Here is a 72,089-nt window from a genome sequence, read left to right as displayed (position 1 = left end):
TTCATTTGAGCTCCCGGTTGAGCTGCAATATTTTTATCATATTTTAAATTTTTAGCGTCAATATTGACTTTTAATCGACGGCATATCGTCTTTTAACCTTATGAGTTTCTTCTGAATTAAAATTTTGGTGTTTTTGGTATTTGTGAATGGTGAACTTTGTGAACTTTGTGCAATAACTCATCTCATCATACGGGAGTGTACTGGGACATCGGCCATTTTACACAGTGCAATACATCGTCAGGGGTGCGGAATTCTTCGACTTTGGCGGGAATATCGGCCATCTTTGTCAGTGTAAATTACAACTTGCCTGTTGAAATACTACCAAACCATGTATCAACGGAAAAAATCTTTTCTTGATACCTTCCATCGTACGCTACTGGTGCTTGCTACCTACCACCTTGCAAGAAGGGTTTTGTATTTTCCATCTACTACTCGTTTTTCATACGATTTCCAGAACCAATCATCATGGCTTCCGGTAAGGTTTTTAGGTTTTGAAACCATTTTGGCAGTGAGCGTTGACGAACTTTTCCAAGTTGATGAAGGAATTTATTCAGTTTCATGTAAACTCCAACCCCACATTCATCAAGATAAACAAGACTTTAGCTCATTTGGGGTGAATTATTTGAAGTGTCCTGTTTGGAAATCTAGATTTTTGGACTTGAAAAACTTTGCTTTAGATAAAATTGGATCTAACTCAGGTGTAATCCCGAGGAAGTACATCACTAAACCAATTGTGTTCAACTTAATCATCCTAAGCGGGGATGTGGAAATAAATCCTGGGCCTGTCAACAACAGCGTGGTTGATTCTTGTACGGATTGTGGCAGGTTATTTCGTGTTAATGCCAGGAAACTACTTTGTTCGGATTGTGGGGCGTGGCTACATTTCAAGTGTGCAGGGGTCACAGAAAGTGCTTTTAGGAAACTGAAAAAGGATGGTGGTGACTATTACTGTACAAATTGTAGTGCTCCTTGTGCAGATTGTATGGAACCAGTATTAAACGTGCATAGCGGCATCCAGTGCGATGGCTGCGATTTCTGGTTTCATGCACAGTGTGTCGATGTGGGGGAAGACAGCTATACTAGTCTTACGTCATCCAATCATCAGTGGCATTGTCCACAATGTCAAGATAAGGACGACGGTGATACTACATCATCTGAGACTCCAGAATCTGATGATGAGGGGGAGACCAACCCAGAGGTAACATTACCGACTCAAGATAACAAGACTAAGGACAAACCTAAGTTAAGCGCGGGCCAGAAAAACAAACTCAGAATTCTGCTTGTTAACTTCCAGAGTGTGAAGCAGAAAGCAGCCGACGTGGCTGCATTGATTGAAGACTACCAACCGGATTTAATTTGTGGGACAGAAACATGGCTTAATGAAGAGATCAGCAGTAGTGAGATATTTCCTGATTCGTACGTGATATTCAGAAATGATCGCACAGAGAAAGGCGGCGGCGGTGTTCTGCATGCTATCAAAAAGAACTTAGTTTCCAGTCAAATTCAAGACTCAGCTGACTGTGAACTGGTGTGGTCAGAAATACAGGTTAAAGGAAGGAAACCGCTTATTGTTGGTACTTTTTACCGTACGCAAGACGACGACAAGGGTCATCATGTCGATGAACTTTCTTCTGCGATTAATAGACTGGGTGACAAGATAAATACTCATCACATCATGGTGAATGGGGATTTCAATCTTCCAAACATAAAATGGGCTAACAACTCCACATTTTGTAAAAGTGGCTACAGCAAAATTGCTGCAGATAAATTGGTCATGTTTTCGGAGGACCATGGCTTCGCTCAACTGGTTACTGAACCAAATCGCATCAAGGGGGAAGCGAAAAACATTTTGGACTTAGTTTTTACAAATAACGCCCCATCAGTGTATAAAACAATAGTGGTCGATGGTGTGGCTGATCATTTCAACGTACTGGTAGAAGTGAATGTAACTCCAACTAGAAAAAGGAAAGTGAAAAGGAAAGTTCTTCTGCGAGACAAGGCGAACGTCGATGGTATCACAAAAAGTCTCCGAGACTTCCTTCCACACTTCAGTTTAGAAACAGCTGGACAGGATGTTGAATGTAAATGGAATAAATTTCACCAGAAAGTTCACCAGATCATTGATGAATTTGTACCACACAAGATAACATCTTCGCGTTATAATCTACCGTGGTTTGGGAGACCACTTAGGCGCCTCTGTCGTAAAAAGCAGAGACTGTACAACATTGCCAAGGCTTCCCAAAGGAAAGGAGATTGGGACCATTACAACAAGTTTAGGAAACATGTGCAGCGTAAACTCCGTTCTGCAAGAACTCGCTACATCAGTGATACCTTAGGAGAAGCATTCAAGGATAACCCCAAAGTCTTCTGGAGTTATATCAAAAATCTTAGAAAAGAAGACAACGGAGTTGCAGACCTGCTCCATGAAGATGAGCTGATTGGTGACAGCGGTGCTAAAGCTGAGATCCTGAATCAACAGTTTGCAAGTGTTTTCACAGTAGAGGATGCTGGTGATTTACCTGACCTCGGAGTGAGTAAGTCTCGGAAGATCTCACCACTTGTTATTTCAAACGCTGGTGTTCTGAAACAACTTAAGGACTTAAATGCTTCGAAGGCGCAAGGACCGGATGAGATACCGCCATGGTTTCTTAAGCTGGTGCCAGAAGACATCTCCCCATATCTCACAGACATATTCCAAACTTCGATTGACACAGGCAAAGTACCAACCATGTGGAAGGAGGCAAACATTACACCAGTCTTCAAAAAAGGCAGTAGAACTGAAGCTTCTAACTATAGGCCAGTTTCCTTAACTGTAGTCATCTGCAAGATCCTGGAACATATCGTCTCAAGTCACATCATGCGGCATGCTGAAGCCAACGGCATCTTGAATGACAACCAACATGGTTTCAGACCACGTAGATCTACTGAGACACAACTTATCCTGACTGTTGATGAAATTGCCAAAGAACTTGAAAAAGGCAAGCTGGTTGACATGGCCATATTAGATTTCCAGATGGCCTTTGACAAAGTCCCACACAAACGTCGTATCCACAAACTGTGTCACTACGGGATGTCAGGTCAGATCGCTAATTGGATCCAGGACTTTCTCACCGGCAGATCCCAGAGGGTGATGGTTGATGGAAAATTCTCCAAAAAGGCCCCGGTGTTGTCTGGTGTTCCACAAGGTACAGTGTTCGGACCTATTGGCTTCCTTTTCTACATCAACGACTTGGCAGAAAATATTACATCAAGTGTAAGACTTTTTGCAGATGACTGTCTTGTGTACACAACAGCAATCCAGGATAGCATCTCCGCAACACTGCAGAAAGACCTAGTTAATCTGGAGAAGTGGCAAGATGATTGGTTAATGTCCTTCAATCCCAGTAAATGTGTCACCATGACAATAGGAGTGAGAAATCCACCGAAACATGTCTACAGTTTCTGCGGCCAACAGTTGGAGACAGTTGAATCTCATCCGTACCTGGGAGTGTGCTTCAACAACACATTGACATGGAGTGACCATATTACAAAAGTTTGCAAAAAGGCTCAACGAGTTCTCGGTTTATTGCGTCGAAACCTATGGGGCTGTGAGGAGAAAATTAAATCAGCTGCATATACAACCCTCGTTAGACCTTTGTTAGAGTATGCCGCCACAGCATGGGATTCGTCACACCAGACAAACAACAGCAGGCTAGAGAGAGTCCAGAGGCAAGCTGCAAGATTTTGTAAAAGAGAGTACGGCAGAGAAAAAGGCACCGTCACCAGGATATTGAAAGAATTGGGATGGGAGACACTAGAAGCCAGGAGAAAAACAAAGAAAGTCATCATGATGTACAAGATTGAAAATGGGTTGGTGGAAATATCACCGGAGAATCACCTGGTGCACCAGTCTGATAAAGGAACCAGAGGCCACAAACAGAAGTTCATCCAGATCAGCTATAACAAAGATAGATATGGGGACACATTTTTTCTCTCCACCATTCCGTTGTGGAATAATCTTCCACGATCAACTGTTGAGGCCGCCACCGTAGAAGGCTTCAATGCAGCAAGGGGACTAAATTAATGAAATGAATTAGTAATGCAGCGCGTCCACCCAAGCACGCTTATCATGTATCAAAGTTGGTGATGTTACTTCTGATGAAGATTCCTACCGACAAGGATAGACGTAAGACGTAAGACGTAAGACGTAAGACAAAGTTCCTTATGCTCGGGCCCTCGGGCATAAGGAGAACGACAGATTGGTATCCCGTGATTGGTTGAAATGAAATTGTATGTTTAGCTACTACACTAAAACAAAAACGGCATTTGTATTAACAGATCTCTGAGTGTCCCTTTAATGTTACTTACTGAATTCTGTCGCTAGGTATCGGAAAATGGCACCACTCTCGGGGTACAGCTTGCCATCAATCTCAAGTACAGGAACTCTCCCAGTTGGCATGTCTACAGATTAGGATTAAAGACAATAATGAATATGTAAGACAGGGCCAGGGCAGCCAGAATGTAGACTTATTACTCCGTACGTCAATTTTCAAGATGCCGTCAGACGGCCATTTTGGATACTTGACCTTTAGCACCTGACCTTGACCTTGAATTGAAACAAAGTAACATCGGAAATGGATATACACACCCACAAACCCTTCAAAAGTGGTATTTGGCCTATAGGCCTACATAATTTTAGGGCAAGTGGTTCAAAAGATCAATTTTCAACATGGCGGCCATTTTGGATATATGCAAATTACTAGAATTGCCCAAACTTGCAATTTTGGCAAACACGCTAATATTCTTCTATGAACAGATGGGATTACAATTCAACAAAACAAAATGTCATAGGAAAGACAACTTGGACTTTGGTTCTGCAAATCAGCTGCCCGGCTACAATGATGATACTTACTCGGTTTGATTTTCTCCAAAAATTCCTCCCGATTTGCAAATCGGAAATCTTCATATTCGACATCGGCGTAGGCAAAGAGCAGTCTTGGCAGCTCAGCACGGCCCTTGGAGTTGAAGTAAATAAGCTTATATTGCGGCATTTTTATAAAGAATTGAGTATTAAAAGAAATGACAGCTAAAAAACAGTGACTTGCATATGCACGGAGATTAAAGGTGGAAAAGGTAGACTGCTGATCAAACTAAATATGCTGATGCATGCCACGTTTGTGACGCCACTAAACTGTAACCGACCACTAAACTGTAACTTATACACTTTATGCACAATCTACACAGTGCGGTTTTGGTGCGATCGACTGCATGCGGAAAGCTCCAGAGAGTACTGCAAGGAAAAATGCACTGTGTAAATAGGTCCATCGCATCATGCCGCATGGGTCATCAAAGTCAAAAATATGCCGCAGCAAAATAGGACTTGTTCTATTTTTCGTGCAGTATTCCAATTCCCCAAATGGGACAGAATCAATTGTGGCCGAAAAAACACCTGGAAAAGGAGTCACAGTACTACAGTTAAGGGATCATCAACTCATTCATAATTTGGATTTTCCATTCTCTAAATTTGTTCACTTGATTTGTTGCAAATAACCTTCTTGGATATTCAAAATCTGTGTTATTTTGAATTTTATGACGAGGAGGAAAGAGAGCAAACTATTGAAGATGTCGGAAGAAAAATTAGCACAGCCTCGCTAATGCTGTTTTACTACAGATAAATGAAAATATAGGCCTATGATAATATAGAAAAGTATTTAAAAGTGTCCCAGTTTTACATGAACAGCATTCCATGGGTCTCAGGTAATATGATAGTTATGAAATAGATGTGAGAACAGAACCAATTTAAATGAATTTAGTCAGATTTTTGTCTCTATAGCCTACTTACCCCAGACCTCAGTGATGATTTTCAAAAAGGTCAAGGCTTATATAACAGCCTGTCTATGGCAAATGTACAATTTCTGGTAGTTTGGAACAATAATTGACCAAACTCAGACTATCCCTTACCTATGTGGAAAAAGTGGGGACACTGAACTTTTGAAAGTTTGCATCGCACCAAAATGATTGCACTGTGTATATTGAACGCCCGCACCAGTCATCAATCAAAGAAAACCAGATGTTAAAATTCGCATGCGGCAGAATCGCACTGTGTAGATTGACCTTTAGTGTTAGTTTTATCAATACCGCCACACACCACCACTTATTGTGTATTATATTGTACCACATAGGGTCTTGGAAATTTATTCCACACAACTATATTCAATGGTGTAATCCAGCTATGCACAATAACAAATCTACATGCAGTACTCAGTTGTCGTGCATGTGTTCGTTAACTTCGTCCATGCGTAACAAACTACCAGCAGGGTGACGACCAGTTCAAGGGCGCATGGCATGACTTTACATTTTTCTCTGATTATTTTGAAGATAGGCCTAGTGAGCGATTTCAAAATTGAACAAAATCGCGGCGAACGGCCCTACAATAATAATAATAATAATAATAATAATAATAATAATAATAACAATAACAATAATAATAATAATAATAATAATAATAATAATAACCTATTATAATAATTAGGCCTATAATAATAAAAATAATAATAATAATAATTATTGTAATAATAATAAAATAATAATAATAATAATAATAATAATAATAATAATAATAATAATAATTTATTAATTATAATAATAACTTTTTTGACCCCCATCCAGAGAACCTGAAACTTTTGACCCCCCTTTTAAACATACAAAACTTTTTGTCCCCCTTCCAAGAGGTTAAAAAACAACTGCCTCCATCTGTGCAGTAGTAAACTCAATAAGGCCTATACATGTTAGTTAGTTAGTTAGTTAGTTAGTTAGTTAGTTAGTTAGTTAGTTAGTTAGTTAGTTAGTTAGTTAGTTAGTTAGTTAGTTAGTTAGTTAGTTAGTTAGTTAGTTAGTTAGTTAGTTAGTTAGTTATTGATTGATTGATTGATTGATTGATTGATTGATTGATTGATTGATTGATTGATTGATTGATTGATTGGATTGTCCAAAAGGCAGATTTGTAATTTACATTCTAGCTATACTGACAGTTTCAAGCCAGCAGTTTGCTGGCAATTCATCAGACTGGTGTAAAAAAGTCCACACATAATAACAAGAGAGCAAATTAATATTGATTACATATATTGATTACAAACAATAAAACTACTTGAAGAAAAGTTACACCACATTTCGCCATAATATATTCTAGAAACGCTTGCTGTTAGAATAAGATAAATTTTAATTGTAATTATTGCACAGGTCACGGCGACCCTGTGACCTTTCCGGAAAAAGCCGAGTGGCAGGTTTTTCAAATAAATATTTTCTGTGTAAAAACTGTACCATCAGATAGGTAATGGAATATATGAATATTAACTGTACATCTATCACAACAATTTTTGATAACAACTTGCGTCACAATTGATCTAGTATAGAAGGTAGATAATTTATTTCAATCTTATATACGCCATTTTTTTTGTTGGAATTAAGTGAAAATTAATTCTGTAAAAACTGTATTTTTTAATGTAATTTTCACATTAGATCCGACAAAAGATTAACGTTTTGTTGTTATGATAATCTAATCGTTTGATTTTGTAAATAAAATTAGGGGTCTAATGTGGATTTAGGATGCAAACTGGAACAATCCAATGCCTTGTCAAAATCATTTGCTTCAAAATGGAGTTCGGATGCACTTCGTAATACAACTTCCGCCACTGCGGGAAACCACATGCACAGCAGAGCACATGGCCGATATCAAAATCGATTTTATGTATTGTGTATGTAGGCCTATTCATAGGACCCTCGTATTAATTGTCTCTATGCGCTTGAGAATTCAACAATATAAATAATGGTAGCTTTATTATAATACACATTAATGTTTTAAGCAGATAAAATTCCAAAATATGATGCAGTAATGAAGTTGCGATGACACTATCAAGTTCTTCGTGGTCGAGCGGTCTAAGGCGCTGGACGTATGGTATACGTGATACTAGCCAAAGCGGTGAGCCGTGAGTTCGAACCCCGCCTCTGCCGAACTTTAAAAGAATTAAAATTAAAAATTTCATATTGGGGAAATGTGACTGGGAGAATTTATGTATGGCGTGGAGTGGTGTGAAGAAAAGTTGCATCAGTTCTTGGGTTGCCATCTGAAAGTTACTCAGGTGATGCTAAAGTGGGTGAGTTTATATTTGTTTCTGTGCCTACAGTTTGCGATGAGTTCAGAGCGTTTATTCAGAGATGAGTTATTTTGAGAAATCATGATGAAGTATTTTTCGGTTAGGCATAAATTGCACCATTTTGTTGCTGGATTATAAGGCGCTGCCTGCTGAATTATGGACCATTTTATGTTAAAGTCTGTGATGCCTTTATCTTTGAGATGCCAAATATGCTTAGATAGTTCGGTCGAATATTAGATTTCATTTTGAAGGAGTGGGTGTGGTTTCCTAGTCTTTCTTTGAATGTAGTGGAGGTGAGGCCGATGTACTGTTTGGTAGGCTCGTTTCAGCGCTTACAGTTGCCTTGTAGATGATGTTTCTGGTAAGGCATTGGCCTTCAAGCGGGCAGTTCGGCTTTGCTTTCTTGGGACAGTTGCACAAATGTTCTATTTCAGTGCCTTTGTTTGGGGCATCAAGGATTTTTTTGTTGTGGGAGTTGATTATGCTAGAGATGATTTCGGTACACGAGTAGCTCAGTTTGACTGTGTTTCTGTTAGGCTAAAGATTTTACTCAGTGTGGAATCCGCAGGAGTGTCTAAAAGTTTGAAAAATTCTTTGCCTACATCCGTGGTAACATTTTTTGAGTAGGGTGGGTTGAACCATAGAATTTTCCGTTTACGTTGGTTTCTTCTAGGCTGGTGGTTTTGGGGTTTCTCTTGGAAGGTGCATTTGTGTGAAAAGCCAGATTCCTTCAGTGCGTTTTGGTAGGATGGGATGGCATTATTAAAAGACTCCTCGGAGTCAGAGAGGGAGGAAATCCGTTTAGATATGGATTTGGGGACTTCCTTCAGTATGGTTGGGGGCCCGGTTCGATTGGATGTTTATGTACACGGGAGTGTCTCCGGGTTTCCTGTATGGTTGGAATGTGTTTTGTTGTAAGTCTAAAGTTACATCCAGAAAGTTCACAACATGTTGGTTTGCTTCCGCCGTGATTTTTAAGCCGAATTCCTTGGTAAAGGTTGAGCACTGGCGTTTTTTAATTTTTTCAATTTCTGATGGAGATTTGCCATGTATTGTCGCAAGTCCGTCATCCCTGTAAAGCCCTATGTTTCCTATCTCGAGCACATTTGATATTGTATTAAGGATATAGGGTAGCTGCAGGTAATATGGGACAGCAGGTAATATGGGACACCTGTTTTCATTTTAACAAAAAGTAGCTTAGAGAAGGTACACACTTTAAGTTGATTTGTTAAGTGTTTAGAGACATCAATTGTGCTTCTAGAAATGCAGTTTTGGAGTCTGTGTATCAAACTCTTGGAAATCAATGCCAAAAGAGTGAAATTGCCCAAAAATTTACGTCGTTTTTTGGCCTGATATAAAATCAATGACGCCACATTTTATGATTGTGTATCCAAATACTCTGGTACTGAGGGTGCATTTGTCACTTTTATGATCTTTAGGTGATGGGTTAAGCTTATCAGCAGGTAAAATTCCACTGAAAAGTGGCACTTTCCTTTTATAAATGATTATTTTCTCTGATTTTCAACTGAATGGGTGCAGGTAATATGGGACACATAGGAAATTATGTGCATTGTCAATGCGAAAAGCAAAACTATTTAGAAAATTGAATTTTCTTGTTGAAATTTGCATTTAACATTCAAAATCATGTAACAAAAATGTTTTTAGAACAAAAGAGTGATTTTCTGAACATTTTGATTTTCACCATAGAGATAACACAGTGTTATATATATACATATTACCTGCATGTGCAGGTAATATGGGACACTTGACGATGACGTCATTTTGACGTCATAGCGTCCAAACAAACAAACATAAAAACAAGATAACATTGCCTGTTTTATTAATCTTAAAGGACAGGTTGTTCATCATAACAATCTCTTTTGGGCATATCTTCTATAGTTTTTATGCACATAAGCTAAACGTCCTTAAGGGGGTACTACACCCATTGGATTTTTTTGCGGGTTTTCTGCATTTTGTGGAGAAATGAGAAAAAAATTGAATTGGTCAAAGTGGTATGCAAAATGAAGGGGCAACTCTTCTCGTTCTATTGGTGGCATCGGTATCAATGTAGCTTATATGCTTTTAAAGGTAGAAGCTCGGAAGAGGTACATAGACCTCGATTCCCAAAATCGAGTTTCTTTAGAATTTCAGAATTGATACCGTTAATCCAATCACACACACTTGTTAAGCATTTGTGACAGACGTTAAAAGTACCAAAATTATTTTTTGGGGGAAATTAATTAATTATGCACAGCTTTGAAAACATCAATATGCATCAATTTCATGTTATCAATGAAATTAAACTTATTTCCCCCCTTCTAGTGGACAATGATATGCAAAATTTGTGTTCGCAAGGCAGCATATTTGTTTCAGGTTTGATAAGGTTGAAATTAAAGAACAGTCAATGCCTTGGTTTTCAGTATTAGGTGAATTTTTGCTCAGTTTTCTGAGGAAATACGGGAAGCTTACAAAACATGATTTATAATGCATTTGTAATGTGAATCGGTATGTTCACAATGATAACAGCTAAATGGGACACCCTACTAGTTCACGTGTATTAACAGTTTCGTCACTTACCTGTACCGCATGCTGAAATCATTCCACTTTAAGAAAATCCAGTATAAATCCAGTATAAATCCATGAAACTCACTGTCTTCGCTTGCCGAAAGACTTCCGCATACATTTTTGTACAGACGCCATGATTTGGTTTTTCTAGCGGTGGGCGATTCGATACCATTTTGGTATCGGTCATTTTTTACTTTTATTTTTATGGAACGTAGGCCTATTGAAAACAAAAATAATTATTCGAAAATTGAAAACAAATATTAAAAAAAAATTCTTTCATTCTCTATTAGCGACTTCAGGTAGCGAATAAATTGTGTGTGGTAGGCCTATAGGGACCGTCGACCGTTCACAAACACTTGCTGGGGGGGCTGAAACAAAAAAAATCATCACGAACATTTTTCGGGGCCCCCTTTTAATAGCCTACAGACCTCCTATCATTCACATTTAAAAGTGTATAGAAACTAGTTTACGCTAGGAATCCTCATTTCATACAATTTTTAACAATGTTTCACACACCCAAAGTTTTCGTGTTCTTGAGCATTGTAAAGTTGCAATGTTCGAATCCAATCAAAGTAGGCCTAGGGCCTAATTGCAAATCTTTTACAAAATATTTTACAAACACCACGGTTATATGTTATGAAAGATTTGAAACTATAGCCAATGTATTGGTTTTGTTTAATGTTTACAATTAATTTCAAAACAAAAATTGTGTTAATAATGTTTTAAACTTAAATTGTCAACAGAAAGAGTCAGCTGATCATCAGGTTTTATGTCTTCTTTTAAGAGTGGAAACAAAGGAACCCGAAGAATGTGCAAAGTTATTGACTTCGGCTAGCATCTTAAATTTAAACTCTGAGTCAAAAATAAGCTTTGTTTCATTAATTAAAAAGAAAGTTGTAAAGTTGTTGTATCTTGTTGGTAAAGTGAAGTTTGCTACTGGTTTTATTATTACCTGTGTTGCGATTCGAAAGTAAGTTCGTTATTAAATGTGGTAGGCCTCAGTATCCCCCTCCAATCCCCAACATAGGCCTACACATTGACTCAATTAAGGCGCGGATTCAGGTGGCTGACGCCCCCCCCCCAAAAAAAAAAAATAAAGAGAAGAGAAGGGGAAGAAAGGAGAAAAAGAGAAGAGAAAATGGAGGAAAGGAGGAGAGAAACTAAATTGCACGTAATTGAGTAGGCCCATGTGTAAATAACCGCACAGTCGGGACGATTGGAAGTAGGTCCTATATAGGCCTGCGATTATTTTAGGCATTGCTTGAAGGCGGGTCCTCGTCCTAAAAGCATGTGAAAATTACTGCGGGTCCGCCGATATGCAGGGCCCTCACATTTTGCCACCAAAGTCAGTATTAAGACGGACTCCATACCGACTTCATCGATTTATGCATGCTTTAGTAATTGCCAATCTCAAGATTTGCAATTTGAGTTCGGGCCCTTTTTTTCTGTTTAAAGCAATTGAATTCAAATAGTAGTGTAAAAACAATGCACCGAATGGCTTCAATTCGACCTTCATTTTGCAAATTTTTCAAACTTCTCAGGGGGGAACATCCCCCTCAGACCCCCCTTGCGTAGTGGATAAACATATGATCATTAACGCTCTTCTTCCAACATTTGCAAATTTAAGCCCAATTTGCGGTATAGGCTTACAGGGAAAACTTGTCCAAGGAAGGTTTCATGGACCATCATTTGCGGCTTTTTCAAACTAAAATTTTACACACTAGTTCCAAAATGGTCCACCAAAACACTTCCATTTTCTTCATTTTCGATATACAAGTGGCCATTTTCGCTTCTTCTTTCGCCGATTTATGTTTAAAACAATTTATAGGCCTATGACAATAGGGAAACTTGTCCAAGAAAGGCTTTCACAAATTTTCGGCCGCCAAACTAAAATTTTACACTAGTAGGCCTAGGCATAATAGTGCTTAATTGTCCACCAAATCGCTTCAATTAGATCTTCATTTTGCACACGTTTTTTTTTTATTTCTGAGGGGGGAACATCCTCCCTCAGACAACCCCCTGCGTCGCGCAAGCGCGCTCCGCGGCCATTTTTTTTTCATTTTATTTTATTTTTTCTACAAATTCGACCCACACCCCCTGACTGCTCTAGATCGACAACCGGTACCAAAAGCTGGTATCGCCCATCCCTATGGAGATTGACTACGTACTCTCGCTAAATAAAAAATCCCTTAAAAAGGGATGAATAAGCGTCCTTATCAACCAATCAACTTTAAGACAAATAGGTGAAAAAGGACACTTTCAAGAGTTTTTTTCATAATTTTTTTTTATTTCACATGATCCGTGCATATATCGCCTAGCTATAAATGAAAAAATATTTTTTTAGACCAATCAAATCAATATATGGGTGTAGTACGCCCTTAATGGTCCCATATTACCTGCAGGTACCCTATAACCCGACGATTTCGCAGACCTCCGCCCCATCATAGCTTCCCATTGGGACGTCAAAGGGATTAGCGGCAGTGGTTCTTCTCAAAAAATGTTACCACGGATGTAGGCAAAGAATTTTTCAAACTTTTCATGATTTCTCAAAATAACTCAGGCTCATCTCTGAATAAACGCTCTGAACTCATCGCAAACTGTAGGCACAGAAACAAATATAAACTCACCAACTTTAGCATCACCTGAGTAACTTTCAGATGGCAACCCAAGAACTGATGCAACTTTTCTTCAAGTAGTTTTATTGTTTGTAATCAATATTTGTAATCAATATTTGCTCTCTTGTTATTATGTGTGGACTTTTTTACACCAGTCTGATGATTGCCAGCAAACTGCTGGCATGAAACTGTCAGTAGCAAGAATGTAAATTACAAATCTGCCTTTTGGACAATAGGCCTACTATATTTCGCTCTTCAAATGAATTGAGCACTTTTCCACCGGGCAGTTTGATACTTCTTGCATATTTATTTATTTATTTATTTATTTATTTATTTATTTATTTATTTCGACCTACAGGGTGTCCCAAAAAAAAGAGGCCCCACATTGCGCCCTCTTTTTCTCCTATTTTAGAAAAGTTGATCAAGTGTTTGGTATGTAAAGAAGCCTTTACCCGTTAGCTATAATAAACCGAAACAATTATTTCAATCGGCTCATAACTTTTGAAGATATGCCCTTTTAAAGAAATGTATCCGTTTTTCACTCTGTCCACGGAGGAGGTTTGGCTTCCTCGATGATACCTTTATAAAATAACAACTTTATTTTAGGGAATGGGCTTTACCGGTGGGCTTATGGATTTTGTTAAGTGTCATTAATTTGGGCGAAATTGATGTGGGATGGGACTTCTTTTGCTATACTTGCAATTACTTATGTTTTTTCGGTTATTTTATGCCTTTTTGTTTTATTATGTTTCTTACTTTATTGTTTCTTGCTTTCTTTTTATTGACAACATAAGCCATTTCTCTGTTTGGAATAAAAGGTAGCCCTGAAAAGGGCTGTTTAGTTTGTCTTTGGTTCTTTTGAAGTGAGTTTATTGTGCTGCTCTGGCCTCTACCTGGTTGCCTCCTTGACGAATGCAGGTTTCATCCCTAGTCCTCATTGCATCAATTACGTTGCGTACCATCCTTGTGCGCCGGATACTTGCGAATGCAGCAGTATTAAATACGGGGTTTAGAACATGTTTGAAGCTATCTGGTGATCCTCGCTTATAGTGAATGCTTTCCCAAGCCTAATGCTATTATCTATCCATGTCATTAACCATGTGTTTCGTTTAAATCTTTGATGTAGCCAAACCTCATCCGTGGACAGAGTGAAAAACACCTTGGAAATGTGAAAAATCTCATTATTTCTGGAGGAGAACACAAATACCACCTACATTTGTGAATAACAAGGGGGGTCATTGGGTATAGCAGGAAATAGAAAAAGGGGGTCATTGAGTAGGCCTACATGAATTTTTTAAAGAGGGTCATTGGGTAATAGGTAGCACCATAACACAAAAATGGGGGTCATTGGGTACAAGTCGGTTTGAAAAAGGGGGTCTATCCCGAGGCACATGATGCATAGGGGCCTATCTGTCATGGAAGTGCCCCCCGGAGCCTGCACATCTACGGAATTCCGGAAGTACCGTAAATAGCATTCATCCACCACTGAGATAATAATTAGGCCTATAAAAAATTATTCAATATATTTGCTGTTGTATTAACCATGTTAATGTATATTGTTATTATTTATTATTAGCTATTATTATCATCATCATTATAATATTATCGTCGTCGTCGTCATCATGATCATCATCAACCAGTCACCGCACCATGATCTCACCATCTTCATTAGTTTCTTCTCGTCCGGAGGATTTTCATCATTTTTTTCTTCTTATATTTTGTTCTCGTCCGTCCTGGGGATTGTCATAAATTGATGGGGAAGGTTTTTCCTTCAAGTAAAATTAGCACTAGCTGCGTAGTAGTTTTTTTGAAGAAAAAATCTAACTACGCCTATATGGAGACCTTTATATAAAACATGATAAAACTCACACGTTATCGCACCCCCCCCACACACACACACAGAGGTTAAATTTTGGTGCACTTAAAATTATTACACAACGCTTTGGTTTGAATGACATTACTTCATTACCTAGAATCGAGTCGTGTTGTTCTTCCGCTGGCAACATAGACTCATCTATCAGGGCACAGTTCTTGAACCCCAATATATTTGTATATTCATTGAATAACCTAGTGACAATTTGGGTACAAAAAACTCATACTCTGTAACTGGAGGTCACAAAGTTAAATATATGGTATTCCCTGTTCTCAGTTCTGCCTATGGAATATCACATTTGAGTTGCTTAAAGGGGCCAATTGGTCATGCAGGCTATACAAGGAATATTATAAAATTATATCGTCTAGAGACCCCAAACAAAATTTTGTGTACACATTGACTTGCTAGGTAAAATTTCTATTGAGGGTTAAAGTATGAAACCCAAGTTGATGTCATGGAAAATTGTTTTGCCTTCGTTTACTAGAGGCTGTTCCTCTGTGGTAATAGTGTGTGTTAGAACCTGTGCAGTCAGCCACCTGGACAACCGATTCTTTAGAAATGCTTAGTCGCGCTAAAAGTCGATCGATACATGTTAAAATCAGCACAATTCAGAGATACACCTTTTTGCTATGAAATTAATTTTCTCGATCAAATATAAAGCAATAATTTTTTTTCCTTCAGTAATGTCAGTTAAAAACTTGGTGCTTGGATATACATTTGTTTTTAAAATCCTGGTGTTAAAATTAAGCATCAAATTTTGTCTTTAAGTGTGATATTTTTGATTTTTATAGGCCTTGAATTCGCCCGCGAGCTTTTTACGGAATTCATGTTTTAGCGTCTCAAACTAATATAGTTTGCTAAAGAAAGATATTTCCCACCCCTGTAAGGCACATCGTGTGGGTCTATATGTTATAGTTTTGTCAGAATTTCCGTTTTGTTTTACCCTTTTTCCCTTCATGCTCCGAAAATGTCAAAGTCATTACTTTTATCTCGAGAGCAACCAGCAGAAATAGTCGATATTTTCTTTGTTGTTTATCCAGGTCAATTTTCCATTGAAAGCAAATTGCCCGACCAGCGATTTGGTAGCCCAAATCCCCAATTGAGTGTTCTGGTTAAACATGATCAGTAGGAGCGCTATAGGCCTGGGAATTTCTTTGCTAGTGAAGTTCTAGCAACACTGTAGCCATGCCGGTATTCCTATTAAACCCAGGGATATCGATCCACAATGCTAGTATTAGCCTTAGATTTCACGCGTTGATTTTGAAAAATGGTCAGCCGGCAGTAAAATGGTGAAATGAAAACGCAAATTCTGACAAAACTATGATATATCGCTCACGGTGATGTGCGTTAGAAAGTTGGGAAAAATCCTTCATTAGCGAACTATCTTACTTTGAAAAGCTAAAAGGTTGATCCAAAAAAGGCTCGTGGGCAGAGTTTAAGCCTATCAAAATCGAAAATCTTACACTAAATGACTAAATTTCACGCCTAAGTTTAACACTAGAAAAAAAAAAAAATACAGTATCAAGCACTACAATTTTTCCTGACATTTACTGAAAAAATGAAAATGATTGCTTTTCATTTGGCCGAGAAAATTAATTTTACATCGAAAAGGTGTAACTAAAAATTTAGCTCATTTCAACACCAAATTCGATCGTTTGTATTGCCTCATTAAGGTGGTATTGGATGCATTTTCTAGAAATTAGAAAATGCTTTGAGCTTGTTTTAAACAGATTAATTGAGTAGGGTAAAGTACACTGATCAATATGCTTTTTGTTTGGAGTAAATCGGACATACGGTTTCCAAAATACATCAATTTATATTTTCTTTGTATCCTATTGTTTTTGTCAATAATCAATATAGTTCATGAGCTAAAAGGACTGGAAAGGCTCATTAATATGTAATTTTGCCAATATTTTGCTAAAAATCAATGCATAAATGTTCAGGTACTTTTATTTTGCATACTTTTGCCCTGAAACTTGGTCAAAGTGTTTCTAATATGTTCTAATGTATTATATAGTGAAGCCGCCCTCTAATTTGCATATTTGCATAATTAATGAGCTAATTTGCATAAATGCTAATTAATTATGCAAATATGCAAATTAGGGGGCGGCTTCACTATATAATACATTAGAACATATTAGAAACACTTTGACCAAGTTTCAGGGCAAAATTATGCAAAATAAAAGTTATGCAAAATAAAAGTACCCTGAACATTTATGCATGGATTTTTAGCAAAATATTGGCAAAAATTATATGTAAATGAGCTTCTCCAGTCAATTTAGCTCATTAACTTGATTGATTATTGATAAAAACAATAAGATACAAAGAAAATATAAATTGATATATTTTGAAAACCGTATGTCCGATTGACTCCAAACAAAAGGTATATTGATCAGTGTACTTCGCTCTACTCAATTAATCTGTTTAAAACATGTTTAGAGCACTTTTATAATGCCTCCATAACCACCTTAAATGACTGAGTGAGCCTTGCATAACAAAAGAATCGGTTGTCCAGGATGCTAACTGTGTGAGGGTTAATATTGTGGGCAGTCTCGGTGGGACTTGCGAAGAAAGTTTAGTAAAACCATAAATAACTGATGGCACCTCTGGGATAGCTGCTATGAGGAAAGTGGAATTTGTTTCTGTAATTCTTTAACATGTCTAACATCTGATGTTTGTTTGCAGCAGCTATTATCATGATGATGCTCAAATTGTTGAGCCGATTCAAGTGATTTAATGCTTGTGGGTGACAGTTTGGAATATGTGCTGTGGTCCAGCTCTCTGAAAATAAGGAAAAAATAACTTGTTGCAAGTATTTGTTCTTTGCTGTAGCTACTTCAATAGCTTTTCAGTCAGTGCCCCAAGCATTTGTAGATTGGTTTTTGATTTGGTTTCTAAAATTTAATGATGTCTTTTCCAAAATTGCACATATTTGCTAACAAATCGCGGCTTTGCAGCAATTGCAGGCATACTTGTAGTATGTCTTTTTGAATTTGTACTCATTTTGTGGCACAGGGACAAATAGCATAATTTTGAGGTTTACTAAATATGCTAGCCCAGCCAGAGTACAATGACATGAACGATCTAGACCCAGGGTCTTTGGTGTGAAAATAATGGCATATCCAGTGGAGTAGTTTTCACTTGGAAAATGTTTTTATACCCTCTATATCACTGAATCATTAAAAAAAAATAATACAAATTCATGTAGGCCTACAAAATTTCCCAGTTGAAAAATCTTGTACAGATAGGCCTAATACTGATATCAGAGACATGGCACACTAATATTATATATTGTTGAGCAGGCGAATCTTCTGCTTCTGCCATTTCTTTCGTCAAGCCCTAGTGTCAGGCACTTGCGCCGATCTCGACCAAGCTTGAAACCAACTTTGTGTAAACATGGGACCCCCCCATCAGAATAAATGATAGCATGATGAGGGCAGTCATTATTATTTTTTGTTATTTTTGTGGTCATCTTGTGACTCCCTACATTTTGGTCATCAAAAATTTTATCCCCCACCCCCGTATTTTTCTTTCCAAAAATGTATGACCCCCCTTCCGAAGAAAATGATTGCCCCCTAAGGGGTATATGGGGCTCAATCTCAGTGACAACAAACCTCACAACCAGGGGAACATTTTGCAAGGGTCAGGTCAAAGATCATGCAGAGGTCAAATCTTAGAAATGCTGCATTTTCTGGCCATATGTAAGGGGTACGGGACTCAAACTCAGTGACAATAAACTTGATGACAAGAGTAACATTTTGCAGGGGTCAGGTCAAAGGTCAGTTGGAGTCAAATCTTCGAATTTCAATATCTGGACATCAGGGGTACGGGGCTCAATCTCGGTGACAACCTCATGACCAGGGGAACATGTTGGAACATTTTGCACGGGTCAGGTCAAAGGACACCATTCTGGGGCCAAATCTTAGAATTGCGTTATTTGGACATCTGTAAGAGGTACAAGGCTCAAACTCGGTGACAACCTCATGACTTGGGAGGGGGGGATTATGGAACATCTTGCAGGGGCCAGGTCAAAGGTCATCTGGGGTCAAATCTAATTGCATTTTCTGGACATCTGTAAGGAGTACAGGACTCAAGTCAAAACTCGGTGACAACAAACCTCATGACTAGGGGAACATTTTTGGAACATTTTGCAGGGGGTCGGATACCTCCACAACACCAACATGCCCCAGCTAGGTTTGTGGTCTATGACCACCATTTGCCACTAGTTAATATTAACAATTTGCTCTGTCAGTGGCGGTGTAACAATAAATAGTCAACTAGCGCTAGCCTAGAGGTGCACAACAGTGACGTAGTTTGGAATAAGTGATGTTCCGCATAGATGCTTTAGTCAGTTACGGTATAGTGTTAGGTTACAGTTTTAAGAAAATTGGAATGTCCAAAGGTCTATATACCTGATTATATACCCACAGTTCATTTTGGAAGGGACACACCATTAGTGCTCTGCCGTTTAAAAAAAGGGGGGAGGGTCGTACGGTCACCACCACCAGCAAGAAGAATTGACTCACCTTACACCATGAAAAAAATAATGATGAATGTCACGGTTAAGGTTATACACAATTTTGCCATTTTCAGAAGCAAAATGGGATGCACGTAGCCCCCTTTAAACTTATCTATTTCTGGAAATAAATATCGGAGAGAGAAAACACAAACTACGTCTAAAAGCTGAAAGTGTAAGGGTCATTATTATGCTTGAATTTTCCACTTGGCTCAAAATGAAATGTACTTTTCAAACATTTCAAATTTTTTTCAATATCCGGAGCATCAAGATTTTTGGGAACACGGCCATAATTTGTCATTGGAAGTGGCGATTTTGTTGGGAACTTCGACGCACATTACAAACAAGTCAATAAAAGAATGTGCATATTCATTCTTGATATTGGTTGTCTCGATTTTTTATGTAAGCTTAAAATGTTGGCCGAATTTGAAGTAAAATGGCCTCCACTTGTATGTCGTTTTGTAACCAGTAATAATAATTCCGTGCAAGATTTCATAGACAAAATTCTGACCTACATTATTTCTATAAACCCTCTTCTGCATGCAGGTGCTATTTAAATTTTCATTTCGATAGCAGAAAATTGAGATATTTGCTATTTTTCCGACTCGCTGCTGCCAAATTGTCTAGTTTCGCGATAAAAAGATACAGCGAAATCAATTTTTTTTCGAACCATTTCACCTCGTTTCGGCTTGTGCTTTGAAGTACACACTTCAAAATTGATATAGTGATTCTATATTTCAAGCTGCGTCATACTGTGTTTTTCTTACCTCTGATTGTCGCTGCTCAAGGCCAAAATTCGAAATTTTTTGGACAGAAGTGACACTCTCATTTCTTTTTAAAACACATGTTTACGTACGACATTGTTACGACGGGCTGTATTGCCAAGTGGTGTTGCCGAGGGCAAGTGGTGTTGCCGAGTTTGGATTTTAAAATATTTAGGTATTTTCTAGCTTAAAATCCAGCGCCAATGCTGCGCTTGCAACAGGTAGATATTTAGAAATCCATTTAAGGTATGGGTATGGGTATGGAAATTGGGGATCCCAAAAAATTGGCATATGCCTATATATAGGCTATATGCAAAGGGGATGGGGCATTTTTGGCAGGCCAAGGGGAGGGGCCACAAAAATTTGGCAGTCCAGGGGGGTGCGGACAAGCGATTTTCGGCTGGCCGAGACGGGAGGCAAGCGATTTTTAGCGAGTCGCTTGGAAATTTTGGCTTATAATTAGTAGGCTAATACCGGTTTTGATTGCACAGCCTTTCGAGAAAGCAATTTTTTGGCAAGCCGGGGCCGGGGAGGGAATAAAATTACTGATTTTGGCAGGTCGAAAGGAAGAATGACTTTACCTACACTCTAAATTTCAAGGATTTAAAATAAATCCCAAGGGACTGTGATTAGGGACCAATCAAGTGTTAGATTTAAAATTAAATCTTTAAGATTTAAAATTAAATCTTTAAGATTTAAAATTCAAATCTATAAGATTAATTTTAAATCTAAAATTGATTGGTCCCTAACTACAGTCTTAAGGATTTATTTTAAATCCTTGTAATTTAAGTGTAACTTACGATAAAGGGGCATTTCGTGATCCACAGCCTCATACAACCCCATAGGCCTACGTCTTGTTAAGATTTTTATACCAGTCATCCCGCTCTGGCCACATGTTTAGGCATTTTCACGCAGATCAATTCATTAAGCAATGGAAAATATTGCCAAATTTGAATTTCGTTTTAAAAGCCTACTCCCCATTAAAAAAAACCCACTAATTTTGGGGGATTCAAAAAGTTCTGTAAAATGAAACAAAAGGCTGCCTCAATCCTAATTATTCATTTAATAGGCCAGGCCTTCATTTCTGAAAATAGCAGGAGCTCAGTTAGTCACTCTCCTATGTGTAGGCCTACTGAGGAGCTTGACAAGGAGCTCAATTATATAATATCAATATTAAACCATAGGATTTTCAAGAAGTGAGCAGCTCAATAAATGCCATTAGTAAAATTATTGGGCCTACGATTTTTATATTTTATTTGACTGTGATCCGTTTTTCTTTAGGCTATATACATGCCTACACTGTATATAGGCCTACCTTTAAAATTTCTAAAATTGGCGGAATTGAACAAGCTCTAAATTTCTCATACGTCCAGCATAACCAAAGGGCAGGGGGACGCCCCTAGCTATGGCCATACCCGTAGTGGCGGAACCAGAATTTTTTTCCGGGCATGGGGCCCGGGGGGAAGTGAATTTGAGACGGGGGGCACTTATTGCACTTGAAATTGCCGCAAAAAGTGGAAAATTACATAATTGTGGGGATTTTGCCTAAAAACTGGATGAGAAAGAAAAAATATTGGGGGAAATACTGCCCCCCCCCCCCCTAGCGGCGCCACTGCATAGCCTATCCATCCATGATGCTAGAATGACGGAAGTTCTGGCGCTGAAATTCAATTTCAATATCACGAGTTTTTATCAGGGATTTTACCAAGGGAAGGCGATAGTGTAGGATTTTGCTGATATACCAGGCAACACGAGAAAGGTGTGGCTAAATAAGGGAGTGTTCATTATAAATTTTTTCCATTATCATACTTTTGACGCCGAGCGCATAATTATTTGAAGCGTACATCGTGTCAGTCACATGGTCACATTATTTTCTGTTGAAAGAGAAACGCACATGCCGGCGCACATGTCTCTGATTAGCTCGGGGATTAGCTACTGCGCGCTGCGTGCTGGTCTGTTGTTGTCGAGTGGAAATGGGAAATTTATGAATGAACTTCCGCAACTTTGCAACATCATCACGCAGCGGCGTAGCTGGGATTTTTTTCCAGGAGGGGCCAGACTGTAGGCCCTATGGGGAGGGGCCCAAATATCCACCAAATTTCCCACTGGGGGCTGGGGCCCAAATAGACAATTTTTGCCAGGCTTATCATAATCGTATATGGTAGGCCTATTGAGCTGTATTGCATATCGTTTGGATTCCATCTCTCTGCCCTCCTCTCACCCTCTCCTCTCTTTTTCCTCTTTCTCCCCCCTTTCCCTCTTTTTTCCTTGCACTAGGGGCAGGGGGCCCAAATAAGGCAATTTTGCAATTGCCCCCCCCAACAGCTACGCTACTGTCATCACGGTAGACATACGCGGTAGGCCTACAAGCAGGGCTGTCAATTCTCACGCATTGGCCGTGAGTCTCACGCATTGGGTCACTTTCTCACGGTCTCACGCCAAGGTAGTATAATCTCACGCCTACGTAATAAATCTCACGCAAAAAGCTGGAAAATGAGTAAAATCTCACGCATAGTCCTGAATAATTTGTTGCTCCTACTCCCCCGCTTTTCACATTCCCGAGCGCCGTGGCTCAAATATTAATGGTTAAAAATGAACATTGGAGTCAGCAAATCCCGGTACGCCTAGCTCTTTATACAGACAAATATAGTAGGCCTATCAAAATGTTGTATTTTTATATTTTCTGGTGGACTCGCGGAGAATATCATGTCATGTAGGTCCCGGCGCTGGGGGGGGGGTCTCAAGGCATTTTGGTAGGCCTACCCATGCTTGATTCCGGGAGGTTTTTTAGCAGGCCCGACCATTTTTTAAATAAAAACACCTCGGGCGGGTCTCTTCAAAACATTTGTACCGCGGGGATCAAAGTCATCCAAATTTGGCCTAATTTGACGCTTTTTACGGGCACTTTTGCCAAAATGCGCCCAAAAGTTGGTCTTCGCTGTAAACCCACCCATCATAGTCGTTGAAAAGGTAGGCCTACCCCAAAACTGTGGCACATCCACGAACCCGAGGGAGAGACCTCCGCGGGTAAAAACACACCTCTAGCGGGACCAGATTTATAATTTAAAATAGGCCTACATTTTGGAAGCCAGTCATCACGACAAAACGGGCCATGGCAGTGTTAATGGTATTAACACTTTGATTTTAGGCTTAAATAACGAGTGTAGGCCTATAAATTACAAATTTGCACACACCGGGGAACCTTCTCAAGCTGGTTTGGGTAAGGATGTGAGGCTGTGACTCCGAAAAACTACGGTACGATTTTAAACCAAATTTGAAGAAAACAGACCCAAAATTGTATCAACTTTTGGACTGAAAGTTTTCGCAAATATTTACTTTTTTTTTTTTTTTTTTGAAAATACCCTTCTTGAACCTAATTTTCATGACACTGAGGGTCAATAAAATCATGGCTAAAAATACAACAGAGTCTAAACTAAATGGCTGAAAATGCACCCCAAATCTGCCGCACATCCCACGACACATTTCACCTTATAAATTATCCCCCGAAAAAATATTTTTTGCAGGTGAGGTTGGAGTCTTATTATTTTTATTCTCAGAGAGGATATGGGTTGATATTGTTAGCAGGGTACAATTTGTCTTGTTTTTTGACGTTGAAGTTCCAGATTCTTTTTTTATATGTTATTATTCATTTATTTATTTATACCCGGGATTTATACCCTGTAGGCCCTACGTGGGGAAAAGTACACACGGCAGCTACAGAGAAACCACGAAAAACTCCTGTAAAGTGCATGAAAATGCCCCGAAAATGTGCCAACCGAAACACCCGAACAGGAAGATAAAATAAAAAAACAAAACCAAAAACCCAGGAAATTTCCCGAAATAAGTTCCAAATTCTTTGTCCCCCACTAAAATATATGAACACTCCCTTATGAAGTCTGCCCTCTTCCGGCTATTCTGGTAGTAGGCGTTGACAATTACCTTCATATTTTTGAAGCATGTTTGAACCCGATTTGTTCTCTATTCACATTGTTAACGTTGCAAGTAACATTTCAAGACCTCTATTTGTGACAGGTATTTATTACCTTGCTAGAGATGTGCCTAAAGTTGAAATTCAATATTTCGGATCGCAAAGATCGAGAGATATAAAGTTGTTGAATATCAGTTTAACACCATGGATCATATGGGCGTCTTATATGAACGATTACGATAACTAGGCAAAATGGCTGGGATACAGGTTGTGTAAATACTACATGAATATTCATGAACTATACAGATTCCATTCTTCTCTAATAATAAAGATGTCAATCACTCTCCCAGACGACAGTTGCTTGGCGCTTGTAAACAAATCGAATAATAGTGCTTGATAACAGCTAAAAAATAGGCTAAAAACACATTTTCACACAATTTTTTCCGGATTTTTTATTTCACATGATAAGTAGACATATTTTCTTACGTATAAGGTAATAATATATTTTTTCTGGAGGCAAAGCCCTTCAACACTTTGTTTAACCTTAAAAGAAATATTGTAACAGTAGTAACTAACGTCAAAAAATTGGAATCTTCTTTTTAGCTCAGTATACAACTTGATTGAAAATCTTTGCGCGTAATAATTGTCGTAATAAAACAGGGCCAAAATGATGCACAGCAGGATTTTTAAAGGTTATTAAATGGGCTTTCAGGTGTTTGATTCCAGAAGCATTTTATAACAGAAACAGCATGCAGACAATACTGAACTCAAGTCGTAGGCCCCTATATCAAACCACTAGACCATGAATCTATGATCTGGAAAATGTGTTGATATTTTCTTTAATATCTTTGGAGAAATAAATCAATGCTGCTAGTATTGCCGTAATAACTACAACAACAATAACAGCAACAATCGAATTTTGGAAATAATATGCATGTACAAGTACTCCAAACATAGGGTGTGAACAATCCTTTTATTCTAGTCTTTTGTTGCCTACTAAAAAGTTGAACGAAGATAATTTCTGTTTTCGGTTTGGGTATAGGTAGTTATGTTAATTTCTGACATGAAAACGTGACATACTGACATCAGAGGGTTGGTGCTAATCTAGACATTTTTAAATTGTGTCTAGATTTTACGGTCGTAAATTCGCGATAAGTTGTACGGCTTCAATAGAGGTTATCCACTTCACTCATGTGTGACTTCTAACAAAAGGCGCTGATTCCCGTAGTATTCTTTATTCAAAACAATTCAATGCATGACCTCGGAGTTACCTGCATGAATCTTGGCGGGCTATTTTGAAAAAATCATGGTTGCACATGCAGGTACTTCTTTTGAAAGTCCTAAACAATGTATAACAGTCGTTGATAGGATATGCAGCTTATAGAACACGGATACTCTATTGACTTGCGTTTGGTGTATCCATATCTTCAATACGAAAGGTCAAAATTTTCAATTGATCGTCGGCTTTTCATCCCACCTACATACACTTTAAGTATAAATCATCAGATTTATAAAGTGTACTTCGAGTACTGTTAAATTTCAAAAATATCAATTTTTAATCATTTGCCATAAAATGTGTATTACATTGCGAATTTCAAAAAATCAAAATTATTTGATATCAGAAGGACATTCTTCGTATTTAGAATGCGATTCGATATGTCTGATGTGCTCTAATGTCCCACAATAAATACTGTCCAAACGTTCATACCCCCACCCCTTAAGGATACGATACATGATTTACCAACAAGTGACTCATTTCGGAATGCGATCATGAATTTTGAAGAAAAAAAAAGCTTCCACAGGCTTCGTTGGGACTCGAACCAGCGATTTTAAACTTCCTTCGATTACGCGTCTAGCGCTTTACCACTCGACCACCGTGGCAGTTGAGCGGATGAGTGTAATGATAAAAGATAAATCTCATAATGCCATCTTTAGCCTTTTGTTTTCTAAAAAAAGACGCGTTTTGTAAAGATAGATTAGCCGTTTTATGCATAAATAGCACGAACGTTTGGGAAAGGTTTCAAACAAATAATAAAGACACTGATGTGATGATGAAATTGCGTAAGTCGGGAATTATCTGCGTCGCAATGTTTTGTTTTGGTTTTAGGAATTTGACCTTAAAATTTACGACTTCATGACATTATCATTCGAAATCAACAAAAGATATTTCAACACTATATGTCCTCATTCTTTCTCTAGAATGTTTTGTAATGTATGTGAAATAGCTTCAACAATGGTTCGCTGCATAATGGTAAAAATAGCCTTGACCTAAAAAAGGGCGAGAGGTACCATATTTACGGATTCAGGCTAAATTTAAAATTGATATAAAACGTTTGTTTTTTGATCGATTACAAAAATTAATTTTTGTCGTATAAAGAAATTGTATCTGGCGTGAACTACACTACAGTTTTTATTCCTAGGGCTCTTTGACTTCTTCAAATAATTTTTTTAATGATAGAGTGAATCCCCTGGCCCTCTATAATTACGCACAAAAGATCGACCCCCTTAAGATGACAGAGGGACAGGTCTCTAGATCGATTCCACAACCATTCATACCTATCACGCGTTTTTTGTATTATCATGCGAATTTCCCCGTGGTACCTTATGGAGGACAGAATTTTATTTAAATGAAGATGACTCTGTCATGAGTGACGTCGTATTGCATACCCTCTATAGGTACTTCCGCCTAGGCGGGAGTGACTCGCGAAAATAGCCTAGCATTGAAATATATACTAACCATGTTGCCAAGTTATAAGCAAAAGTCAGAGGATGATTTAAGCACTTCCCACCACGCCACTGTGTTGACTTGCGGTTAGCACAGCTGTGTGAGTGAACATGACACCACTGCGCGCACTTTGCATTGACGAACATGGTTAAATTTGAATTTTGACTGATATATATACAATAAAAACGCATTCACAATGCTGGTCGATTTCACATTTTATGTTACCTACAGAAGGTGTAAATTATCCTTCATGCATACAGCACTTTAGATCTGAAATCGACTAAGTAATAATGACACACGCACAATTCTTAAACAACTTCTTTTGCACATGTGAATTCAATGGGATTTGAAAAGTAAAGTGGCAGTTGAAACTCTGGTGATAACACGTTTGCAGTGCATGATGGGGCTTCCTTAAATCATCCTCTGAGCAAAAGTCTTTCATATGGGCGATGAAACGAGTGCAAGTAGCACTTTGGTCATCAAGTTATATTGAAATGCAATACAAAAGAAGTGCGTTCGTAACAATGGCAATTGCTAATCTAATAATTGGTTGGGACTATAAACAAATCCAACGAGCCAAGCACAAAACACCAGTTTTGTGTAGACGGGCCCAGTAATGGCCGACTGAATTCTGGCCATCACTTGGCTCGTTGGATTCGTCTATATGCGAGATTCGAGTTTATTTTAAATGTTTATTTTTGCGGAGCTGATTTTTGTCAGGCATTGATCAAAATGATACATTTCACAAAGAGTACGTGAGACTGACAGACTGAACAAGTGAGGGGAGGGGCGAGGGAGAAAGAGAGGAGAGTGAGAGACGGAAAGACTAGAAGAAAAAAAGAACACGAGATGAGAGAAAAGGGGCCGGGGAGGGAGAGGGGATACTGATTCGGAGGGGGAGGGAGGAAGTGAAATAGGGTGTACTACATTGATCATGTTGATACAAAAAAAAGTCAGGAGAGAAGCCCGGGGAGGGAAGGGCGACACAGGCCGGTAGCCAGGATTTATTGGGGTGCAATCGGCTCAAAAATGGACCTTTTGTGGTTTAAGGACTGATTTTCAACGTTTTTACAGAACAAAGTGGACCTTTTCATTCGAATTGGCAATTTTTCACCACTTTAACGACATTAACGACATCAAAGGTCTATCATAAGTATTAGAGGACACCAGAACGGGCTAAAACACCGTTGTGTGTTCTACATGTATAATTCAACACTGTGTGTGTTCTATAATCTTTTCTTATCCAGCCTTGATGACAGCAGGCATCCTCCTCTATTGAAATGTTATGCTGATTGGTACTTCAAAGTTCAATTAATTCAAATTACAGATCAACTCACATAATCCCTTGCGTTTTCGTTTCTGAACAATAGAGCTCCCGAAACTGAAAAGATAAAAAGACCCATAGATTCAAATTTCTGATTTAGCAAAACAATCAATCAGTCAGCTGAGCTAATAAATGAAAATCAAACTTGTCGGTCTGGAATTGAAGGCATGTTGATGGCAACTTGAACGCTTAAAACCCCGGTTGTATAGAATCAATTTGGAGTGAAATTGAAGTGGGATAGCGAGCTAAAATAGCGAGTGGCTGAAAGTTGAGAAATAATGTAGGTAGGTAGCTGTCCAACATATAAATAAAAATTTGATAGACAAAACAGTTTTTTTTGTCATGCACTGATTCGCCAACATGTTCCCCAAAACGGGCTTCTAATATTTAATTGGTACTGCATTTGGTTCTGATAAATGGCGACATTATTTCTTTGATCGGTTTGTAGCACAATACAACAAAGGAGAAAGTAATCACTAAATAAAATATAATACACATCGTATATTTTTGTTGCTGTGCTCATTGGAGTTTTGAGGCGTTGGGTCTTTGGGGAGCTGATAGACTACCCCGTAGTCCACTTGCCCATTGTGCATACTCTGGATATTGTTTAAAAGCTTAAAACTCTGATTTAATTAATGTGTGCACAATTGATAGATTTTCACATCTGATCAGTCACCCTACTCCCTCTGTTTGTAAGCTTCCCAAGTGAATTTTCGGGGTTCGCTATCAATAAACTGGTAGATTCCAAAATCAGAATTGTTCAGTATTAAAGTGAGCCGTTATAATTATGCAAGATAATGTTGCATTCAATTACTTTTATTGTCACTATTAATCGTCTGATATTTTTAACTCTTTATGACCATTTTACTATTGATTACTTTAATTTTAATAAACATCAGTATAATTTTGAGTTCAACGAACTGGGTTCATCATGACTAATAATAACATATTTTTAATAAAATTCGACTATGGCATAGTCTAGGGAGCTGACGGCGTACCGATAAAAGTGGGGTTGACACTTAATTTAGGTGCACTTTGTCTTGGGTCCAATCCCTACCATGGAAAGTTTGCTATATTTTTTGTAAATATAATGATTGTTTGTTTTGAAAATAATAAATAATTGAAACATAGAGAAAGTACTAAAATCATAGCTTTTATACTTTTTCATATATGACGCTAACTGGTTCATCTCCTATATCTACAACACAGCGCTACCTGTATGGTTCAATTGCCTATTGTGAGTGCCCCTGTGTTGTGTGCATACATATAGTTAAAAATAACTCCTTGATGATGTACATTCTCCTACCAGGATGTGACCTCTATTCGTAAAACATATTCCTGACAGAATAATATTCTGCATGGAATTCAGAATCACTACTACTACCAATATACTGAAAATTGAACGAGAAGATTGCTTGGCATCTTGTTTATGGAAATGTCTATTAGGCTTTATAATAAATATAATTCACGATTTGTTCAATTATGATTGTAAAATATTTGCACTTGCAGGAATTACGTCAGGCAAATGATTCGTTACAATAAGCATAATATTATATATTCAGTTTATATGCGCCAGAATTTCAATAATGTCGATGTCAATAATGTCAATATAATTATAAATTGTAGCATATTATAATATACGAGGTAGTTCGCATGTGTGGCCCCCGGTTTGACCGCACCCATAGCATGATTAATAAACATGTAACTTTAAGGGATCTAAAATGAGCATTTATTGCGTTTCGACAGTAGTTTTTTGTGGGACATGAGAGCACCTCAGACCTATCGAATTGCATTCTGAATACGAAGCATGTCTTTCTGATATCAAATAATTTTCATTTTTGAAAATCACAATATAAATACAACTTTTATGACAAATTATACAAATTTGATATTTTTCAAATTTTTGATATATAACAGTCCTCGAAGTAAATTATATAAATCTAATGACATATTCTTAAAGTGTATGTAGCAGGGAGGAAAAGCCGACGGTCAATTGAAAATTTTGACCTTTCATATTGAAGATATGGATTTTTTTTCCCAAAAAGACCGAATTTTTGTTGGTGTTTTGGGAAAAAAATCCATATCTTCAATACGAAAGGTCAAAATTTTCAATTGATCGTCGGCTTTTCATCCCACCTTCATACACTTTAAGTATAAATCATCACATATATAAAGTTTACTTCAAATACTGTTAAATATCAAAAATATCAATTTTTAATGATTTGCCATAAAATGTGTATTAAATTGCGAATTACAAAAAATCAAAATTATTTGATATCAGAATGACATTCTTCGTATTCAAAATGCAATTCGATATGTCTGATGTGCTCTAATGTCCCACAATAAATACTGTCCAAACGTTCATACCCCAGCCCTTAATGAACAAAACAAGAAATAATTTGTTTGGTGTGTTTTATTTATTTTGAAGTGTGTATGAATGTATTCGGGACTGAGATGAAATGAAACTTGACTAGAATACAATGGTAGATTTCAATCGATTTTGAGTGTTTGCACATCCGCCATCGGCGATGTGCATTCTTTTTACCGCGTTCTTCTTCTTTCTTTCTTTGCACAGCCGCCATCGGCGCTGTGCATTGTTTTTACCGCGTTCTTGCACAGCCGCCATCGGCGCTGTGCATTCTTTTTACCGCGTTCTTGCACAGCCGCCATCGGCGCTGTGCATTTTTTTACCGCGTTCTTCTTCTTTGCACAGCCGCCATCGGCGCTGTGCATTCTTTTTACCGCGTTCTTCTTCTTACACAGCCGTGACGTTAGTCACGGCTGTGTCTTTTTTCTTACAGGTTCTTTCTTCTTTCTTCTTTCTTTCTTCTTCTTTCTGCCGACCATTACATTTGCTCTAGCACTCACATGCTTGGACCGATTTTGACTTGACTTGGTCACAGCCATCATTGTCCATGCCCCTACATGTCACATGAAACTCATGGGGTCAAAGGTCACGCAGGGGTCATAGGGGTCAAAAACGTGATTTCAACTCAAAATGCTTCTTCTCCTACAGATTACGTATGACGGTGACCCCACTTGCACACATGCATTACTATTACCCAGTGTCTATGTGGTGTACACAGATTTGGGGTCAAAGGTCATTAAGGGGTCACTTCCGGTATAAAACGAAAAACCTTCAAAAATTTTTATTTGCTAAGAAAAACATAGGACAGTAACGGTATGTTCACACATAAATTGTAATTACCCTGTGTATATGTGGTATTTTTGTATTTAGGGTCAAAGGTCATTAAGGGGCCTCTTCCGGTACAAAACGAAATACCTTTAAAATGCTTCTTCTCCCACAAATTACGTAGGACAGTAACACCACTTGCATACATGCATTGTTATTATCCAGTGTCTATGGGGTCCTCACAGATTTGGGGTCAAAGGTCATTAAGGGGTCACTTCCGGTATAAAACGAAAAACCGTCAAAAAATTTTATTTGCTAAGAAAAACATAGGACAGTAACGGTATGTTCACACATGAATTGTGGATACCCAATTCATATGTGGTATTTTTTTATTTGGGGTCAAACGTCATTAAGGGGTCACTTCCGGTATAAAACGAAAAACCGTCAAAATTTTTTATTTGCTAAGAAAAACATAGGACAGTAACGGTATGTTCACACATGAATTGTGGGTACTCAATTCATATGTGGTATTTTTTTATTTGGGGTCAAATGTCATTAAGGGGTCACTTCCGGTCTGAGACGAAAAACCTTCAAAATGCCCCTTCTGCCACAAGTAACATAGCAAAGTGGTGCCACATGCACCCATGCATTGACATTAGCCTATGTCTATGGCCGTTTTCATATATTTTGGGGTCATAAGGTCATTAGGGGTAACAACACGGCTGTGTTCGTGGGTTAGACCACAGCTTAGTCTAGTTTCTTCTTCTTCTTTCTGTCAACATCATTAAATCAACCATCGTAGCCACATGCTTTCAGCCATGTTGATCATAGTTGGTCACTGGGACTATTGGGTGGTGCCACAGATGTCACATGATCAACTTCCGATCAAATGTCATCCACTTCCGGTCAGTGGCCAAAAACGTGATTTTCACTAAAAATGCTACTCCTCCCAAATATAACATACCATCGTGACGTCACTTGCACACATACATCACCTATAGCCAGTGTCTAAAAGTCCTTCACAGAATTGGGATCAAAGGTCATTAAGGGGTCACTTCCGGTAAAAGTCTGAAAAATTTGTAAAAAATATTCAAAAAATCACTGTCTTTACATATTACATAGCAGAGAGTCGCCATTAGCACACATGCATCGCTACAAGCTAGGGTCTTTAGGATGCCTACAGTTTTGGGGTCAAATGTCATTAAGGGGTTACTTCCGGTCAAAAATCAAAATTATCAAAAAAATTTAAAAATTTTTTATCTCAAAATGTAAACAGACCAGAGTAATATAATCATTATACATGAATTAGTGTTACCTGATGTATGCATGGTATTTTTATTTTGGGGGTCAAAGGTCATTAAGGGGTCACTTCCTGTTTTTAGCTAAATAACTTTAAGAATTTTTATCTCGACAACTAAACAAAGTAGAATTTTTTAATTAAAATTGGAACAATGCATTTTGTCGGTGTACATAAGGGTTTTTTTTCATTGAGGTCAAACGTCATTAAAGGGGTCAAAAGGTCAATCATAAATTTAAAAAATCAAAATCCATTTATAAATTCCGATTAAGCTGGAATTCACCAGGAATATTCCTTATGACATCCTGAGCAGTATGTAATATTTTGCGGGGTCAAAGGTTATTAAGGGATCACTTCCGGTTATCAACAAAACCGCCTGGTGGCTGTGCTCGCGGTCGCAGGTGACCGCAACCAATCAGATCTCGTTCTTCTTCTTTCTGTCAACATCATGTCAACATCATTAAATCAGCCATCGTAGCCACATGCTTTCAGCCATGTTGATCATAGTTGGTCACTAGGACTATTGGGTGGTGCCACAGATGTCACATGATCAACTTCCGATCAAATGTCATCCACTTCCGGTCAGTGGCAAAAACCATGATTTTCACTCAAAATGCTACTCCTCCCACATATAACATAGCATCGTGACGTCACTTGCACACATACATCACCTATAGCCAGTGTCTAAAAGTCCTTCACAGAATTGGGATCAAAGGTCATTAAGGGGTCACTTCCGGTAAAAGTATGAAAAATTTGTAAAAAATATTCAAAAAATCACTGTCTTTACAAATTACATAGCAGAGAGTCGCCATTAGCACATATGCATCGCTACTAGCCAGGGTCTTTAGGATGCCTACAGTTTTGGGGTCAAAGGTCATTAAGGGGTTACTTCCGGTCAAAAACCAAAATTATCAAAATGTTTAAAAATTTTTATCTCAAAATATAAACAGACCAGAGTAATATAGTCATCATACATGAATCAGTTTTACCTGATGTGGGCACGGTATTTTTATTTTGGGGGTCAAAGGTCATTAAGGGTCACTTCCGGTTTTAGTTAAATATTTTCAAGAATTTTTATCTCAACAACTAAACATAGTAGAATTTTTTATTTAAAATTGGAACAATGCATTTTGTCGGTGTACATAAGGTTTTTTTTCCATTGAGGTCAAAGGTCATTAAGGGGGTCAAAAAGTCAATCATAAATTTAAAAAAAATCAAAATCCATTTATAAATTCCGATTAAGCTGGAATTCACCAGGAATATTCCTTATGACATCCTGAGCAGTATGTAATATTTTGCGGGGTCAAAGGTTATTAAGGGATCACTTCCGGTTATCAACAAAACCGCCTGGTGGCTGTGCTCGCGGTCGCAGGTGACCGCAACCAATCAGATCTCGTTCTTCTTTCTTGCACATCCGCCATCGGCGATGTGCATTCTTTTTACCGCGTTCTTCTTTACCTAGCCGGGACACCGGCTAGGTCTTGTGATGCTATCGGATCTTTCTTTCTGCTTCTTTCTTCTGGCAACAAATTTCAAACAGCTTCTTCTCCTACATGTTACATCCTACAATGACGTCACTTGCACATATGCATCGGCTATATCCAGTGTCTATAGGATATTCACAAATTTGGGGTCAAAGGTCATTAAGGGTCATTTCCGGTATAAAACCAAATATCTTCAAAATGCTTCTTCTCCTACATGTTACATCCTACAATGACGTCACTTGCACATATGCATCTGCTTTATCCAGTGCCTATAAATTATTCACAGAATTTGGGTCAAAGGTCATTAAGGGGGTCATTTCCGGTCTGAAAGCTAAAAATATTCAAAAAATCACTGTTTTTACAAATTACATAGCAGAGTGTTGTCATTAGCACACATGCATTGCCACCAACCAGGATCGTTGGGGTGTCTACAGTTTTGGGGTCAAAAGGTCATTAAGGGTCGCTTCCGGTCAAAAACCAAAAATCATCAAATATGTTCATTTTTTTTTTATCTCAAGACGTAACCAGACCAGAGTGACATAAACTTCATATATGCATTAGTGCTACCGATGTGTGCACGGTATTTTTATTTTTTGGTCAAAGGTCATTTAGACGTCATTTCCGGTTTTAAGCTAAATAAGTTCAAGAATTTTTATCTCCATAACTAAGCATGGTAGATTTTTTTTATTTAAACTGTAACAATGCATTTTTGTGGTGTATATGAGGGTTTTTTTGTATTGGGGTCAAAGGTCATTAAGAAGGTCAAAACGTCAAATTTGCAAAAAAATGTTTAAAATTACGGAAAAGTAGCTGTATCTCAGCATATGGACGACGGATAAAGCCCCTACATGCTACAGTGATGCACCATTAATGGTATGAGATGTCCATAAACTTTAAGACTGGCATTTCCGGCTCCGGCTAGGTCCAGATCTGTAACCAGATCTAGTCTTCTTTCTTCTTCTGTCAACACTTGCAGACCCCCCCCTCTTGAAATTTACAAATTGCTCTAGCTCCGACATACTTTCATGGATTTCAACCAAACTTAGACACACTCATCACTGGCACTTGCTACAAATGTCACATGATCAATTTCCGGTCAATGGTCATCCACTTCCGGTCAATGGTCAAAAAACGTGATTTTCACTAAAATGCTTCTTCTTCCAAATATTACATAGCATCGTGACATCACTTGCACACATGCATCATATATAGCCAGTGTCTAAAAGTTATACCACAAAATTGGAATCAAAGGTCATTAAGGGTCACTTCCGGTAAAAGTCTGAAAAATTTGTAAAAATATTCAAAAAATCACTGTCTTTACAAATTACATAGCAGAGAGTCGCCATTAGCACACATGCATCGCTACTAGCTAGGGTCTTTAGGATGCCTACAGTTTTGGGGTCAAAGGTCATTAAGGGGTTACTTCCGGTCAAAAACCAAAATTATCAAAAATGTTTGAAAAAATTTTTTATCTCAAAATGTAAACAGACCAGAGTAATATAATCATCATACATGAATCAGTGTTACCTGATGTATGCATGGTATTTTTATTTTTGGGGTCAAAGGTCATTAAGGGGTCACTTCCTGTTTTTAGCTAAATAACTTCAAGAATTTTTATCTCGACAACTAAACATAGTAGAATTTTTTAATTAAAATTGGAACAATGCATTTTGTCGGTGTACATAAGGTTTTTTTTTTCATTGAAGTCAAAGGTCATTAAGGGGGTCAAAAGGTCAATCATAAATTTAAAAAAAATCAAAATCCATGTATAAGTTCCGATTACCCGCATATTTTACATTATTGATTTTTATTTAGGGTCAAAGGTTATGAGGCGTCACTTCCGGTGTTAAACAAAATACCTTCTAAAATACCTGGCGGTTGTGCATGCTCGCGGTCGCAGGCGACCGCAACCATATCTAGTTCTTCTTCTTCTTTCTGTCAACATCATTAAATCAACCATCGTAGCCACATGCTTTCAGCCATGTTGATCAAAGTTGGTCACTAGGACCATTGAGTGGTGCCACAACTGTCACATGATCATTTCTGGTCAAATGTTATTCACTTCCGGTCAATGACCAAAAACGTGATTTTCACTAAAATGCTTCTTCTTCCACATTTTACATAGCACCGTGACGTCACTTGCACACATGCATCGCCTATTACCAGTGTCTAAAAGTCCTTCACAGAATTGGGATCAAAGGTCATTAAGGGGTCACTTCCGGTAAAAGTATGAAAAATGTGTAAAAAATATTCAAAAAATCACTGTCTTTACAAATTACATAGCAGAGAGTCGCCATTAGCACACATGCATCGCTACTAGCTAGGGTCTTTAGGATGCCTACAGTTTTGGGGTCAAAGGTCATTAAGGGGTTACTTCCGGTCAAAAACCAAAATTATCAAAAATTTTAAAAAATTTTATCTCAAAATGTAAACAGACCAGAGCAATATAACCATCATACATGAATTGGTATTACCTGATGTATGCACCGTATTTTTATTTTGGGGGTCAAAGGTCATTAAGGGTTCACTTCCTGTTTTTAGCTAAATAACTTTAAGAATTTTTATCTCGACAACTAAACAAAGTAGAATTTTTTATTTAAAATTGGAACAATGCATTTTGTCGGTGTACATAAGGTTTTTTTTTCATTGAGGTCAAACGTCATTAAGGGGTCAAAAGGTCAATCATAAATTTAAAAAAATCAAAATCCATTTATAAATTCCGATTAAGCTGGAATTCACCAGGAATATTCCTTATGACATCCTGAGCAGTATGTAATATTTTGCGGGGTCAAAGGTTATTAAGGGATCACTTCCGGTTATCAACAAAACCGCCTGGTGGCTGTGCTCGCGGTCGCAGGTGACCGCAACCAATCAGATCTCGTTCTTGCACATCCGCCATCGGCGATGTGCATTCTTTTTACCGCGTTCTTCTTCTTCTTTACCTAGCCGGGACACCGGCTAGGTCTTGTGATGCTATCGGATCTTTCTTCTTACCTAGCTGGGGGGTTTTCAACCCCCCGAGCTAGGTACTGTTTTGCTATCGGATCTTTCTTCTTTCTTTCTTTCTTTCTTTCTGGCAATTAATTTCAAAATGCTTCTCCTCTATACATGTTTCACCCTACAATTACGTAACTTGCACATATGTATCGGCTATATACAATGCCCATAGGGTGCAAACAGAATTGGGGTCAAAGGTCATTAAGGGGACATTACCGGTATATAATCAAATACCTTCAAAATGCTTCTTCTGCCACATATTACATAGCACAATGACGTCACTTACACATGTGCGTCGGCTTTACCCAGTGCCCATACCTTGCACACAGAATTGGGGTCAAAGGTCATTAAGGGGGTAAAATCTATTTTGCCGTATCTCGATATCTGTAAGGGGTATGGGGCTCACACTCAGTGACAACAAATCTCATTACCTGGGGAACATTTTACAGGGTCAGGTCAAAGGTCATGCAGAGGTCAAATTTTAGAAATGCATTTTCTGGACATCTGTAAGGGGTACCGTGCTCTAACTCTGTGACAACAAACTTAATTACCAGGGGAATATTTTCGAACACTTTGCAGGGGTCATGTCAAAGGTTAACTGGGGTCAAATCATAAAATTTCATTTTCTGGATATCTGTATGGGGTATGGGGCTCAAACTCAGTGACAACAAATCTCATGAACATGGGAACAATTTGAAGGGGTCAAGTCAAAGGTCATGCAGAGGTCAAATTTTAGAAATGCATTTTCTGGACATCTGGAAGGGGTACGGGGCTCAAACTCTGTGATAACAAATTTTACTGACCAGGGGAACACTTTGGAATGCGGTACAGGGGTCAGGTCAAAGGTCATCTGGGTCAAATCGTAAAATTTAACTTTCTGGGCATCTGCAAGTCGTATGGGACTCAAACTCGGTGACAACAAACCTCATGACCAGGGGAACATTTCTGGAACATTTTGCAGGGGTCAGATACCTCCAAAACACCAACATGCCCCAGCTAGGTTTGTGGTCTATGACCACCATTTGCCACTAGTTTCTTCTGCTTCTTTCTTTCTTCTGGCAACAAATTTCAAAATGCTTCTTCTCCTATATGTTACAGGCTACAATGACGTCACTTGCACATATGCATCGGCTATATCCAGTGTCTATAGGATATTCACAAATTTGGGGTCAAAGGTCATTAAGGGGTCATTTCCGGTATAAAACCAAATATCTTCAAAATGCTTCTTCTGCCACAAATTACATAGTACGATAATGTCACTTACACATATGCATCGGCTATATCCAGTGCCTATAAGTTATTCACAGAATTTGGGTCAAAGGTCATTAAGGGGTCATTTCCGGTCTGAAATCTAAAAATATTCAAAAAATCACTGCTTTTACAAATTACATAGCAGAGTGTTGTCATTAGCACACATGCATTGCTACCAACCAGGGTCTTTGGGATGTTTACAGTTTTGGGTTCAAAGGTCATTAAGGGGTCACTTCCGGTCAAAAACCAAAAATCATCAAATATGTTCATTTTTTTAAATTTCAAAACGTAACCAGACCAGAGTAATATAAACTTCATATATGCATGAGTGTTACCCGATGTATGTACGGTATTTTTATTTTTTGGTCAAAGGTCATTTAGACGTCATTTCCGGTTTTAAGCTAAATAACTTGAAGAATTTTTATCTCCATAACTAAGCATAGTAGATTTTTTTAATTTAAACTGTAACAATGCATTTTCTAAGTGTATATGAGGTTTTTTAATATTGGGGTCAAAGGTCATTAAGGAGGTCAAAACGTCAAATTTGCAAAAAATGTTAAAAATTACGGAAAAGTAGCTGTATCTCAGCCTATGGAAGACGGATAAAGCCCCTACATGCTACAGTGATGCACCATTAATGGTGTGAGATGTCCATATTAGCCGGTCTAAGGTCAAACTTTAAGTTAAGACTGGCATTTCCGGCCCCGGCTAGGTCCAGATCTGTAACCAGATCTAGTTCTTTCTTTCTTTCTTCTGTCAACACTATGATCAGCCATCGTAGCCACATGCTTTCAGGCATGTTGACCATACTTGGTCAGTATAACCGTTTGGTGGTGCCACAGATGTCACATGATCAACTTCCGGTCAAATGTCATCCACTTCCGGTCAATGGCCAAAACTTGGATTTTCACTAAAAATGCTACTCCTCCCACATATTACATAGCATCGTGACGTCACTTACACACATGCATCGCCTATAGCCAGTGTCTAAAAGTCCTTCACAGAAATGGGATCAAAGGTCATTAAGGGGTCACTTCCGGTCAAAAACCTAAATAACTTCAAGAATTTTTATCTCGACAACTAAACAAAGTAGAATTTTAAAATAAAAATTGGAACAATGTATTTTGTCGGTGTACATAAGTTTTTTTTCATTGAGGTCAAAGGTCATTAAGGGGGTCAAAAGGTCAATCATAAATTTTTAAAAAAAATCAAAATTCATGTATAAGTACCGATTAAGCTGAAATTCACCAGGAATATTCCTTATGACTTCCTAAGCACTGTGTAATATTTTTGCAGGGTCAAAAGTAATTAAGGGATCACTTCCGGCTCTAACAGATTCGGGGTCATAACTCATTTGTCACTGCTGGCTGTGCATACTCGCGGTCGCAGGCGAACGCAATCAGATCTCGTTCTTCTTCTGTCAACACTATGATCAGCCATCGTAGCCACATGCTTTCAGGCATGTTGACCATACTTGGTCAGTATAACCGTTTGGTGGTGCCACAGATGTCACATGATCAACTTCCGGTCAAATGTCATCCACTTCCGGTCAATGGCCAAAACTTGGATTTTCACTAAAAATGCTACTCCTCCCACATATTACATAGCACCGTGACGTCACTTACACACATGCATCATCTATAGCCAGTGTCTAAAAGTTATACCACAAAATTGGAATCAAAGGTCATTAAGGGGTCACTTCCGGTAAAAGTCTGAAAAATTTGTAAAAAATATTCAAATCACTGTCTTTACAAATTACATAGCAGAGAGTCGCCATTAGCACACATGCATCGCTATTATCTAGGGTCTTTAGGATGCCTACAGTTTTGGGGTCAAAGGTCATTAAGGGGTTACTTCCGGTCAAAAACCAAAATTATCAAAAAGTTTTAATTTTTTTATCTCAAAATATAAACAAACCAGAGTAATATACCCATCATACATGAATTAGTGTTACATGGTGTATGCATGGTATTTTTTATTTTGGGGGTCAAAGGTCATTAAGGGGTAACTTCCTGTTTTAGCTAAATAACTTCAAGAATTTTTATCTCAACAACTAAACATAGTAGAATTTTTTAATTAAAAGTGGAACAATGCATTTTGTCGTTGTATATAGGGTTTTATTTTCATTGAGGTCAAAGGTCATTAAAAGGGTCAAAAGGTCAATCATAAATTTAAAAAAATCATAATCCATGTATAAGTTCCGATAAAGCTGAAAATTCACCAGGAATATTCCTTATGACATCCTAAGCACTATGTAATATTTTTGCGGGGTCAAAGGTAATTAAGGGATCACTTCCGGTTCTCACAGATTCGGAGTCATAACTCATTTGTCACTGCTGGCTGTGCATCCTCGCGGTCGCAGGCGAACGCAATCAGATCTCGTTTACATTATTGATTTTTATTTAGGGTCAAAGGTTATGAGGGGTCACTTCCGGTGTTAAACAAAATACCTTCTAAAATACCTGGCGGTTGTGCATACTCGCGGTCGCAGGCGACCGCAGTTATATCTAGTTTTCTATTAGTTTCTATTACGCGGTAATAGAGAGTTTGCCAAATGAAGTTTCTTCACCTTCAACTTCTACGGCAACTTTAACATATATCGATTTGTTTTCTTGCAACACGAACGTCTTGCACCAATAGCGCCTTGTCGCCTAAACTCGGGACATGTGTATCAATGGGCGATCAAAAGAATGACATGTTTTTCTAAAAATTAAGGTTAGGTCCGGGGGTTAGGTCAAATCCTACATGTAATGTTCGGCGGGAGTGTCCATCCCTTGTCCATCCCTTTTGTGCATGCAAAGTATCCTAGTTTGGTGTTTCTGGTCTTTTGGCCAGCCAAGCAGCAATCTTGGGTTCTTTAGCCACTTTGTCGTTTATAGACTTCAGTTTGGGATAGCTATCAAGGGTAACACCCGTGACAATGTTAAGGACCCATTCCATGGTTCTGAACAATGCAATGTCCGCCGCTGTGATCTGCAGTAAAATAGAATAGTGACCACTATGTGATACAAAAAAAGTATTTAATTATTTTCTTATTTTCAAGAAGGAACTGTTTAAAAAGGTATGCTTTTCCTATACGTTATTAGTATAATTATGCTGATCTGTAATAGACCATTCCTATAATTGGCACTTTCCTGTCGTTGATGGGGTTATATCGCGTATTATGAAATAACGAAAGCGTGGAGAAGAAGAGTGGCACGTGATTATAAAATATCGAAAGTAAGTGCAAGAAGGGTGTGATATCGATGTTCACCCCATCATCGGCACGAAAGTGCCAATTCTAGGAATGGTTTGTACAAGAAATACTTGACTCAAATGAGTTGGACGTTACGTTCGCCATGTTCGCGTTTATGTCACAATATTCATTAGTTGGTTTATTCATCATAGGCATGATTAGATGGCCAGGCCTTACCGAATCACCTACGAACACATCACCACCAGCGAGCTTCTCGAGAAGGGTAAGCACTGCTGGTATATCCTCTGCTGCAGCTTTCTTCTTCATTTCAGCCTGTAACAAAAATGGTATAAAAATTAGTAATTTGCCGAACCAGAACACCCTAAAATTAATCAAAATTAAGATTTTTGCATTTTTGCACAAGTACAGATATGTTCAATAATGCCTATATTGGACCAATTTAGGCTGCCCGTGATGCCAATATGAAGATTACCGATGGTAAGCCAAGATTGTCCCAATATGGGCAGCAAAATAATGGCGATGCCAAGATTGGCGTTCAAAAACCAACGTTGGGCCAATATATGCATGCTATAGTGGGACCTTTGACGTGACCCCTGAAAAATGGTCCCCTGGTCATAAGGTTTGTTGTCACTAAGTTTCAGCAACATACCCCTTACATATGTCCAGATAATGCAGTTGTAAGATTTTACCCCTTAATGACCTTTGACCCCAATTCTGTGTGTACAGGCTATGGGCACTGGGTATAGCCGATGCATATGTGCAAGTGACGTCATTATGCTATGTAATATCATGGTAATATGTAGCAGAAGAAGCATTTTGAAGGTATTTGGTTATATACCAAAAATGCCCCCTTAATGACCTATGACCCCAAATCTGTGTAGGCATATTAGTCATGGGCACTGGATATAACTGATGCACATCCCTTGCATATGTGCAAATGACGTCATTGTGCTATGTACCATGTGGCAGAAGAAGCATTTTGAAGGTATTTGGTTACATAACTGAAATGACCCCTTAATGACCTTTGATCCCAATAAATCTGTTTACACCCTACGTGCGCTAGATATAGGCGATACATAATGTGCAAGTGACGTAATTGTAGGATGTTGCTTGTGGCAGAAGAAGCATTTTGAAGTTTTTACCAGAAAGAAGCAGAACTAGTGTCAAATGGTGGTCATAGACCACAAACCTAGCTAGGGCGTGTTGGTGTTGTGGAGGTAGCTCACCCATGCAATTAAATATTTCAAAAATGTTCCCCCTGGTTATGAGGTATGGTGTCACCGAGTTTTTAAAAGTCCCGCACTCCTTACAGATGTCCAGAAAATGCAATTCTAAGATTTGACCACAGATAACCTTGAAAACGGAAAATCACGGAAATCGTCAATTTGTAACACGGATTTTAGATGTTGTAACACGGAGAAATCTTGGCTTTACCTTTAAGCACCGTAGTACAATATGACAATTGACTTTTTTTTTATTCCTAGCGTTGAGAGGAACAATTTGAGATATATTACAACATGAGTTTTGGCCCCATGTTCTTCAGAATCATAGGAGGCATATAGAAAAATGGAAATAATTCTAGTTTTATTATTTGAGGTGTAAGGATGCCAAAAAACATTGGGTTCACTATGTACCAAAATGATAATCCCAATAGCGCCATGTACTATTGTCATGATTGTAGCAAGCACAAATTACAAAAGAAGACATGCCTTCTTAGCCTCATCATTTTCGTAATAGATTTTGGTCAAGATCTGCCTGATGTCACTCATCGTTTCCACCACACCATCTATTTGAAGGGTTTCAAGATTATCTTTGCCGTACAATTCTGTTGACGAAATATTTGCAAGCAAATATTATGTACAAATCTTTGGTCTATTTTACCAGACGTGGGTGTCAGACCCCATAAGAATGGGTCAGAGGATGATTTAAGGAAGCCCCATCATGCACTGCAAAAGTGTTATCACTAGAGTTTCAACTGCCACCTGACTTTTCAAATCCCATTGAATTTTGTGCAAAAGATGTTGTTAAAGTTGTGTGTGTGTCATTATTACTTGGTCGATTTCAGAACAAAAGTGATGTATGCATAAAGGATAATTCACACCTTCTGTAGATAACATAAAATGCGAAATCGACCAGCATTTTGAATGTTTTTTATTGCAAATATATCGGTCCAAATTCAAATTTAACCATGCACGTCTATGCAGTGTGCGAGCAGTGGTGTCATGTTCACTCACACAGCTGTGCTAACCGCAAGTCAACACAGTGGCGTGTTGGGTAGTGCTTAAATCATCCTCTGAGAATGGGTCTAGCAGTGATATGCTAGAAAATCCCGTTAGAAAGTGTACTGATGGTGTCTTTTGGTGACACGTACTACTGAAGTGGAGCATTTCTTAGTGACCCACTAAATATTTGGTTTTAGTCTAGACACCAGGTGGTTTTGCCATGCACCATGGGCGTCAATCCCACTTTTAGACAAAATGACCCATTTTTTGTTCTTTTCAGACCCTTTTTAAACAATTTTGGCCGGGTACCCCCCCCCCCCCCAACACACATTTAAAGCTGGATTGACGCCCATGTCACGCACCCAGATGAATTATTTTTCTATCCTATTTCTTCGTACTTAGTCCCTAGTACACAAATTTTGTTGTTCCCAAAACAAAATATTGTCCCATGGGTGGGGGAAAGGTTTTACATGGGGTCAAATTTTTAACTTCATAAAAATGTTTAGACAATTAGACATTACTAATGTATTCCTCTGGTCATAAGGATTCAGAAAATGTATAGTTTTACCAATCTTGGATGTACCGTTCTGGAGTTATTACTAAAAAGGTCAAATGTCAACCGTTGACATCTACTAAGGGTCAAAATTTTAAAACTTGCACCGATTTTGATGAAAACGGTGTCAGACTCTTCGTATTAATAACTCCATGTCCATAAATACACAAGAAATGTATTTATATAAGCTGGGACTATTCTGAAAACCTAAATAATGTTTCAACAGTGGGGTTTCAACACGACACAAATATAGCTATTTTGCTGGACAATACTTCCCGATGCGCATATAATTACATGTATTATGACATTCGTCCCCATTGCACTAAATGTATTGATTCAAAAATGTTTTTGGTACCCGATGTTCTACGGCTTTTTATAAAATATATCGCGGGAAAAGACCAAAGTTGAAAAGAAATGGGGTTTCAAATTGAACTTTGGAATTTGTAAAGTATAAATCACGTTGGATCTAAGGCTGTGCTAACACTTTTCTTTGATAACTTTGACCACAATTTTGAATTTTTTTCAAATATCTTAAGAATACAAGAATCTAAGCTAATTGAACAGACAGTATAGTACCGTAAAAAATTTTAGGGTAGTAATGTAAACTTTTTCATTTTTTTTAAATTTATAAATATCCGTGTTATAGATGTTAGCAAATTAAAAGAAAGACAATAAAAAAGTATAACAAACTACCCGAAAACTTCCCTAAAAATTCGTTTTTGTCCGAGCAACTCATTATTAGGCACATGCTCATTATCGAATTTTTATGCCTACGATAGAAAATATTCTAAAAACGGCATTTGTTGTTTGGTATTAACGGATCTCCGAGTGCCCCTTTAATGTTACTTACTGAATTCTGTCGCTAGGTATCGGAAAATGGCACCACTCTCGGGGTACAGCTTGCCATCAATCTCAAGTACAGGAACTCTTCCAGTTGGCATGTCTACAGATTAGGATTAAAGACAATAATGAATATATAAGACAGGGCCAGGGCAGCCAGAATGTAGACTTATTATTCCGTACGTCAATTTTAAAGATGCCGCAGACGGCTATTTTGGATACTTGACCTTTAACACCTGACCTTGACCTTGAATTGAAAAAAAAAAAATACACCGGAAATGGATTCTACACACCCCAAACCCTTCAAAATTGGTATTCTACATAATTATAGGGGAAGTAATTCAAAAGATCCATTTTCAAGATGGCGCCCGGCGGCCATTTTGGATATATATATATTACTAGAGTTGCCCAAACTTGCAATTTTGGCAGCCACATTCAACAACAAAAATGTCATAGGAAAGAATGGACTTTGGTACGATTGGAAATCAGACAATTTTAACGGCACGGATGCATAATGATGATATATACTTACCCGGTTTGATTTTCTCCAAAAATTCCTCCAGATTCGCAAATCGGAAGTCTTCATATTCGACTTCAGCGTAGGCAAAGAGCAGTCTTGGCAGCTCAGCGAGACCCTTGGCGTTGAAGTAAATAAGCTTATATTGTGGCATTTTAAAGACTTGAATAAAGAAATGAAAGCTAAAAAAACAGTGACTTGCATGCACGTAGATTAAAGGTGGACAATGTAAAATGCTATTCAAACATTACTTCTGCACTGTCAAAATCCCGGGGTCAAAATATGCTGACAAATATAAATATGCTGACGCATATCCACATTGAATAAATAATATATTGATACAAAAAAATTGGAATGTCCAAAGGTCTATTTACCTGATTATAACCAGATAACATAATATTATATACACACAGTTTATTTTATATTGCATCTAAGGGGAGAGTGCTATGTCCTTTAAAAAAGGGGTTTCGCACCATCTGAGCAAGAAGAATTGACCCACCTTACACCATGTACACCATGAAAAAATGATGAATGACACGGTTAAAATATTGTAGCAGTAGTAACGTAAAAATTTGGAATATTCTTTTTAGCTCAGTAAACACCAGAAATGCCAGAAATGTGTGGAATGAGCAAGTTTTTGAGCTTAAGATATCAAAATCAAGGGTCTTGGTAAAATTCTGGGGACTTTCCGAGCTACGTGGTCCTAAGCAGGTGGGTCTTTCCGTGGGAGCATACACTTGTGGTCATTGGCTCCAGGGGCGACTGCATGCTAGATATCGAGAACACACATCGATGCTTCTGCTTCTGCTTGTATACTCTCCAACACCCCAAGTGGAGTCAAGGAATCTAGTGTGTGCGCACTATTGAAGACTGCTTAGATGCTTTTTAGGATGTGATCTTGTACGCTTTTCTTAAATGCTAATGAGTCTGGTTGCTGAGTAAGTGTTGCTGGTAGAGAATTCCACTCCTTGGTTGTTCTTGGGTAAAAGGAGTATTTGAAAACGTCCTTGTTGACTTGTAATTCTTGGTATGAATTTGCGTGGCTTCGCTTAGTACGACGGTGGGTTGGTTGTAGTATGTTTTGTACTGGCAGGGCCAGATGACCCTCTCTGGCTTTCTGTAGTATGGATAGTCTATCAATCGTCCTCCTGTCAGCGAGTGACTCCATGTCTAAGTCCTACATTAATTTGGTAACACTGGTGCGCTTACTGTAGTCGCTCTTGATGAATCTTACTGCTCGACGCTGGATCGCTTCTAGCTGGTAAATTTGATCTTGGGTATAAGGTATTTATTTAGCCTTATTCAATCCTACCAGAAGGTGACCACTATTCGTAAAACCTATTCCTGACAGAATAATATTCTGCATAGAATTCAGAATCACTGCTACTACCAATTGAACAAGAAGATTGCTTTAACAATAACATCTTATTTATGGAAATGTCTATTAGGCTTTATAATATATATAATTATATTCGTTCAATTGTGATTGCAAAATTGTTGCACTTGCAGAAATTACGTCAGGCAAATTCGTTACAATACGTATGATATTATTTATTCAGTTTATGCGCCAGAATTTCAATAATGTCGATGTCAATATAAAGTGTAGCATAATATAATATAATATACGAGGTAGTTCGCATGTGTGGTCCCCGGTGTGTCCGCACCCATACCATTATTAAAACATGTAACTTTAATGAACAAAACAAGAAATAATTTGTTTGGTGTGTTTTATTTCTTGTGTGTATGTATGTATTCGGGGCTGAGATGAGATGAAACTTGACTAGAATACAATGGTAGATTTCAATCGATTTTGAGTGTTTAGTGTTAGCTTCTATTACGCGGTAATAGAGAGTTTGCCAAATGAAGTTTCTTCAACTTCAACTTCTACGGCAACTTAACATAATATCGATATGTTTTCTTGCTCAGGTTTACTTCAACACGAACGTCTGATTGGTTATTACACCAACAGCGTCTTCTCGCTTAAACTCGGGACATGTGTATCAATGGGCTATTAAAAGAAGGGCATGTGTAAGCGACTGCTTCTGCTTTTTTTCTAAAAAATTAAGGTTAGGTCAAATCCTACATGTAATGTTCGGCGGGAGTGTCAATCCCTTTGGTGCATGCAAAGTATCCTAGTTTGGTGTTTCTGGTCTTTTGGCCAGCCAAGCAGCAATCTTGGGTTCTTTAGCCACTTTGTCGTTTATAGACTTCAGTTTGGGATAGCTATCAAGGGTAAGGCCCGTGATAATGCTAAGGACGAGTTCCATTGTTCTGAAGAAGGCAATATCCGCCGCTGTGATCTGCAGTAAAATAGAATAGTGACCACTATGTGAGACAAAAAAGTATTCAATAACAAACGTTTAAAAATAGCATTAATGTTTTTCCAACGTTGAAATAACTATATAATTATGCTGATCTGAATAGACCATTCCTATAATTGATACTTTCCTGTCGTTGATGGGGTGAACCTCGATATCATTTATTATAAAATAACGAAAGCGAGAATGAGCAGGGTAACACGTGGTTATAAAATAAAAGCGATAGCAAAAAGGGCGTGTCGATATGTCGATGTTCACCCCATCATCGGCAGGGATGTGCCAATTCTAGGAATGGTTTGTACAAGATATACCTGATTTGGTAAAATAAGTTGGACGCTACTTCCGCCATGTTCGCGTTTATAGAGCTCATTGCTAGACACGTATCAGTCAACAATAAAATAAACTGCACGTGACACCAAATTTTTACATTTCGAACATTCTGGATGCCAAAATATTTATTTAGTAGGTTTATTCAGTATTAGTGATCAACAGGTCTTACCGAATCTCCTACGAACACATCACCACCAGCGAGCTTCTCGAGAAGGCTAAGCACTGCTGGAAATTCCTCTTCTGCAGCTTTCTTCTTCAGTTCAGCCTGTAATAAAAATGATGTAAAAATTAGTAATTTGCCGAACCAGAACACCCTTAAATTAATCAAAATTAAGATTTTTTGGATTTTTGAAACAAGCACAGAGTGCTATTAAAATAAATAGCAAACATGAAAGCAATATGATAATGACAAAATATGTGAGGCTTGAATGATGATATGGAATTATGGAAATACCCGGCTACCATTTTAAGAGTTGAGAAGAGTCTCAGAAGGTTGCACGTTGGATCATCCGCCAGTAAAAACGGTGACGTGACAATAATCATAACTAAAATAATTGTAATGGGTAAGCTTTTTTCTTTGTTTTCCAGTTATGCAATAAAAAGGTACAAAAACACTGTTTCGCAAAAGGAATGCCAGACCTGGGGAGATCACTCAGAAAGTGACTTGCCATGCACCCGCGTCCGAAGATGTCGAAAAGGGTGTCATTTTCATCACGGTGGTGTCGCCGTGACGGTCTTTTTCAAGCAATTAAGACTTTTTTGTTTATTTGATATCCGATTATTTTTATCCGATCGAACCTATGGGTTCCCTGAACAGCTAACACCCTATGCTTGAGAGTTGGTTATTTTGCTGGTTGACTTTGAAGTAGAAAATGAATGGTTGTTATGATTTGTGTAAACAAATCTCTGTTTTGTCTTTCCATGGTTGCCCTACTCTTCTGTATACTACGACATTTTATAAAATTAATGTTATGTTTTGAGAAACAGGAAAATGATTTGTTTGAGAAATGTATAACCTCCGAATCGAAATGAAATCATGGGTTAAAGGTTATCATGTACATATTTCTATTGGACTTTGGTTGCATTAACTCTAAAAGGGGATTAGGTATAAGAGATGTTACGGGGAGTAATGTGCGACCAGATTCGATGAAATCGGACAATTTTTAAAGTTTGACCTCTGTGTAGGCCTATGCGATTTTTGGCATATTTTGGCCCCCATGATGTTGGCCCCATGATGATCTTCGACCCCTCGTCTGAATCATAGGAAAAATGAAAGTTCTAGTTTTATTATTTGAGGTGTATAAGGATGTCAAAACACACTGGTTTCACTATGTAGCAATACGACACACCATCACATAGCGCCATCCAGCAAACACAAAAACGTTTTTAAAACGTTTTAAATAAGTTATATTTTTTGTTTTTGGTTTAGGTAAAAACGTTTTAATAACATTAAAATATCGGGTTATATAAAGGTCATGATAACCTTATAAAACGTTTTGTATGAAAACACACAACAATATTTTTAAATGTTTTCAAAAAATGTTATTGTAAAATTTTTTTTTTTTATATATTGTGTCAATACTTAAATAACATTATGTTAAAATATTTGAACCCAGCAAACACAGAAATGTTCTTAAAATGTTTTTTTTTTCAAAACCTAATAATAACATTTAAGTGTCGGGTTATTATAAAGGTCATGAAAACGTTTTTAAAACGTTATTGAAAATATTTTGGGCAAACATTTTCGCAAAATATTTTTCAACTCCCCAAAATAACATTCTGTTTAGAATGTTTTGTATCAAGTTTTCAAGAATGTTTTTGGAATGTGATTAAAACGTTTTTATACCCTTTATATAACCCGATATTTAAACGTTTTCTGTAAAACATTTTTGTTTGCTGAGCAGTATATTATCAAAAAATGTTTTTTAAGGTTATGAAAACGTTTTATACTCTTAATATACCCTTTATATAACCCGACATTTAAACTTTTTCTGACAACCTTTTATAACCTTTTGCGAATGATGTCGGAAACGTTTTGTGTTTGCTGGGATGTACTATATTGTCATGATTGTAGCAAGTACAAATTACAAAAGAATACGTACCTTCTTAGCCTCATCATTTTCGTAAAAGATTTTGGTCAAGATTGGCCGGACGTCACTCATCGTTTCCACCACACCATCAATCTGGAGGGCTTCAAGATTATCTTTGCCGTACAATTCTATTCATGAAATATTTGTAAGTAAATTTTATGTTCAAACTTATGGTCTATTATCATGATTATGTCAGACAGAGAGTCAGACCCTTGAATCGATCGACAGCTTCATCCCCCACATGTCCTCATCAAAAATGAGATTTCAGTGTTAGAAGAAAGCTTATAGTTTTCTCATTACCCTAGTGAAATCATTAATGGTCTGTGGTGAAATCTAACACCCAAGATATGTTTTGTTTAGATGGTGTGACCAAAAACGTTTAAAGTAACTTGCTGTTAAAGAAAATTGGTAGTTGTGTGATATGGTTTGATACTAGGTTCTTTTTGGTGACGAAATGTGTTTTAGTGACAAATTGTTAATTAATCATTAATTCGAATCGCATTTTACTTGAATAGAACAATACATTGTATGTAATGGACCAATGCGGAATCGCATATCCGCTGGACCGCTATAAACATGAATGGCGATAGGCTCAGAGTCAGATTATGAAATTCTCTAGTAAATTATATACAAACATTCACAAATGTGATGTGATCAAGCAAAATCAGTCAGAATTCGGATATACTGATTTTTAGATATAGCCAAACGAAGGAAATGTTTCGTTTTATATCCTATTGTTTTGGAAACTCTCTAACTGCCCATATCTGAACTGCTTGCCCAAATTCAACGTGGTTTTCTGCAAAATACAGCTTTGTAAATGCTGCTTACAATCCTAAAAACTGAAAATTGAATACGTCCTACTTCAGACTGATTTTGCTTGATCATACTGCAAATGTTGTTTGTACTGATATAAAAAAATGTCTAAGGTCGCTTTAAAATGGTTGAAAAGGCGGAAAATAAACTTAAACCACATTCTTGTCAGAACTGTCGACAAAATAAGAAAAAAAACCTAAACGTTTGTCTTTGAGGAAGCGTTAGTCTTTGCACAAAGTTCCTTATGCTCAGGCCCTCGGGCATAAGGAGAATGACAGATATCCAGGATTGGTCTCTTTTGAAATGAAATTGTATGTTTAGCTACTACACAGTGTAGTCTACACTAAAAGTGCAACAAAAACGGCATTTGTATTAACGGATCTCCGAGTGTCCCTTTAATGTTACTTACTGAATTCTGTTGCTAGGTATCGGAAAATGGCACCACTCTCTGGGTATAGCTTGCCATCAATCTCAAGTACAGGAACTCTCCCAGTTGGCATGTCTACAGATTAGGATTAAAGACACTAATGAATATGTAAGACAGGGCCAGAATGTCGACTATTACTCCGTACATCATCACCATCAGGTCAATAATTACATTTGTACAGACGGGATTACGTGGAAATTCAAAAGCAAGCGGGTGACACTAAATTCCCGGTTAATCTTATAGCAACGCAAACCCTATGACAAATCCCGTTGGTTTGCTAGCTAGAAAATGAGGTCAGTAATCGATCCGTTATGACCCGTTATGAATAGTTCATATTCGACCCCATGATCAAGTTGGCGAATAACGACGCCGTTAGTTTTGCGAACTTTGTTCAATGAGAGTATAGCGCGCCCCGATACATCAGTCATTACATGCGAAATCAACAATGTGTACAACTCCATGGAGTAGGCAAACCTAACTGATGTGTTAAAGCCATCAAGACCTGAACGTACCTGAAGTTGATGGTGGGGGAAAATGTCTGACATTGGTTTTCAGGGGGTCAAAATGTACAAAAAATGTACAATTGGGATTTTGCATGGGTAAAAACTCAGCTAAAAGTATTCTAATAGGCTCATTATGGGATAACAGGAATGTGCCACCAATGGCAGATTTGAATTCTACAAAAAGAAGTACCCCAGGATACATATTTTTCAAAGTCGTATAGGTTCACTTTATACATTTATGGCCTTCTAAACATCGTCTTTCGCGTAGCGACACATTTTTTACGCTGACCCCCCTAAATTTCAACTTGTTGCCACAGAAAAACGAAATGGAGTATGAAGCTAAAAATTTTAGGATTTTACTTTCTCACCAATATCTAGCACCACACAGAAAAAGAAAAAAAATGAAGAGGTGCTGCGGTGCACATCGCTGGAGTTGACATGGATTGGCTCTACTGCAAATCTGGCAGCTTTAACTGCCCGGCTACAATGATGATACTTACTCGGTTTGATTTTCTCCAAAAATTCCTCCCGATTTGCAAATCGGAAATCTTCATATTCGACATTAGCGTAGGCAAAGAGCAGTCTTGGCAGCTCTGCGAGGCCCTTGGCGTTGAAGTAAATAAGCTTATATTGTGGCATTTTTATAAAGAATCGAATAAAGAAATGGTAGCTAAAAAACAGTGACTTGCATGCACGAAGATTAAAGGTGGAAAAGGTAGAATGCTGATCAAACTAAATATACTTACGCATGCCACGTTGAATAAATAACATATGGATTTAAGAAAATTGGAATGTCCAAAGGTCTATTTACTTGATTCACACAGTTCATTTTATATTTCATCGAAGGGACACACCATTAAATATCAAGGGGGGAGTGCTATGCCGTTTAAAAAAGGGGGGAGGTTCGCACCATCTGAGCAAAAAGAATCGACCCACCTTACACCATGAAAAAAATGATGGCTAAGCTTTACTATACCCTACCACATTTGGCCGTCGCCGAAGCTACTCTAGTTTTAGCCCTGCTACACCGACGGCGCGAAACTCGATGATAGGATTACATTGAATGATGTATGGATTAACTCAGTGCAATAAATAAATCAATTAATTCAGCAAATTAAATAAACGAACGAGAGAGATGCAAAACAACATTGTAGTAATTTAATTAATAATGCCACTGCTTAATGAAGAAGAGGAACATTTGTAAATTGTAAATTTAATTAATATTCATAATTATTGCTTTGCTTTCCATAATCAGCCAGGAATCATAAATCTGCATAATGATCGGTTTCCATTCATTAATTATCTTATTTAAAGAAGAGGTAAATAATTATTAATTAACTTAAGAACATTAAATAAAAACATAAACTTTTAACAATACTCAGTCATTAATTATAATATGTACATTTTCTGATGCACATGAGGAAGGTTACCGTTGTTGCAGGGCTACAGCGACTTCGCCGTTTGATAATTAATCAATTAATTAACAATTAACTTTTAGCAATATTCAGTCATTAATATTATGTCCATGAGGAAGGTTATCATTGTTGCAGGGCTACAGCGACATCGCCGTTTGATAATTAATGAATGAATTAACAACAAACAAACAAACAAACAAACTTTATAAATATTCACCCATTAATGAGATGCCTATGAGGAAGGTTATCGTTGTTGCATTGTAGCAGAGGTAGTTCGCATGTGTGGCCCCGGGGTGTGGCCGCACCCATACCATGATTAAAACATGTAACTTTAATTAACAAAACAAGAAATAATTTGTTTGGTGTGTTTTATTTGTTTTGAAGTGTGTATATGTACGGGGCTGAGATGAGATGAAACTGGACTAGAATACAATGGTAGATTTCAATCGATTTTGAGTGTTTTTCTATTAGCTTGTTCTATTACGCGGTAATAGAGAGTTTGCCAAATGAAGTGTCTTCACCTTCAACTTCAACTTCTACGGCAACTTAACATAATATCGATTTGTTTTCTTGCTCATATTCACTTCAACACGAACGTCTGATTGGTTACTGCACCAACAGCGTCTTGTCGCTTAAACTCGGGGCATGTGTATCAATGGGCGATCAAAAGAAGGGCATGTGTAAGCGACTGCTTCTGCTTGTTTTTCTAAAAATTAAGGTTAGGTCAAATCCAACATGTAATGTTCGGCGGGAGTGTTCATCCCTTTGGTGCATGCAAAGTATCCTAGTTTGGTGTGTCTGGTCTTTTGGCCAGCCAAGCAGCAATCTTGGGTTCTTTAGCCACTTTGTCGTTTATAGACTTCAGTTTGGGATAGCTATCAAGCGTAAGGCCTGTCACAATGCTAAGGACGAGTTCCATGGTTCTGAAGAAGGCAATGTCCGCCGCTGTGATCTGCAATAAAATGGAATAGTGACCACTATGTGAGACAAAAAATATTCAATAATTTTTTTTTTCAAGAAAGAACTGTTTAAAAATGGCATAAGTATATAATCATGCTGATCTGTATAGACCATTCCTATAATTGATACTTTCCTGTCGTTGGTGGGGTGAATATTGCTATCACGTAAATCAGGCGGCATAGGAAGCGCAACACGTGACGTACGAGGCTGGCGAAGATACAGGGCTGACAGCCCCATTCAAAATACACGGTTAGCAATTACAAATGGAAAATTAACATACTTACAGTGTGATACATTGTCGTACCCCAACGGTTTTAGAGTAAGATAATTTTGTTTTTACACTACATAACAAATTTAGAATTGTTTGTGAAGATTTCATGATTATGTGTTAATCCAATGGCGACCTCAAAATTGGCGATATCGCTTACATCACCGCCTGACGTAAATATAAAATGACGAAAGTGAGAACAAGAAGGGCGTGATATTGATGTTCACCCCATAATCGACAGGAAAGTACCAATTTATACAGGAACGGTTTAAGATATTCTTGATTCGGTAAAATGAGTTGGACTTTACTTTCACCATGTTCTTGTTTCACCATGTTCATTGCGCAACTCCACGTGACATTAAAATTGCTGCATTTCGAATTCAGATGTCACAATATTTATTTAATAGGCCTATTGAGCATTTGGCCTGATGGCCGGGCCTTACCGAATCTCCTACGAACACATCGCCACCAGCGAGCTTCTCGAGAAGGGTAAGCACTGCTGGTAATTCCTCTGCTGCAGCTTTCTTCTGCAGTTCAGCCTGTAACAAAAAATGATGTAAAAATTAGTAATTTGCTCAACCAGAACACCCAACAAATCATCAAAAAGATATTTGCATTTTTGGAACAAGCATAGAGGTGGTAAAGAAGCAGAAATAGCAAACATGAAAGCAATCTAATAAAGACAAAATCCAGAGGATGATTTAAGTACTACCCAACACCCCACTGGTTAACTGTGCAGCAGGTGAGCAGTATGACACCACTGCTCTGCTATGCTACATAGAAGTGCATGGTTAAATTTGAATTTGTACAGTTATATTTGCATGATTAAAAACGCTGTGAACATGCTGGTCGATTTCACATTTTATGTTATCTGCAGAAGGTGTGAATTATCCTTTAAACACACATCACTTTAGTTCTGAAATCGACCAAGTAATAATGACACACACACAATTCTAAAACAACATCTTTTGCACAGAATCAATGGGATTTGAAAAGTAAAGTGGCAGTTGAAACTCTAGTGATAACACTTTTGCAGCGCATGATGGGGCTTCTTTAAATCATCCTCTGGACAAAATCTGTCAAGCTTGAATGATGATATGGAATTATGGAATACCCGGTTACCATTTTAAAAGATGGGAGGTGTCTCAAAATGGTTGCTCGTTGGATCATCCGCCAGTAAAAAACAGTGACAACAATCATAATATTTAATTTTTGTAACCAAAGTGTAAAACTAGCTTCTTTCTTTGTTTTTCCAATTATGCAATAAAAACCGGGAACAAAATACTATTTCCCAAAAGGAATGCCAGACCCGAGGGACGCACCCGCGTCTGAAAAAGATGTCAAAAAGGTTTTCAGCACGATGCCGTCTTTATCAAACAATAAGGACTAATTGTTTTTTTTTTTATTATTTGAAAAAGCATCCGATCGAACTAATGGGTTCCCTGAACAGCTAACCCCCTAGGAGCCGGTTTCTCGCAATATGGCCAGTGGTCAGGCTTCCTAAGCCATCAGGTCTAAGCCCAATTAGTCCAATAATACCAGTGCTTTCCATTTCACATTGTACATCACCTAGAAAGATCAATCATTAAAAATTTGAATCTAGTAAACAATGTCTTAATGAACTCCCAGACATCTAAACCAAGTAAATAAACACAGAAGGTCATTTAAAAGACTACATGCTCAGAATGATTGTAAATGTGGAAAAAAGAGGTGGGGTTAAATCCCACCTACTTTGTGATTGTTTTTGTCCGCACTCATACATTTTTTGACCGAAAAAGGTGTCAAAATGCTCAGGAAGATGAACCACTTCAAATGAGACGTGTAGGTAAAATGTTTGAAACATTTAATTTTTTTACTATGTAACACAAAGGTAACATAGGATTGAGCTACATGCATTATTGCCATGATTGTAGCAAGTAGACGTACCTTCTTAGCCTCATCATTTTCGTAAAAGATTTTTTTCAAGACCTGCATGATGTCATTCATCGTTTCCACCACACCATCAATCTGAAGGGCTTCAACATTATCTTTGCCGTACAATTCTGTTGATGAAATATTTGCAAGTATTATGTGCAAACATGACAAACCTATAGTCTATTATGTCAGACGGGATGTCAGACCACAAGAATGGGTATATCAGTGACATGCTATAGTCTGTTGTGTCTTTTGGTGACACGTACAACTGATGTGGAGCATCTTTTAATGACACACAAAAAACTTTTTGGTTTTGATAGTCATCTATAAAAAAAAAAATAAAGGGTCCTTGGCTCGATCGACAGCTTCATGCCCCATTTTCTACATCAAAAATTGGATTTTTTTTATATTAAGAACACTCATATTTTTCTCATTACCACAGTAAAATCTAACGCCCGAGATATGTTTTGTTTAGATCGTGACCAAAACGTGGTGAATTGTGGTAACCACATCCGAGGTATATGTACTATCCTATGTGACATATTTATAGGCCTACACGTTTTTGCTTTTTTTTTATATCAATACCGCAGAGCAATACAGCTCAAGATTTGGAAACGCAGTCTTTTAATAGTGGTTTTGAAAACAGAACATGAAAATATTGGACCACGCCCAGGTGGTGGCCGCATTGCATTCTCTAAATTCAGTAAATTTTCATCGTCAACCGTGTTATTGAATGGGATTATTTTGAAATTTTAAAACGCTTGAAATATCACAAACAAATAGGCCTATGTTAATAAATAATATAAATACATGCTAAAACCGTTGGGGTTCGATAATGAACCCCACAAAACTAACCAAGTATATTGAAAATGCTATACGGCCGGGCGCTTTCACAAGTTGCCGGCTCGATCATGTCAGCCACCACCTGACCACGCCCTTTCAATATTTTGTTCTACCTGTTGTAAAAGAGAATGGGTTGTTGTGTGATTATAGATTTGATAAAAAAATAGATTCTTTTTGGTGACGAAATGTGTTTTAGTGACAAATTGTCATGATTGTTAATCGATCATTAATTCAAATCCTCTTTTACTTGAATAGAACAATACATTGCATGTAATGGATCAATGCGGAATCGCATATCATCTCTGGACTGCTATAAACATGAAAAGATGACGATATGCTTCAGATTATGTAATTCACTATAGTATATTAACACACATTTAAAAATGTTACTTGTACTGTCTGATATAACAATTAAAAATAATGCGTTTATAATTGATATGGCTACATCACATTAGGGCCTTCAGAGTCATATCTGTATGTATAAAGTCGCTTAAAAAAACAGGTGAAAAGGCGGGGAAATACTCTTAAACCACTTTCTTTTCAGACAAAATATGAAGAAAACTGAAAGGTCACGTCACGTCTTTGCGGAAGCGTTAGTCTCCGATTAGATTTGCACAGAATTCCCTATTCCTCGGGAATTAGAGAACTTCTTGAAATGAAACCACATAGGTTATTCATTGTATGGGTTATACATTATAGTAAATATTAAAAAAGTGCAACAAAAAAGACATTTTGTTGTTTGGTATTGACGGATCACTGAGTGTCGCTTTTAAAATGTTACTTACTGAATTCTCTCGCTAGGTATCGAAAAATGGCACCACTCTCGGGGTACAGCTTGCCATCAATCTCAAGTACAGGAACTCTCCCAGTTGGCATGTCTACAGATTAGGAATAAAGACAAAATACTCATTACTCCGTACGCCAATTTTCAAGATGGCTTCCGGCGGCCATCTTGGATACTTGACATTTAGCACCTGACCATGAAAAAAAATAACATCAGAAATGGATTCTACACACCACAAACCCCTTAAAAGTGGTATTATACATCATTCTAAGGCAAATGGTTCAAAAGTCAAATTTTCAAGATAGCTTCCGGCGCCCATTTTGGATTAATGCAAATTACTAGAGTAAGAGAAAGACAATTTCTAGGTTCAGGAAATTGACTATACGATTGACTATACGACAGATTTAAAGAGCACGGGTACATAGTGATGGTACTTACTCGGTTTGAATTTCTCCAAAAATTCCTCCCGATTTGCAAATCGAAAATCTTCATATTCGACATCAGCGTAGGCAAAGAGCAGTCTTGGTAGCTCAGCGAAACCCTTGGAATTGAAGTAAATAAGCTTATATTGTGGCATTTTTAAGAATGAAATAAATGTTTATAGTTTAAAAAAGTGACTTGCATGCGCGAAGATTTAAGGTGGAAAGCTATTCAAACAAAATTATGCTGACGCATGCCACGTTAAATAAATAATCTATGGATTTAAGAAATTGGAATGTCCAAAGGTCTATTTACTTGATTATATGATTATACGAGGGGCAGTCGGTATGTTTTAAGAGTTGACTCGTGACGTCATTTGTGGATCGTTTTCATGGCATTTCTCAATTACATAAACACTGTACCTTTGTCTTTCAAACAACACATGTAAAAATTATATCACATGTATGATTACGTAACAGCATTAGCATAAAATCAATGGTCTAGAGTCACCTGGCGAAATTGAGTCGTTTTTGTTAAGGGAATTAAGAGACTGAAATGAGGTATTGTTGTATTTTCTATATTTTCTATATTTTCTCGGGAAATAAAGAATGGAGAATGCTGTCTTTTGGAACAGTAATAGAACACAAACTACCAGTTCCTGAAACCATGTTTGTTGGGCTGTAAAGGTTTTAGTTTATTTAAAATGCGTGGTCAAATATGTCTTATTTTTGACAAAAACAAGACTTTTCTTTCTTTAAAAATCTTGATATTGCCAAAAATAGCAAACATGGAAATATAATTTTTTTTTGCCAGTTCTGTTGACTAATCTCCAAACATTTAAACGGGAGTCCCCCTAGAGAATATTTGAATCCGTGATTAAAATATAACTGTTATTCTACCATTGTTACATTTAGACAAAAAGTACTGGTACAAAGAGAGAGGCCATCGTTTGAATGAGAAATTTATTTTTAAAACTTTTCTGTTCATTTCAGGTTGAGATCATCCATAAAAACTCATACGAATATTTAAATTACAATTTTCATAGCATTTTGTAATATTTTAGGCCCTATTTACATGGAATTTTGCAATTTTTGTGCATTTCCACCATGTTGTATCGGTCATCCTTCATACGCATGCGCAGATTGTTGTTTGATTTGCACCAGTTATCATCGCACTGAGTACCAGCTCTCACACGTGACCAGTCATTATATTTTAGTCTGTTTCATTTTGGAGATAATTGATGTAATTTGTAATAACTGCTTTTTCATATTCGCCATTTTTGCAGAATAATTTCGCTTCCATTCAAGTCCTAAAGTTGTTGAAGTTTCCAGACGTCCTATTTCTATCAAAGTTTAATGGCAAGTCTCATATTTTACCAAATGCAAACTGAGGACCTAGTGTATTATTCCTGCCCAAAACTAGCCATATGCACCTTGAACTTTTGCTGTTATCGGACATTGTAAACACGTGTTTTTTCTGTAATTTAAAAGGCCCGCCTTTTTGCGTGATTTGGCAGTGTCCCTAGACTATTGATTTTATGCTAATGCTGTTGCGTAATCATGTGTATGATATAATTTTTACATGTGTTATTTGAAAGACAAAGGTACAGTGTTTATGTAATCATTAAGAAATGCCATGAAAACGATCCACAAATGACGTCACGAGTTAACTCTTAAAACATACTGACTGCCCCTCGTATACATACAACACAGTTCATTTTATATATCACCATTAGATTTTGGGGGGGGGGGCTATGCCATTTTTTCATCTGTGCAAAAATTAACCCGCCTTATACACCTTGAAAATTGATGAATATCATGGTTAAAACAGTTGACACAGCAGTAAATGAAAAGTATAAAATTGATTTTTTTTTCAAATCTTTGCCCCTTCCCTGTGACAGCTGACCCGTATACTAGTCCCGGATACTAGTGTGCAACAATAACATTTAATAAAAGAGCCATATGTGAAGTAATGTTGTAGAATATTCAGAGTTGTCTGTAAATCTAACAACAATGAACATCGGTGGCTTTTTAAGACCAGGGGGCCAAAAATTGAAAATGTACTGACGGCTTCAAGATTTAGATTTGAACACTTTTGGTAGGGTGTCATCCACAATTTCCCAGCTGACTCTCCCACTGATGATTACAATAGGACCAAAACAAGCTCATGATCAATACCATACAAATTTAATGGGACATAGATTCAAAGTTCTGATTACCAAATGAGAAATAGTATAGCTTCAATTGGAGCGACATTGAATTGCGATAGAGAGTGGCTGAAAGTTGAGAGGTATAGTTAGCTGTCCAAACTAACGTTCCACAATCTAGATATCAATACTATAACAAAACAGTTTTTTGTCATGCAAGATTCGCCGTCCCCCAACACGGGCTTCTAATATTTAATTGGTGCAGCATTTGGTTCTGATAAATGGCGACATTATTTCTTTGATCGACTTGGTGCACAATACAAAAAAGGATAATGCAATCACCATGATCACTCACCTTGTTTTTTTTTTTTTTGGGGGGCGCATATTTGAAAAAAGACCATGGCACGTTGCTGTACCGTTTTTGATGTTCTTAGGCTAATTTTTTTTTTTGATGGATCACAAAAATATCTTTTCATTCATTACACTATTTTACTCCAAAACGTCTTTCATTTCTTTAAAGTTTTTTTATTATGATAAAGTGAATTCTCCTGACCCTCTACGCAAAAACAGTTAAGGACCCTTCGGGCGAATTTCTCGATAGGAGTCTTCATAAGCCTTAGGCTTAAGGTGGCCTTGAGGCTACTAAGCCTAGCCCGCTCTCGAAGCCCGAGTCTTAACTCTAGCCGGATTTCTTCAACGCAAATTCAACCTAGTCTTAGTGGCCTTGCAGGCTTAACGCTTGACAACCTCGTCCCTTTCAGCCAGCGACGTAATTGTATAGGCTGTTGGAGGTAGATGTACATAAGCTGTGGTCCTCACGGTTTACCGTACTAACAAGGTTGCCGTCTCATTATCGCAATGCTCCCGGCAAAAAGACTAGCCTAGACCCGCGGTCTTGTGCTTGGGCTTATACCGTAGGCCTATGTACACAACTTGATGCAAGAATATTGTGTCTGTTTTTGTGTCTTTTATGTATTATTTTATTTCCACTTGACTTTTTATGAGTCCAACTTGTATGAATGATACGTCTATGCTCTTTACTCGTGATTTTTTCTTTGCATCCCAAAAAGGGTAAAACTGTAAGCCTAATGGAAAGGAATATGTGATTTCCCTAAAAGTAAAGCAAAAAAATTGTTTCACACTTCAAACAAGTCATTCGAATGTTTGTCAAAAGTAAAACATTATTTAAGGATATTTTTGGTGCAAAAACATAACCAAACATTATTTGACAACCAACGTGCTATCTACTGCTGATATCAGTAGTCTTCTCAGATCTCACATTAGTTATCTGTTGGTACAATATTTATAATTATTTAAGTAGAAGATATAGCAATATTATATGCATCTTATCCGCAAATTCAGTTTTAATACTGCATGCATTATTGTTTCGTGTCAAATATTTACTACATCTTTACCAATTTTGTCCTTCTTCTATTGTATTAAATTGATGTCCAACCTGGTACAATATATATAGGCACTCCAAAATAATATTGTAATAGGCCTACTTATGAAAAGTACGAGTATCAAACTATTAAGGCTTGGATTGGGACAGGTGGTATCATATAGGTCTTCATGATGATGATGATGATGATGATGATGATGATGATGATGATGATGATGATGATGATGATGATGATGATGATGAAAGAATTTTTTTAAATTATATTCGTTGCTAAAAAAATCATCATACAAAATGAGTAGGCCTTATGATAGCAGCAGCTACTTTAAAAAAATCAACTAACTCAAATGAACACTAAAATAAAATGCTGAAATGTTCAACTAAATCGAACAATAATTTTACTTACTCACAGTGGCGTAACTAGACATTTTCATTGGGGGTGGGGGCAAGCGGGGGCAAACATAATAAATGGGGGGGCAGGCATCGTTCATGCTGTTTGGGTTTGTAAGCGCGTCAACACCCTCGTCGCACTGGGCGACACGGGTGGGGTGTGTGGGTGGAGTGGGTCTGAGGAGTTATGGGATCTGCTTGGAATGTGTCCCCGGAACATTGGCGTAGATTTCTTTTTGACGTGGGGGGGGTTGAAACAAATATGGTACAAATGCCATATTTAAGCTATTAAAGCTGGTGACATATAGGCCAATGGTACAAAAGTGGGATTTTAACCTTAAAAATAAATGCAATTTATTTAACATTTAAAATTGAGTTTTTAAGGTTAAATTGACCAAATATTAGGTTAATTAATAACTCTCAGAAGTAGGCCTAATTTACCTTTATCATGGGGGGGGGGGGGCAATAGCTCCCCGCTCCCCCTAGTTACGTGGCTGCTTACCCATGTTAATTGAAAGACCGTCAAAATATGAAAGAAAAACTTTGCGTTACAATTTAAATAATTTGTAAATTGAAATAGACCAAGGCTTACGACCTAAGACCTGCTCTGAGGCAGGGCCAAGAAAAGCCGCTGTAAGCCTGGTCTAACAGGCTTGCGTAGACGACGGCTACAGAAGACTGATTTCGAGAAATGCAAATTTTACTGAAGCCTGGGGCTAATCCTACAAGCCTGGCCCACGGGCTAACGAAGCCTCGAGGCTATGGAAGCCGTGCTTCGGGAAATACGTTTTCACTTAAGCCTGGTCTTACGACCTCTTAAGCCTTGAGGCTAGACAAGCCAACTGCTAAGCCACTCGTCGAGAAATTCGCCCTTCGCCTATTTCGTTTCCATTTCATCACACATTCTGGTTTTTATCAATGCCATAAGACGTTCAAGTTAAACTACGACAGTGTCACCTTTTGGTGGATTCATTGCGAGACACTGGCGAGACTCTTCTTACCACCAAATACCCACGAATATTTTGCATTGATATCTAGGGAAAAAAGCAAGTTTTGGAACATCAACAGCTCTAACTGATGGGGGAAGATTGATATTAAATGTATCTTACAGGTTCCTCTACTCTACTATACATTTTTTACTTGACAGATTTGTCAAAAAAAGTCATCACAATTTGAAATGCTTTGACAAAATTAATGACATTTGGTGAATTGTGGAGAACAAACGTGGTCTAGTATTCGGTGAGAGATTATCCGAAATTTGTTCAAAATTCTTTTCTTGTGGTGACAGTAACACAAATATAAAGGGGTTATTGGGTGAGAGGGATTTCCGGCTGCACATCGCATAATCATTTTAGTGTTCTTACCCCGCGGGAAGTATCCCGGAATGCTTGGCATTCCCTCATTTCAAATATATAGTTTTGGTTTCTCTATTGTTCAGAAACCAAAAATCAAGGGATTAAAATGTGGAGATGAACTGGTATGCAATCATAACACTATTGTGCTGGGAGGACACAAGAGGGTATATATCATGGAGCTATTAAATAGATGGAGAAGAAATAGATTACGTAACGCATTGAAACCTTGTGCCGATTTGAAATCTGACAAGCTATTCATCGAAAGGTACCTTTTGTTTGGGACAAAGGGTTTCCGCCATTAAATCGGTAAGCTGACCCGACAGTGTATTAACGCTTTACCTAACAGGCTACTGTCAATAAGTGATCAAACGAAAGGCGCGTGAAAGCGACGTCTGGAACGAAAAGTACCTTTTGTTATAATAACACACAAGGATGTGATTGCGTAGCCGTAAGCACAAAAAGCACACATTAGCCGCTGAGTACAGTTCGTGATCACCCCACTGACTTCAGGTGCTTCATTTAAATAAATTGAATGCGCTTGCTGAATGATTACACATCAAGCATTCAAGGCTGCCATTTATGTCTATAGTACTGTATAATGGTAATAGCTATACGTATACATGTAACAAATAATAAGTATACCGGCATAGGCCTATATAAAAGTTGTTTCACAAATTGACATTGTATTTTATTTTAAGAAGGAGAATGTCATAAACAGTGGCGTACTGAAGGGGGCAGCTCTTCTGTGAGAGGTCTTGGGAAGGGATGATCTAGATTTTAAATGAGAGTCATTGAGGTATCTCCTTTGAAATACACACACCCTGTGTGGAAGATTAAGGGCACGATTTCAACTGGAATATCCCATTATTATGTGTTTTTATTTGTTAGCTGTTTATTTAATGCGTACTTCGCGCTTATGCCCAACATCGGAATAAATGATACTTGTCCTTCCCCTAAATTTTAATGCTTACGCCGCCACTACTCATCGCTGTATGAAAGTCAGTTAAAAATGAAAGATATGAATAAATGTTAACGATGTTAACGTAACAACACATAATCAAAACAGAACCACATAATAAGGAAGTTAATAGTCCGTCACATATGGAAAGGTTTCTATACAAAAACGATTCTCTTATAAATCATCATGCGCAGTTTCCACCTCGATACACCTGAGCACACATTTTAGTCCCAAGAGCTTCCAAGCAGAGAACAATAATCAGTGAATGTCTCCACTACCATGACCACAGTCTTTGATTACACTACACGGTTGAGTGCATAGCAATGTAGGAGCTGTGAAGTTTTTAGCTACAAAATGGGCCTCTTTGATTGTTTTTTGTCGAAACCTCAAGTGTTCCCTTCATCCAATCAGATTTTTTTATATATCAACGAAAGCTAACAGTTCCCCCTAAAAGCACTTTTTGTCAGTAGGTCAACAGATAACACAATTCAATGTTATAGCAAGGCGAATGTGGAAAATCTGTTGAAAACTACCTATCCAAACATATTTTTTGACCAAAATGTAGGTTTTAAAAGTCAAAACCTCAAGTGTTCCTTAAAATATTTTTCAATTTTTATGTCATTAAATGAAAAATCACACTTATATTGTCCATATACTAGAGTCACTAGAATGAGCAATGGTCAATTATCTTTAAATTGCAAATCTTGTGCAAAAAGTTACTATTCATACGGTTGTAAATTCAATGAACTATGACTTTAAAAAATGTACTGAAAGACAGAACGCGTGTATGTAATCATTAGTAAGCAATATATGATAAAAGACAGATTCGCGTCTAAAATTCTGACAACTAGACAGAAAATGCCGTACTGTGCAGGTCGGCAACCAATTTATCTCTGTCTTTCACAATATAATAAATCTGTATCATGCATTCTGGATTGTCTCAGTGTCATCAAGTGTTTTCTTTGTAAATATTTTTACTCCGTGCAAACCACGTCCAGCAACTGGATTGCCGCGTTCCCATTGGGACACAACCAGTGTATTGCTATCCCTAGACACCGATACTCCAGTTGGATTAACCACGTCTTTAGTTGCTACACCAAGATACTCTCCAGAAAACGTATAGCAGTAGATGCCGTATTCATCTGGTACTGATGAATCATCATTACCTACGAAGATGAAATCATCGCTGCAGCTCACACCAGTTGGTCGCCATTTAGTAACACTTTTTGGTGGTTGTAAGGTGTGTAAAACGTCACCAGTAAGACTAAGAATCTGCATTGTATGTGGTTCCCACGAGCTAACAACGATTGTGTCTTGGGGCGTCATTGCCAGATATCGAGGAGTCACTTCAACAGTGAAGGTATCAAGTCTTGTTCCATCTTGAGAATGAACGCTTATAGACTTATGTCTGCATTCTCCAACCAGAAGTTGTCCGTTCTTCGTAAAGACAATTCCTGATAGCCTTGAATAATCTGCGGCCAAGTGGGAAGATTCAATAGAGTGGGAGAAGTTGTAGCTAGAATTGAAGACTTGTACAAGCGGGGTTTCGTTGGTGATATAAAATGTTCCATTTGAGCTTATTGCAACATCTCTTGGATGCGATATCCTGCCTGTTTGAAGGTTTTCAAAGGTATCGAAATTTAAACTACCCAATAGTTTTCCTGCTGCGTCATAGACCTTTACTTTTCGCGAGAACCAATCGGCTACAGCAATATCACCGTTTGCTGGGTTAGTTGTGAGACTTTGTGCACCGTCCAAATATGTTGCGTCTTCCGATTTCTCGTGTGCAAACTGAGCCGCAAGCACCCACGAATGTTTTGCATTAAAATCTGAGACGCAAAAGAACAGAATAGGAAAAAGTCTTAACAATATTTTGAGCATAAATAAATAAATACAATGCTTACAGAAAAGTGAAAAAAAAATGTTAAAACTTAATATTACATCTCATTGGCATGCACGTGATCTAATTCGTAAATGATCTCATCTGATGAACGTTGTCTGTATCCGGGGCTTTGTCGTGTGTCGTCTTTGAACACTACCAGTATTTACATCTTTGAAGTTTATATTGAATAATATTTAATTATCTCTTTTACCTTCTGAATATGTCATAGAATGTATCGTGCAAGCCGTGATGATGGTGACGAAAGCAGACAGAAGGAAATAGTAAACAGGAGATGCGCCTGTAACAGCAAATACATTTATGTTATCCGTAAGTGAAAGATTCTTGATTAATATTTTTATACTATGATCAGCTCGTATTATTCGGTTTTTGTTAATGCACAAATTAATAAAGTCCTAAATTACGCCAACGTGAATTCACAAAAGCGCGAGTCAGTCACGCAATACGCAAATCACAGTTCAAGTAGGTGTTAGTTGCGCCAAGCTGCATGTACACCATTCTATATCAATCCACGATGTTAAGAGTAGCGCCTTTTACGAGCTCATCAGAGTATAGTAATGTTCGATTTGCATTTAATTGCAATTTATCTGGTATTCCGCCTCCGTCTTCGATTTCCGAATACTAGTATGCTAAACTCTTCATTGAGGAGATGAGATAGAATTAACGATAGGAGGTACTTACCGACAGTGACTGTCGTTACTGGTTGACTTTGTGGACCATGTCCTGCTTTGTTCACTGCTGTTACGCGAGTCTCATACTTGGTTCCCGTCTTCAATCCAGAAATTGTGTAAGACGTTTTGGTTATGAGATCCTTGCCGACTTTCACCCATCCGTTCTCTGAATTGACAACTTTGTATTCCAATTCATATCCAATGATGGGACTTTCACCAACATCATCTGGGGATTCCCATGTCACTCTAAGTTTTGTGGAACCACTGCTTGATATTTCTGGTTTTCTCGGTGCTGCAGGTGCTGTTATAAAAAACGAATTACACAAATAAACGTTTGAGAATCTTGCAATTTCGGAAGAATTATTCTATAATTATTATAATTTTACTTAAATTGAGGAATTCTAATTAAAAACAATCCAATGGAACTTTCCCTTGACTTTATTACTGTGGGGTAGTTGTAACATTAATGTCAACACATACTGAAACCTAAATGTGTCAGGTTACATTCTACTAAACCATGCAAACGTTTATTTGCTTTTTTGTAGCTGAATGAATATACAATATAAAATAGTCACCAATTGGAATCGCAATATCCTTCTGGCATCTGTAGACTTACCTGATTGCTTTTACCTCTATTTAATAAGCTTTGGATACGGTTTATGACTGAACGACGGAGACGCAATTCTAACGAGCCATTTTGCACCCAACGTGACTTTTGATTACAATCATTTTATTAGCATTGAACCAAACTCGTTAAAGCGCCTAATACTGGTTTCATACTTTCTGCCGCTTGCCGCTGAGCGGCATCACGCTTCATCATACCGCTTGCACTTGTCTGCAGCGGAGTGGCACACCGCCGAGCGGCAGGAGGATGAATCTGAAAGCCACTGTTGCCGCTAAGCACCGCTTCAAAATCGTATTTTGTTCTCATATGTGACTTGAATTCAACTCCCAGCGGTGCTGCCGCCGCGGCAAAGTAGTGGAGTGATCGATATATCGGCTTGCCGCTGTTCACCACTAGCGTTTCTGGTCCGATTGCGCAGTAAAGCCAAATCATCTTCAGAGCGGCAAAGCGGCAAGCGGCAAGAAAGTATGAAACCAGCATAAGCATGTTAAAGGGGGTAACCCTATTGGTTTTGAATATGGATTGTCTTTAAAATTACATAATAATATCAAATATCGCCTTCTTTATGCTGCTTTGTGAAAAAACGAGAGCATTTTCAGCGTAAATGTGAATAAATTGCCAAATTTGCAATCCAATATCTTGGTATGCGTGAATTGCATTCTGGGCAGGCAAGCAACAAGACCTGACGACAATGTTGCAATGCCCGGCCCGTATTGAACGGAAAATATTTGTTTTTAACTCTTTTTCGTACCGTTTCAGAAAAAAAGGAAACAAAATATATTTCCCCTTGCAACATGTACATTTTAAATTAATATAAAAAAGTTAAACCTTCCACCACCGGATTTTGAACCGGGTACCCTTCGGGTAAACACATAATGCGCTAGCCAATTGAGCCATTTAGCCCAATGAAATCATCAAGGAATTTTTTTAACTATATACGGCGCGCCGTCTCCTCAGCACATAGTGTAGTTCGCTTCTTTCACAGAATGTGAATGACGCGAAACCAAAGTAGCTGTTGAGGAGACTGATGATTCACAATTAATTCCCTGTCCATAAATCCAAAGTAATTTTTAGTATTTACAAAGTGGTAGCCTCAAAAAGCCGCTGTGCTTCATGATTTCTCCGGAAATACATCGACTTGGAGCGTCAAATTTCAGGATAGCAATGAAAAAAATAGTATCTATCATGTGTATTGATATCATCACTATTATGATGATATCAATACATATATAGTGATGATATCAATACATCATGTGATACCAAAACCTCATCAACAATGAAAAATATCGGGGGGGATGATGTTGTCGATCGGGTCACGGACCTTTAAGCAATAGATTAATGATATAAACATGATAAACATGACCAGAATATGTATTTTTAATTTTATAATTCTCTCATGAAATATTAACATAATTAGTTGATAATCTACTCACGAAAACCAAAGATTTCATCGGTTCCATCAAGACGAGTAACAATTTCCTCAATGGTAGGTCGTTTGTTTCTATCATCTTCCCAACATTGTTTCATCAATGACTTATAAACATCTGGACATCGAGCTGGAATGTCTGGCCGCTTGTTCCCATACGCTACGCTAAATACCACATGCTCTGGACGCATCCCTTCATAAGGTTCGTCCCCTGAGATCAGCTCCCAAAGAACTATTCCAAATGCAAAGACATCGGCTTTTGGAGACAACTTATGTTCTTTCCACACTTCCGGTGCTAGCCAACGAGCAGTTCCACGTCCTTTGTTAGTTGTTTCCGTCCCGTGCAGATACTTGGCCAAGCCGAAGTCACAGAGTTTTAAAGTACCATCCGCCATGATCAACAGGTTCGGTGACTTCACATCCCTGTGCACAATACCTGCTGTTCGGAAGTATTGAATTCCTTCTGCCGCTTGTTTTGCCCAAGTGCGGATTTGTTGTGAAGACAGGTGGACTCTTGGGTTCTTTTTTCTCAAAGCTTGAAGATACCTAAACAAGGTACCCTTGGCAGCGTACTCCATTACAATAATAACATGAGTATCAGTTATGACATGTCCGTAATACTTGATGACATTATCGTGATTGAAATTCTGAGCGACTTGGATCTCAAACCTCAGCTGTTGAAGTCGGGTTTCATCTGATGGAAGTTTTATTTTCTTCGCCGCAGCCTCAGTATCGCCGTCTTCTGACATCCATGTGATGCGATAGACCTCCCCATCCGAACCAAAACCAAGTCGTTCATGGTAGACAATGTCAGTTTCTTTAATAGTTGATTCTTCTGTGTGGAATGTGTTCATCGCCATTTTGCCAAACGTTTACGAAGGGTATCCGTCATTAAGGGTTTCTTTGGAAACAATAATAGTTGAAGAAATATTCAAACGATTAACGCAAATCTTTTTTTGCTTGTAAGAATTCATCACAACAACAACAACAACGCATCCTCGATCTGACCAATTTTTATAATTTCTTTCCAAAGTGTACTTTTGAATTGGGTAAAATCTATCAATACGGATTTCAAGTATGTTCGACTGATATTTAGCCATAATTTGTGAATTCAATTCTACGAAACTATTGGGTGAAGTCATATCATAAACATCAGCTCCCATGATGCATTTAAGGGTAGTGATTTATAGGTAACACCAAAAGCATTTAAGGAGAGCTGTAGGAGCTCTCCTCAAACCAAAGGCCTGCGTTTCGCCACATAACTACGACCAAATATCATTCTTGACAAAATAAATCATGCTTTTTAATTTGCCCCTGAAATATTTCTTTGTAATTTTGCAAGTGTATATCATGGACTTTTAATTTTTAATTAATTCTTTAGGGGGGATAGGCTCTTATATTATTTTTTCATATTCCTCGTATCATGCTTGACAAGATAAGGTCATCCTTCTTATCTATTTTGCCCCTTGTCTATTGCTTTATTTTTGTTTTAAGTGTATATCATTATAGCGCCCACAATATATTTTGATCTATTTTTCTGGGCCAACTGGCAACTGGTATCGGAATCTTGAATTCACCTATTTCATTTCTTACCTACCTACCCCGGGCATGTGAAAAATGGTAACCACGTGATATGATACCAACAACTTATCAACAATGAAAAAATTGGCGGGTTGCTCATGATGCTGTGGTTACGCACCTTTCAACTCCGATCGCAAAACTGCGGGCTGTGTCACGTGAGTCGACGTGACTACTGGCCTTTCATGCGCAGACAAAAAAGGTTGTTTAATTAGCTTTTAGAACATATTGTGTGATTACCACAAATTTGTTTTCATATTTTATAACTGCTTACCACTGCTTCATCGCGCTACTTCATCACGCGAGACCGATGTCACAATCCTGTTGAATCCCGAGACTAGCGCCAAGTGACTCCAAATCGAGATAGGCGTTTTGTATAGAGTGCCGGTGGCCTGGTGTGTACCAAAAGAAAATGGCAGAACTTACTTAATTAAATTAACGTAGCTTGTAACTTGTTGATATTAGATATGTGTTTTTAGATTTAATATAATTATGAAAGCCCATGCATATCGTGCTTAAGTTCAATGTACACTGTAGACGCATCTTGTGCGGATATGTGTATTTCCGCATTAGTAGTGACTAGCAGCTGTGATTGTACTATGATATCCCGATGGAAACAGGACG

The 72,089-nt window shown here is 37.8% G+C and overlaps 6 protein-coding genes across 6 annotated transcripts in view; all 6 read right to left on the bottom strand.

The window, feature by feature from the left end:
- LOC140171331 (hematopoietic prostaglandin D synthase-like) overlaps positions 1–6,249 on the bottom strand; it is an 18,707-nt gene extending 12,458 nt beyond the window's left edge. Inside the window, exons 1-3 of the mRNA XM_072194572.1 lie at positions 6,094–6,249; positions 4,892–5,202; positions 4,348–4,440 (exon numbers count right to left, since the gene is read on the bottom strand). Of these exons, the coding sequence (XP_072050673.1) occupies positions 4,348–4,440; positions 4,892–5,030 (232 nt within the window). The 5' untranslated portion in view covers positions 5,031–5,202; positions 6,094–6,249. The remainder of the gene's footprint in view (positions 1–4,347; positions 4,441–4,891; positions 5,203–6,093) is intronic.
- Positions 6,250–41,409: 35,160 nt separating this feature from the next.
- Positions 41,410–43,569, bottom strand: LOC140170746 (S-crystallin SL11-like). Its single transcript, XM_072193976.1, has 3 exons — positions 43,510–43,569; positions 42,017–42,112; positions 41,410–41,577 (listed from the first exon to the last, which is right to left on the bottom strand). The coding sequence occupies exons 1-3, from the start codon at positions 43,567–43,569 to the stop codon at positions 41,410–41,412; spliced, it is 324 nt and encodes a 107-aa protein (XP_072050077.1).
- Positions 43,570–47,503: 3,934 nt separating this feature from the next.
- On the bottom strand, positions 47,504–53,215 carry LOC140171333 (hematopoietic prostaglandin D synthase-like). Its single transcript, XM_072194574.1, has 5 exons — positions 52,914–53,215; positions 51,893–51,985; positions 50,683–50,798; positions 48,750–48,845; positions 47,504–48,232 (listed from the first exon to the last, which is right to left on the bottom strand). The coding sequence occupies exons 1-5, from the start codon at positions 53,050–53,052 to the stop codon at positions 48,065–48,067; spliced, it is 612 nt and encodes a 203-aa protein (XP_072050675.1). The 5' UTR covers positions 53,053–53,215; the 3' UTR covers positions 47,504–48,064.
- Positions 53,216–53,572: 357 nt separating this feature from the next.
- LOC140171332 (hematopoietic prostaglandin D synthase-like) lies at positions 53,573–59,313 on the bottom strand. Its single transcript, XM_072194573.1, has 5 exons — positions 59,036–59,313; positions 58,599–58,691; positions 56,983–57,098; positions 55,500–55,595; positions 53,573–54,780 (listed from the first exon to the last, which is right to left on the bottom strand). Exons 1-5 carry the CDS (start codon positions 59,172–59,174, stop codon positions 54,613–54,615), a joined length of 612 nt encoding a protein of 203 aa, XP_072050674.1. The 5' UTR covers positions 59,175–59,313; the 3' UTR covers positions 53,573–54,612.
- A 5,719-nt stretch (positions 59,314–65,032) lies between these two features.
- On the bottom strand, positions 65,033–67,438 carry LOC140171330 (uncharacterized). The gene is made up of 2 exons (XM_072194570.1): positions 67,359–67,438; positions 65,033–67,094 (listed from the first exon to the last, which is right to left on the bottom strand). The coding sequence occupies exons 1-2, from the start codon at positions 67,372–67,374 to the stop codon at positions 66,187–66,189; spliced, it is 924 nt and encodes a 307-aa protein (XP_072050671.1). The 5' UTR covers positions 67,375–67,438; the 3' UTR covers positions 65,033–66,186.
- A 310-nt stretch (positions 67,439–67,748) lies between these two features.
- LOC140170745 (mitogen-activated protein kinase kinase kinase 20-like) lies at positions 67,749–71,875 on the bottom strand. Its single transcript, XM_072193974.1, has 3 exons — positions 71,740–71,875; positions 69,895–70,788; positions 67,749–68,137 (listed from the first exon to the last, which is right to left on the bottom strand). The coding sequence occupies exons 2-3, from the start codon at positions 70,745–70,747 to the stop codon at positions 67,749–67,751; spliced, it is 1,242 nt and encodes a 413-aa protein (XP_072050075.1). The 5' UTR covers positions 70,748–70,788; positions 71,740–71,875.
- Positions 71,876–72,089: the final 214 nt, after the last annotated feature.

Source organism: Amphiura filiformis, chromosome 15, assembly GCF_039555335.1.
Source record: "Amphiura filiformis chromosome 15, Afil_fr2py, whole genome shotgun sequence".
Classification (NCBI taxonomy): Eukaryota; Metazoa; Echinodermata; class Ophiuroidea; order Amphilepidida; family Amphiuridae; genus Amphiura; species Amphiura filiformis.
The sequence above is the reverse complement of the archived record's forward strand: the minus strand, read 5'-3'. Positions and strand labels throughout refer to the sequence as shown.

What these genes read in the sequence shown, in the direction of transcription:
- LOC140171332 (XM_072194573.1), bottom strand. Translation starts at nt 59,174, where the DNA reads ATGCCACAATATAAGCTTATTTACTTCAATTCCAAGGGTTTCGCTGAG. An exon ending in TTTGGAGAAATTCAAACCGA is followed by an intron (nt 58,692 to 59,035) that starts GTAAGTACCATC and finishes CCTAATCTGTAG; the next exon opens with ACATGCCAACTGGGAGAGTT. An exon ending in ATGTGTTCGTAGGAGATTCG is followed by an intron (nt 54,781 to 55,499) that starts GTAAGGCCCGGC and finishes ATTTTATTGCAG; the next exon opens with ATCACAGCGGCGGACATTGC.
- LOC140170746 (XM_072193976.1), bottom strand. Translation starts at nt 43,569, where the DNA reads ATGAGTGACATCAGGCAGATCTTGACCAAAATCTATTACGAAAATGAT. An exon ending in AAAATGATGAGGCTAAGAAG is followed by an intron (nt 42,113 to 43,509) that starts GCATGTCTTCTT and finishes TTTTTGTTACAG; the next exon opens with GCTGAAATGAAGAAGAAAGC. An exon ending in ATGTGTTCGTAGGTGATTCG is followed by an intron (nt 41,578 to 42,016) that starts GTAAGGCCTGGC and finishes ATTTTACTGCAG; the next exon opens with ATCACAGCGGCGGACATTGC.
- LOC140170745 (XM_072193974.1), bottom strand. Translation starts at nt 70,747, where the DNA reads ATGGCGATGAACACATTCCACACAGAAGAATCAACTATTAAAGAAACT. An exon ending in CGATGAAATCTTTGGTTTTC is followed by an intron (nt 68,138 to 69,894) that starts GTGAGTAGATTA and finishes TTTTTATAACAG; the next exon opens with CACCTGCAGCACCGAGAAAA.
- LOC140171333 (XM_072194574.1), bottom strand. Translation starts at nt 53,052, where the DNA reads ATGCCACAATATAAGCTTATTTACTTCAACGCCAAGGGCCTCGCAGAG. An exon ending in TTTGGAGAAAATCAAACCGA is followed by an intron (nt 51,986 to 52,913) that starts GTAAGTATCATC and finishes CCTAATCTGTAG; the next exon opens with ACATGCCAACTGGGAGAGTT. An exon ending in ATGTGTTCGTAGGAGATTCG is followed by an intron (nt 48,233 to 48,749) that starts GTAAGACCTGTT and finishes ATTTTACTGCAG; the next exon opens with ATCACAGCGGCGGATATTGC.